The 72,089-nt window shown below is 44.4% G+C and overlaps 1 protein-coding gene across 1 annotated transcript; it reads left to right on the plus strand.

Moving 5' to 3' along the window:
* Positions 1 to 28,322: 28,322 nt before the first annotated feature.
* Positions 28,323 to 55,339, plus strand: AQP1 (aquaporin 1 (Colton blood group)). Its single transcript, XM_045004380.1, has 4 exons — positions 28,323 to 28,789; positions 50,155 to 50,319; positions 51,649 to 51,729; positions 53,599 to 55,339. Exons 1-4 carry the CDS (start codon positions 28,400 to 28,402, stop codon positions 53,776 to 53,778), a joined length of 816 nt encoding a protein of 271 aa, XP_044860315.1. The 5' UTR covers positions 28,323 to 28,399; the 3' UTR covers positions 53,779 to 55,339.
* Positions 55,340 to 72,089: the final 16,750 nt, after the last annotated feature.

Consider the following 72,089-nt stretch of genomic DNA (forward strand, 5'->3'; position numbering starts at 1 on the left):
AGAAAGCGTATCACATAAACACTTAGATAATACAGCGATGGGCAGGATAGATAAATAGATAGCCTCTCATTTGTGCTGAATTCACTTCCACAGGCTTTTGAAATCTTTTCAAATGTAAAACAGTCCTTTCTACTTATTCTTTTTCACACATTAGTACCGAGTTTACACTCAATATAACAGGGTGCTTTTACTCTTCTGACAACCTTGACTTTTTTCTGATCCCCCTCCTAGCCTGTGAAAATGGAACGCTTCTGGTGCTGAAATTAGACTATATGATAGAGGAGATGCCTACTGGTTCCGGCCTCTGGAGGGGATTAACACAATGAAACCCATATGACTGCACTTCACTTTCAAGAAAGGATGCTGAAAAAAATCAAATCCTCTTTTTGCCGCATGGGTTGGTTGGAGTATCGCAAACATCACTGATATGCAAGAAGAGGAAGTCCTGTGGCATGGAACTTTATCTTCATGTAGTCAAGTATCAGAGGGGTAGCCGTGTTAGTCTGGATCTGTAAAAGCAACAAAGAATCCTGTGGCACCTTATAGACTAACAGACGTTTTGCAGCATGAGCTTTCGTGGGTGAATACCCACTTCTTCAGATGCAAGTCTTCCATCTTGCATCTGAAGAAGTGGGTATTCACCCACGAAAGCTCATGCTGCAAAACGTCTGTTAGTCTATAAGGTGCCACAGGATTCTTTGTTGCTATCTTCATGTAGTTAAAATATTTATGCTTCAGGGGTCTGGATGGCCATGGAGATTAGGGACAGGATATGGAGGGCTTCAGCTGTAGACCATCAGGTTTTTAGCAAACGAATGGACTGTTTGATTTCCTATTAAAATGAAGGCAGAGTCTCAGCCTAATTGCTAGCAGAAAGGTGTCTAATTTACATGAATGAGCTTACTAAAATGGACCCCCTTGTGACTGATCTCATGAGACAGAGCAAGTGATTGAAGGATGGTCCTTGCTCAGTGTGTCTGAAGAATTTCAAGAATGTCACACAAATGCCACAATATGTCATCAATTTTAAGTCCAGAGGGGACCATTAAATGATCTAGTCTGGCCCCCTGCATAACATAGGCCTTAGCACTCTGCTGTCATTACATGTGCAATTTGCTACTGTTTTACTATTGTTCCACGAGGCTGTATTAGCACCTACTTAAAAAAAAGAAGAAGAATTATGTCTTCTCTTTCAGAGTGTAGTGACAGCCCTGCTGGCTGCCTCTCTTGGCTGTTGAATAGTGCAGTAAGCACAAGGTGGTGAGAATTAATGTTCCCTTTCCCCCCATGCTGCCCCAAGCTAAAACAACCCTGTTAGTCAGGGATAGCCTACTAAACCAGAGAGATGAACTAACCCAGCATCTAGCCTTTTGAACTTATTACCTGCCATTTGTATTATATAAAAGCGACAGAGAAGAATGCAGAAACCCTGGGGCCAGACCAACGGATGGAAATGGGAAAAAACACAGCAGCCCTCTCGCAGTAAAGATGAAGGATTATTACTGTGCACCTTTGCACCATCTGGCCCCGGGTTCTAGTAGCTGAAGTGGGAGCAAGAACTGCCTCACCTCCTTCCTTTCTAGGAGAAAAGAGAACCCTCATGCACCAAGTGTCTGTACATTAGATGTTTGCTATTTTTTTTTTTTTACTATTGGTACAAGCTTCATCCTGTGGTTGTAGATCTAAGAAGAAACACTGACTACACCTCCTGCTTGCCTCTTTCTGCTTCTTTTGCTTTGCTCCACGAGTCAGGGAAGAGTAAGAGAAAATGAACCTCTCTACCATTCTCACTTGACGCTCTGAGGAGGCACACCGTGAGAGAGACTCCGCTCACCACAGTGCCCATCATGCCACTGGTGCTATAAGGAAGCCAGACTCTGGCCTGCCACCAGGTGGGTGGGCAGCATGAGTGAATGTCAGGGGCTCCCCTACACTTGTGACCCTGCTCAAGGGTTTTTAGAACTTCATAAGTGAGCATAGCCCCTAATTCCTCCAGGTGTGTCAGAGAGAGTGGGGTGAAGGCAACGCCATGTGAGAATGGCCAGGCATGGAGGGGCAGGACAATGCCCCTTCTCTCTAAAGGTGTGTAGGTGCCATGCCCTACCTGGGTGTCACCAGGCACAATTCCTCTCAGGAACCCCAAGTGCAACATGGTTCCTTCTCATCTCCTCTGCTATGCCTGCAACACATCTGCTCAGGGTATGTCTACACTGCAATTAAAAACCCATGGATGGCTTGTGCCAGCTGACTTGGGCTTGCAGGGCTTGGGCTACAGGGATTTTTAATTGCAGTGTAGATGTTCAGGCTAAGCCTGGAGCCTTCTAAGACCTGTGAGGGGGTAGGGTTCCATGGCTCATGCTGCAGCCAGTCTATACTGCAATTATACATCCCCTTAGCCTGACGCTTGCAAGTCTGAGTCAGCTGCCACAGGCAAGACACAAGTGACTAATTTCAGGGCAGATATATCCTCAGTCACAGGATGTTAGCAAACCTCCCTTTCAACATGCTTGAGGTGTTCAAAAGCTTCTGGGAGAGAGGTCTCAAACCATTTTCTGTTGTAACAGGGGGTCACAGTATGGAGAAGTTCAGAACCATTGATGTCCTGTACAAGGTAGCCTGGCCTAGATAAGTAATACCACTGAATAAAAATAACAACAATATCAAAGTGTGTGCCAGGCTCTCTCTTAAAATAGAAAATTAGGGACTTTCAAAACACAGATTTTCTTTTCTTGCCCATTCCTTCCAGGTGGAATGACCTCCCCAAACGGTCTTTGGTCCTGTTCACCCCAGCATGGCCACTAGGATGATCATGGGCTAAGCTCAAGAGCTTTACCCTGTACTTAGTTGGAACTACCAACTGTCGCTGAGGATGCCAATCTTCCTAGTGCCCACCAGAAAGCGTTTCCTTGTATAAAAGTCCTCTTTCTACAACACACCGGGATCAAGTAGAAGAGCTCAGAGGCGGTGGGTTGCACCGTGCCACCATCCAAGCTCCCTGGAGGCTTTCATCTGCTTCTTGTTCGGCCTGGAACTATTCCCTTGATGCTGGAGACATCAGTTCCTCACTGGATTGTGGACATGGGCTTGGTCCCTCTGGAAGCAATGCAGGTGATGGATCTGTTTCCGTTGACTGTGAACCGCTCTCCCTTAGTGCACAATGTGGTATTTCAGGCTCTGGCTAAGCCTCTTGTGTAGGGTTATCTGCTGCTGCTGCCAGTGCAGGCTCGGTGGTGCCCTCTGGTGTTGAAGTTGTAGATGGGTTTGCAAGTGCTGGACTCAGTGCTGGCAATGGTTCTGGTGCTGGTTGCTTCGCCAGTTCTGGTTCTGAGACTGGCTTTGGCTGGGTCTGTGGGACTGGATCCACCATGGCTGTTGCAGTCATTGGCAGGGGATCTGGTTCCACCACCTCTGTCAGGGTCTCTGGTAACACAGATGGGGCCCTGGAAGGCTCAGGAACAGGGATGGGGGTAAAAGCTTGCTTAGCCTGGCTGAGAATGACCATTCCAACCCTCTTGGCTAGCTTCACATGGTTGGCCAAATCTTCCCCCAGCAGCATGGGAATGGGATAATCATCACAGACTGCAAAAGTCCACATTCTTGACCAGTCTTTGTGCTGGACAGGCAACTCAGCTGTAGGCAAGTTTAAAGATTTTGACATGAATGGTTGAATAGTCACTTGGGCCTCTGGGTTGACAAATTTGGGGTCCACTAAGGATTGGTGGATAGCTGATACCTGTGCTCCAGTGTCCCTCAACCCTGTAACCTTCTTCCCGCCCACACTCAACAGTTTCCCTTTGCTCCGAGGGTATTTGAGAGGCATCTGGGCCTGGGGATCTTTGGTGTGATTATGGTGTAATGAACTGTAATCAGTTGGGGTTCTTGGAACAGTTGGCCTTCACATGCTCCAGCTGATTACATTTAAAACATCACCCAGCTGACTGGTCACTGGGGCGAGGTGGGTTGCTGGAGACTGGTGTGGTGGGACGATAAGATGTCCGGGGTTTTCTTTGGGATGTAGGTGGGGCCTTGGATTGCCCCCAGTGAAAGGGCTTTGTTTCGGTTTGCCCCCTCTGATATTCGTTCCCCTTGCTAGTAGTTTTTTTCTTTTCTGCCACCTCCACCCATTTGGCTCCAATCTCCCCCACCTCAGTTACAGTTTTGGGCTTCCCATCTAGGATGTACCTTTCTATTTCCTCAGGAACACCCTCTAAGAACTGCTCCATTTGCATTAGGAAGGGCAACTCTTCTGGAGATTTAACACTTGCTCCTGATATCCAGGCATCCCAATTTTTCACAATGTGGTAGGCATGTCAAGTAAATGACACGTCCGGTTTCCACCTTAGGGCTCTGAACCGCTGACGGGCATGCTCGGGTGTTGGCCCCATTCTGATTCTGGCCTTGTTTTTAAAAAGTTCATAACTGTTCATGTGTTCCTTAGGCATTTTAGCCACCATCTCTGCTAAGGGTCCACTGATATGCAGCCTCAGCTCTACCATGTACTGGTCTGTAGAGATGCTGTACCCAAGGCAGGCCCTTTCGAAATTTTCTAAGAAGGCCTTGGTATCATCACCTGCCTTGTAGGTGGGGAATTTTCTGGGATGGGACGCAGTACCTGGAGAGGGGTTGCTAGGGTTGTCTGGTGTATTTTGCCTAGCCCTTGCCCTCTCTAACTCCAGTTCATGATTCCTCTCTCTTTCTTTCTCCTCCATCTCTTTTTCCTTCTCCTCTTGTAGGCAGACTCATTGGCTTTCTCCACCTCCATAGCTCTCTTGTGGGCAGCCTCGTTGGCTTTCTCTGCTCTTTCAGCAGCTTCTTTCTTGAGTTGTTTTAATTTGAGCAGTTTCTTATGATTCTTTTCATTCTCTTGTGCTTCCAGTCTGGCCAGCTCTAGTTTATTAGCAGCATCACAGGTATTCATTTTCCTGCTTTCTTGTGCTGGGTCACACCCCCTCTGCAGTTCACTGAAACTAAAGCCTGGTCTACACTAGGCGTTTAAACCGGTTTTAGGAGCGTAAAACCGATTTAACGCCACAACCGTCCACACTAGGAGGCACCATATATCGATTTCCCTAACGAGAGGAGTAACGCTAGTATCGGTATTAACATATTGGATTAGGGTTAGCTAACCCACAGTGCAGCAGCGACCGCTCTGGACCGCAATCTGAACTCGGATGCAGTGCTCAGGTAGACAGGAAAAGCCCCGCGAACTTTTGAATATTTCCTGTTTGCCCAGCGTGGAGCTCCGATCAGCACGGGTGACGATGCAGTCCGAAATCAAAATAAAAAAAGAGCTCCAGCACGGACCATGCGGATGTGATCGCTGTAAGGGCAGGCAAATCCGTTCTATCAGCGCTCCGTTACAGAAGATGAAATTCAGAATCCTTTTTCATAGCATGTAGACGTACCCTGGGATGCACTCAGCTCAGGGGCTGCTTAGTTAACAGAGACTTTCACAGCATTCAGTGTTCAGCCTTTCTGGGTCTAAGCTAGCTATACCCCAGAGTTAGAAAGAAAATAAAAAACAGTTCAGCTTGTAAATTCCTTTTGCTATCTGCTTGTTCAGGGCTTGAAACCTTCCCTTAACAAAGACCCTTGTTAAAAAAATTAACACCTCTGCCTTCAGGCAAAGAGAGATAAGATCTGCATCTACTGTGAGCTCTGCTTTCTAAGCAGCTAAAAGGAGGAAAAAAAACCTTACTGGCTTTTGGTTTAAAATGATCCCACCACTGTGCCACCATGTCAAGGATCCTGCCCCACTCTGAACTCTAGGGTACAGATGTGGGGACATGCATGAAAGCCCACTAAGCTTATTTCTACCAGCTTAGGTTAAAGCCTGGTACTCTGCCACCACCAAGTGCTTTAACAAGAAACAGAGAAAGGACCACTTGGAGTTCCTCTTCTCCCAAAATATTCCCCCAAGCCCTTACACCCCTTTTCCTGGGTAGGCTTGAGAAATATCCCCCCAAACCCCTACACCAAAGAAAACAAAGATAAAACTAACACTCCTTGCCTGGCTGTTACTTACAAGTTTGAAATATGAGAGATTGTGCAGAAAGATTTGGAGAACATGGATTGATGTCCCTCTTAGTCCCAAGAGCGAACACACACAAAAACAAAGAGCACACAAACAAAAGCCTCACCCCCACCCCAAGATTTGAAAGTATCTTGTCCCCTTATTGGTCCTTTGGGTCAGGTGTCAGCCAGGTTACCTGAACTTCTTAACCCTTTATAGGTAAAAGGATTTTGGTGCCTCTGGCCAGGAGGGACTTTATAGTATTGTCTACAGGAGGGTTGTTACCCTTCCCTTTCTAGTTATGACATAGGGGCTTTCAAAAAAACAGACTTTCTTTTATGAGCTGCTTGCAAAATATCATACTCTCTATCCAATATATTTGCATACATAATTTAGACCATGATCTCTAAATACTTTCTCTGCCTTGCCACATATATGTTACTTAGTAAACTGAGAAGGTCGATTTTGCTTTCTTTATAGGGGCTTGTCCTGCGTAGCCAATAAAAGATGGCCAATTTTGCAAGCATTTGCAGTATGTGTGAGTTTCTTTTTAGATGAGTAAGCATTTCCGCAGCCAAAATTCTCCATTCTTTGTTGAGCCATTTGTTTCTTTTCAGAGAGACGGGAGCTGAACCAGTCCAAGGCAGCAGTGAGTCTTCCAACTGTCAGTTAAATAACAGACCAGGGTCATTCTCTTTTTTCCCTTTGGATTCAGAGCATTCACACCTAGTGCAGCAAGTCTGTTTTCACTCTGCGTCCTCAGTGGGTGCATCTTCCCCCTTTCTCTGCTCAATTTCCCTTTCTCATTTTGTAGGACTTTTATGTATCTCTTCTATGATCTTCTGTTTCCATGCGTTGTCGTCATCATCATCAATTATTCTACAGCACAAAAAAGTGTGATAGGTGCTTCACAGGACACATAAGAAAACATAGTCCCTGCACCTTAGTGCTTGCAGTCTAAGGTCCTGCAGTTTGTCACCTAGGGATGAACTGCTGCACTCAGATGGAGCTGCACTGAAGTCTGCTTACTGACAATTAATTGTAGGATTGGGCCCTAAATATTACACCTGATGCAGCCAAGGATGATAAAAACCAGTAGGAATGGGAAGGGGCATGGACATATGTTATTCTCTAGCAACCTATTAATGCAATAGTAATGTTAGAGCAGTTATTATGGGGATCATGAATAACTAAATTTTCAGAAGGGACAGCCTGGATATAATAAAATATTAAGAACAATACTTAGCTGGTTTAAAACATGTTTCATCAGTCAATGTCAAAGCACTTGACAAAGGAGGTCAGTATCATTCTCACCTTTTTTTGCAGATGGGGAAACTGAGGCACAGAGAGGGGAAGTAACTTGCCTGGGGTCAGCAACAAAGTTGGGACTAGAACTCTGTGTCTCCTGGATTGCAGTCCTGTGCCAACAGGCAACACTGCTCTCCCTCTTAATTGATATCTCACTTAATCAATTCCTTACCATGGCCGGGGCCTCAGGCACTGGTGCATCTCAGTCCCGCCTGTTCTCTGCATGTGACAAGGGAATTCTTTGGTCTAACTGTGGTCGTTGGGCTTGCTGAGTAGATGGCCAGGCTCGTGAAATACAGGAAGTCTGATTAGATGATCAGATGGTCCCTTCTGCCTTTAGACTCCATGACCTAAATCTGCAGCTACTTTCTTCAAGACACTCAAAAATACTGGGTTGCTGTTTTGTTGTTGTTGTTGTTACACTGTTCACAACTGCAGATACCTTCATTGTTCACCTCTATTTAGATCATTTATACATATTGTACTGGAAAATTCTGTATTCTCACGTTGTATTACATAGGGGGCCTGATTCCAATCTCTCACCAGTTTTACAGTGGTGTAAGACCCCTGAATGCAACACTGCTTTGCATTTAGAATTAGCCCCATAAGATTTAGTAGTATATTTTCATTCAGTCAATGGCAAGAGAAAAATGCAGCTAGGAGCTAGGAGTTCATAGAATTTATTTCTGGCTGATTATTTTATTCTAATTATAGTATGTGGTAAGAATAAAAAAAAGAATAGGAATTTTGAGTTCACAAAGACTTTATAATTATGAATAGCTTGAATTCCACTTTGGCAAATGACACTGTAAAACTATGAGACATCATGCAAGATTTGTCATTTCCCTTCAGAATGGACCCAGGCACCTTACAGAACAAAGCACTTGATGATCTGGAGCTGACAGAACCTGATGCCGACGCACTTGGCTTTCCGTGTTTAGGAATTAGGTGGATCTAAAAGTGCAGGAAGCAGCGTGGCTGTGATGTTAGCGTGCAGACTGATGACTCAGCAGAAAAGGAATTCATGTCTAAATATGGCATGTGGGAGAGTACACGTCCACTGTTTTAAAATCCAGGCTTCTAAAGTAAGAGCACCAGAAAGATGTAGACAAACTTGAAGGAATTTAGAGAGGAAGAGCAAAGAACTAAGGGCTAAGGTTTAGGATGAAAGAATTGAGTTATATAAAGCATGTCTGAATAACACCTCAGATAGGGACATGACAACCAACTTCAAGTAATGAAAGGTTTATATATCACCAACGGAAAGGGATTGTATATGTTTATATAAGGGGTCGGGGGAGAGGAGGGTAGGACTAGGAACATGGAATGAACCTGAGAAATCATTAACAACTCTATATAACAGTTAGCTCTATCAGGCTGTGGAATCGTCTTTCACGGGAAGTAGTGGAAGGCCCATCAACAGAAAATGTATTGTAGGAAACAATCCTGCAATGTTTAAACGACACAAGTAAAGCGGGTGCATATATGAACTAGAACCAATGTATTTGCTTCTTTGATGCTTTTGTCCAAAGATTCTTTCAGATTTATGCACTTCTACAGACGGACCTCTCCCAGTCTGACTACATTAAGTTTCATAAATAATCAGGATCCTGACTAACATTAGGCCGTTGAACAAAAACCAAAATACGTGAATTACACTTCCTCTGGATAGTCTCCAAACCTTTCACTCTTTTGACGAAAATAAAATTTCCTTGCGCAAGCGTGAGAGGCAAACAGTTAGCATTTTCCAATTCACTTTGAGAAACATCTTGGTTTTTTAGTCATGATTTGCAACTGCTTCCCGTCACAGGACATAACAGGATTCAGACGTCACTTTGGGGCATGGAGATCTTAGAACTTATCTTCATATCCCCAGAGGGAAAAAAACAACAACATGCAGAAGCCGGGCAGAAAACTCCAGAAGTTTGAATTTATAGGATATTCTGTACATTGTTCTGTGGCAGGTGAGTTAATTCCCAGCAGAATGGCAAAGACTTTTTCCCTCCCAACCTGCTGATAGTCCAAGATCTGTGTGGATTTCCTATGATTCTCAAGCCATCCAGTGAAGCTTAGGTTTTGCTAACTGGTCTTCCCCAATGAGAAACCATGATCCTGCTAGGTTTCCACTAGTGATGGCCATAGAGTCTACCTTCCAGAGGACATTAATACAGGTATGTCAAGCATTTTTATGCTGAAATAGCCTTAGATTACTGAAGGAGGGAAGGGTCTATGCTGCAGGAAATAGTGATTTTACCACCTATGATCCCCCAAGTTTCCCATCAAACCAGGCGACCCCAATTCTATGGTTTACCTGCAAATAAGTTTCTACTGGGAGGAAGGGAGCATTCTGTTGAGCTTCCACTCTCCTGACATGACCCTCATCTCACTACAGATCTGTTCTAATGTATTTATCTCCCCGCTGCCAGCAGAACTGGAAGTGAGCCTAATTTTGCTCCTGGAGTTCTCAGAACAGGAAAAAACTCATTTCAAAGTCATCACAGGGCCTGTGAGAATGTCCCCAGTTGGAGTAGTCTGAGAATCCAATTAATGAGCTAAGCTTTGTAGGGTTGGTGGGGCTCCCTTGGAAATATACCCGGGTGGGATGTTTTCATGGACAATACAGCAGCCCATGGTGCATCTTTATTTTTTGGTGCTCTCTGCAGAGGCATAAAGATTTCAAAGACTCAGAGAGCGGAGGAAGAAAACCCCCATATGAAGGAAAACAGTGAAATACTCTTGGCCACTGCTAGCAACAAAAGAGCCTCTCAAGGGCAAAAGGAAATAAGTTAAGAAGTGAGCTTAAGGAAGCAGTGAAATCTCACACACAATCACGGTATGCTTGGTCCTGTCCCCCAAATGGCCGCTGTGTACTCTCTCCCTTTCTGGGAAACATATCCCATATAACGAAATCATATCAGATGGACATTAATGAGCCTCAATGGGCTCATTTTCCCTATGCTGTTGCCAGCACTGAACCTTTGAAATGTGTAGCCGAGTAAAAATAATATAGGGGATATTAGTCCCCCATAGACAGTAACTGAGCATGAATCTCAGCCTTGTGCAGCTAGCCCCCCGTTATCAGCAATGAAGGATAACTGTGCAAACCCTACCAGCATTAAGGGGTAGATGTTAAACTCTGCAAGTTCTTTCAAGATGGAATTTACCCCCTCGGTGTGCAGAGGGCCAGCACAAGCCTACACACCACTGAAATCCCATTTGAGACCCCAAATGGGACTTAGTGGGACTTAAATGATGCATAAGCTTTGGGTTAGGCCTCTGTGCAGGGCTGAATTGCACCCTGAGCCATTAATGGAGGAGCAAGTGGGCGTGTTTCATAGAACAAGACATAATGTGTCATGGACATGATGCTGCCAAATCCACTGCCGTAAAAGTTGCTACCTTCATATTCCCTGCAGCTGGATTCACTGCACACTTTGGTTAGCTGGGCAAAGTCACCCCAGAGTCTGTTACTTTCCATTATGATACGTTTTTTAAAAAATCCTTCCCATTTCCAGCAGGCAGCGATACCTGGTTTACAGGAATGCCAAACATTGGTAGTTGCCTTATGTCACTATATAGACAGGAGCTTTATCTACTGTGCAACACACACACCCCTGATTTAGCATGAGACGGACAGAAAGGTACCAAACCAGAACTAAAGCACATGGTTTTCCTTGTATTGAGCTCTGTAAACTGGAAAAATACATGCTATAGTGTAAGACTTCCACACCTACTATTGACGGGACAGACGTGTGGCAAAATACACTGGGGACACTGTTCAAGAACATTTTATTCTAGTGCAGATAATACCCACCTACTCCTGTCAAAGATACTGAGAACGTAGGAATAGGCTGCATAAATGCTGGCTGTGCAACTTAGACCAAACTATGCCTTCAGCTGCCCAGGCTGACCGTGCACATTATTATTAATCAGTTGGCACTTTAAGTTCATCGGTCTTTGTTTCATAGATTTTAAGGCCACAACAGACCATTATGATCAACTAGGCTGACCGCCTGCACAGCACAGACCATAGAATCCCAATCAGTGATTCCTGCCTCAAGCCACATCACTTGTGGTTAAGCTAAAATATAGCTCTTAGTCTCGTAGTCTTGATTTAGAGACACCAAGTGCTGGACAATTAATTTACCACATCCCTTTGCAACCTATTCCAGTGGTTCTACCTTGAACCACTTCCCCCTTTTCAGCATGGGTCTGTCAGTTCATGTAGAGGGCTCAGCAAGTGACCCTTAGGAGGATGAAAACACCTGGTGAAAGTAAACACAGAGATCCAGTAAATGTTTGCCTCTCCGATCCCAAGCAAAACCTTGGCTGCTGACCAGCGACTAAGCAGGTGGCAAGCTCTGATGTTCTCTTTCCCCTTCCTTCCTTCCTTTTAAACTTCCTTTCTCATACCAGCTCCCCCCTCATTCCTCCCATTTCCCCCTCTCCCTGTTCCTATCCCAACATCAGCAACCACAAAACACACAACTAGCTCAGCTGTGCCAATCATCACCACATACATTTGCTTGGGTGTTATTTTCCCGTCCTTGTCCTTTTGTCTCCTCTTGTGTCTTTCAGATGGTGAAGCTCCCTGAAGCAGGGATTGTGGCCCAGGTCCTCAAAGGTAGCTAGGAGCCCCTCTGCCATGAATCCAGTGCCTAAATACTGGGCCCATGTCCTTATCGGCATTTGTGTAATGCATAGCACAATGGGACTGTGCCCCTGCCTGGGAAGTATGCTCATAGAAATGTTATATAATAATTATAATAATAAACACCTATCCCTGTGGTTCGCAGCTTGAGATGCACTCTGCTGCCCACTGAGGAATCTGAGAAGCAGGCTGAGCCAATGTTTGCGTTCAGAGAGCTGACCCGCTTCTTTGAGGTATCTGGTGGAGTTTGTTCAAGTCCACTAAATCCTATTATCTGGATCGTCTTTCTGAATACAGTCAGTCATCCAGCAGCACTTCATCTTCTCTTCGCACTGACAATCCAGGCATTATTGTGAGGCACATTCATTATGGGGACAGACTCCATTATGTTGGGTGTTTGCAGAGCCCGGCTTAACCTCGGGTGATGAGCTGCATCTCAGACAACAAGCCTAGCTAAAGTAGGGCTCATGCTTACAGGAACAAACCCTGAAGCCCCTACTTAGTGTCTGTAAGCCCACCTCTGCCAGCTCCTTCTTTCTCTTCACAGAGTGAGGGGGCTGTGTGAGCTCATCTCTCACAGCCACGGGATGAGGAGGTGCATAATTTTCCTTTGCCCCCTGCCCCCATGCTGCTCTGCCATCCCCTCCCCTGGAGACCTTCGCTCCCCTCCACACAGGGCAGCAGAGGGGAGTCAGTGAGATTTCCCTCCCTCCTCACTAGCTGTGGAAGTAGGGTGTGGGTTCAGTGGCTGCCCGCTGGAGTGCAGCATTAGCCGGGCTGCTCATCATGGGCCTGATCCGTCCCTCCTGGAAGCCAATGGCAGTGTCTTCATTTACACCAACGGGAGCTAGAGCAATCCCTATTTACACATCCTTCTCGCTTTGCTCTCTCTCCTGTTATACATGGTAATAATCTTGTCAGCGGTGTGGCTGATGGGGGTAACGGGGGGGGGCAGTCCTGGGGCTGACTTTTATCCTAAAGCCATCAGTGATCTGCCTCATTGTTTGGATTTTATATGCCATTTGAACAGGAAACTCCTTCTGGTGCCCTCTCATTTAGATCACCCACAAAATATTGTCCACTGTCCTTTAACTTATGTGCCACATAGTGTGTCAGTGCTGGGCTTCAGTTCCACCACTTCCTGGCTCCCTCTCATCCCACCAGCTGCTTCTTTAACTCAATCTACATGTTGCTAGATATTGATATTTTAAGACAACTTGCATTGCTGTCTGTTGATTTTAGTCCAGATTTGCTCGGCCTAGGCTTATTTTTCGGAATGGATCTCCCTTTTAAGGTAATTCCCAGTCTTTTTAATCTCTCCTCCTATGGAAGCTGTTCCATACCCCTAGCCATTCTTATTACCCTTCTCTGCACCTTTTCCAATTCTATTATATCTTTTTTTGAGATCAGGCGCCAGAACTGCACTCAGTATTGAACGTGTTGGCGTACCGTGGACTTATACAGTGGCATATTAGCTTTCTTGACTGCCACTGAACACTGAGTGGATATTTCCAGGGAACTATCCATGATAACTCCAAGATCTCTTTCTTGGGTAGTAACAGCTAATTTTGACCCCACTGTTTCATATGTATAGTTGGAATTATTTTTCTATGGTGCATTACTTTGAATGTCAACATTCAATTTCATCCACCATTTTGAGATCCGGTTTAGTGAGAGAGCAGGCTGCAAAATGGACAAATGAGATCATATGGGAAAGATTGAAACTTTTATTTTTGCCCCTGGCTCTCAGCTCTATTTCCCAGAGGGAAAGTTGGGATCTAGTACAATTAAGTGATTTAAAGCCGTGCATCTGAGGCCCAAGTGAATCCTTTCACTTTGGCAAGGTCTTGTTATGGATCCTGTGGTTCTCCGTGCTGCTGTTTCTGTGGGGATGAAGGGCTATGATAACTTGTGGTCCGACAAACAGCCCCGGGGGCATTCAAGTGGTGTCACCACTGCTCGAGCCTGTAGAGAGTAACTGCTCTCCTCCCAAAAGGATATTGTTTGTTGGTATCTCAAGCTGCAATGGCCTCTGGAGAGTTTGTGTCGATCAGTGTCATCTAGTGAGGGGGAGCTGGTTACAGTGTTTATCCCACTTTTAATGAATTGGCTCCTCTGCTCGTGGCTTTCCTGGTGTCATCGCATTCTCATTAGGAGATGCAGAAAAACAATATTAAAGTGCACCTCTCACTCCTGGAATGTGCTATTGGCTTCTAATGAATAGGACTCTGAGGACATGAAGGGGATTGAGAAAGAGAGAGAGAAGGAGCTGTCAGAGGCAAAAGAGGAAGACTGAGACTGAGGGATGAGTGGGGAAAGAGGGAGGATGAGAGATCTGGGGAACTGTAAGAATGGCCACAAATAGCCGTGACTGAGATCGTTGCTGCTCACAAAAGTGCTGCACAAGCAAGAGAAACAGCGAAGGGAAGCAACTGGCAGGGGCAGCTCTAGGAATTTTGCTGCCCCAAGTACGGCAGGCAGGCTGCCTTCCACGGCTTGCCTGTGGAGGGTCCGCTGGTCCCGCGGCTTCGGCGGACCTCCCGCAGGCGTGACAAGGCAGCAGAGCACCCTGCATTGACAGCGTGACAAGGCAGCAGAGCACCAGGAGATCTGCGGAACCTGGGACAGCATGACCGTGCACAGGCTGCAGTGGGTCCTGGAAGTGGTCCCATGGAGCATATGGCATGTGTGGTGCTGTGTGATGACTTTGCTGTAGCCGCCCCTTTAACCTCTGCCTGGAGAAGGAGAGCACTGAACTAGGGACTGAACGGGGCTGGGCTCAGTTCCCGGCTCTGCTACATACTCACCGTGTGATACTTGGCAAGTCAATGAACCTCACTATGCCTCAGTTCCCAGTTTGCAAAATCAGATCAAAATCTCGCACCCTTTGTCTGTCTTGTCCATTGAGATTGCAAGCGCCTTCAGGCAAGCTCTGTCTCTGACTATGCCTTTGTACAGCTTCTAGCATGGGGTGGGCAAACTATGGCCCGTGGGCCACATCCGGCCTGTCAGACCATTTAACCTGGCCTTCAGCTCCAGCCGGGGAGCAGGGTCGGCGGTTTGCCCTGCTCCGGCGCTCCAGCCAGGGAGCAGGGTCAGCGCTTTGCCCTACTCAGGCGCTCCAGCCGGGAAGCAGGGTCAGCGGTTTGCCCCGCTTTGTGCAGATGCCAGAAAGCAGCTGGCATGACCCTCCGCCGGCCCTTACGCAGTACGTGGAGGTTTATCCAGACGGTTCTGCATGCTGCCCCGTCTGCAGGCGCTGCCCTTGCAGCGCCCATTGGCCACGGTTATGTGCAGTGTGCAGAGCCGTCTGGCCGCGCCTGGGAGCTGGAGGGGGGACATGCTTCCGGGAGCTGCTTGCGGTAAGCGCCGCCTGGACCCTGCACTCCTGAGGCCCCCTCCCCCGGATCCCAATCACCTGCCACAGCCCTGATCCCCCTCCTGTCCTCCGAACCCCTCGATCCCAGCCCTGAGCCCTGTCTTGTACCCCAAACGCCTCATCCCCAGCCACACGCCAGAGCCTGCACCCCGACCTGAGCCCTCAGCCCCCCTGTGCCCCAACTGCCTGCCCCATCCCTGATCCCCCTCCCACCTCTGAACCCATTGGTCCCAGCCTGGAGCCCCCTCCTGCACCCCAAACTCCTCATCCCCACCTCAACCCCAGAGCCCTCACCCCCCCCCACCCCGGGGCCCCTTCCCGCAGCCTGAACTAATTTTTCACTTTGTTTTGTGGGTGGAGCTTGGATAGTAGCACCACCTTTTTAGTTCCACTCTGACCTCTGCCTCAAAGTAACATTAACCACACTACAGGTCTCTTGCCCTTATCGTTACACCGCACTCTGTTTTCCCTTCCCAAGCCAACCTTTCCCTTGAAAATCACTGCATTTCCCTGCCATTTGTCCTTATGGAATGTGCTACTGGGGCTCTGCGGCTAGGGTGACCAGACAGCAAGTGTGAAAAATCGGGACGGGGGTGAGGGGTAATAGAAGCCTATATAAGAAAAAGACCCCAAAATCAGGACTGTCCCTATAAAATTGGGACATCTGGTCACCCTATCTGCAGCTTGAATCCCCTGCACAAAGCCCCTGTGCAGTTGTATCACCTGGAGACACACAGCTGCATGCAGCTCTGCATTGCAAGATGCTTGTCTTACTCAAATCTGTTCTAATACATTCATTGCCAGGGCATCTGAGCCCTCGGTGCACGGTTGCACACAGGCACCATTTGAGGAAATCAGAGGGTGTGGGACTTTTGGCAAAGCCTTTTTGGGGCATGCCCCTTTTTGGCCATGCCCCTTTTTCTGCACGCTGCAAGACCAGGGAGTGCAGCTGGTGTGAAGCTGAGCCTGCATCATGGGAACCAAGAGCAATCAGCACAGGCTGAAGGATTTGGGTGTATTTGCCTGTCTTTGTCCAAATACAAGCAGCTTTGGCTGCATTCATCCTTGCTTGCGCAACTGATGGAACAATCACATTCATACAGTGCAACAGAAATGTGTGTGTTTGTGTGTGCATGTGCATTTGTGTGTGTGTGTGTGCACACATGTGCGTGCAGGTCTTGGTTAATCCTGTGGCTAAGCATAGTGCGTGCTATTGACATGCCGTTGCCAGGAAACCAGGCAATAGCTCATACCCACAAGACAGTAACCAACACCCAATCTCAAAATATGCCTTTGTCACATCCGGAAGGTGCAACGTTGGCTCACTTTGTTACCACTTCCCCTCCTCCCTTTCCCCCTCCCCAGTTCCCTCATGTTGTCATGTTGCCAGGGGAAATATGACAAGATCTTACCAATCTTTCAAATCACAGATGTGTACAAAAGCCTAGTTGAAGAGTTGTTGAAAAGTGCCTTTACCCTACCTAAAGATACAGGGGCAAATCTGTAGCAGGTGTAAATTGGCACAACCCCATTATCCTGAGTGGAGCTATGCTGATTAATGCCCGCCGAAGAATGGGCCCTGATGTATTAATTTAGATGGGGTAAATGGGTCCAAAGAATCAAAGCTGTTAACATAACCCCGTCACTATCCAGCATTAAACAGATTTAAACAAGGATCGGGGTTTGATACATAGACACTTCTGCCTGCCTAGTACCATGGCAAATACACCTTTAAAATTCCTTTAGAACCTTGTAGGAAAGAAACAGCAAAGACGGGAAAACAATTAAAGCATTTGAAAGGTAAAGCATAAGACAAGGCTTTCATTTTAACAACTTCCCTTTAGCTGGAGAGAGTTTTTAGAAGGAAAATCACCCTTGTTTGACAGTCATTTACATAACCCCAAAGACAGTAATACCTGTCCTTTTGGGGGAAAAGAAAAGAAAGTTACTTAAGATGGGCTGGAGCTGTCCTTCCTGCTCTTGTTAAAGTCTGATCCCGTTTCCTAGAAGACAAACACACACACAAAAGGGGAAAGAAAAGACTAGCAAAGATAGAAAATTCAACTTGCACTTTGCAGCCTCATTGCCGGAGAACCACAGCACTTATCAGCCACTCTGAGATCCGGCAAACTTGTACCAGCATTGAATTGTTTAGGGCATTGCTTTTAGCTGCCTCTCTCTGGCCCAGTCTGACCAGGACATCTTTTCACGATTAGAACGATGAAGGCCTGGGGTCACAGGAGATGGTGGGGTGGGCAGCCATGATGGTGAACCTCATTCCAGTGATCAGTTTTTCTCCCTGAAGTCTCTTACTTTAAGGACCCCAAAAGGGAGCGATAGGTGAAAAAGCCCATCCTTTCATTATTTTCTCCACCAATTAGGCCTAGTTTCTGACACACCAGTGTTGGTTCACTGATTTCTGGTTCCACACTGTTCAGTTCTTTACCAAGCATGATCTTCTCACAGTCCTTGAGTTATATCAGGAGGCCTTTTTGTGCGGGCTAATTCAATCCTTCTGTCTCATTTTTGCACTTTCCCCCCATCAACTTTTGCTGTTGTGGGTTATTGTGACATCTTACGAACTTTCACATGCTTTGTACAGTTGAACTCACAATTAGGGAACATTTGTGGGCCTAGTTATCACAACCATCCACAATGCATAACAGTCATTGCATGGGGCTCATTTGTTTTCTTTTACCATTTAACTGGCAGCTTGTTATAACTGCTTCATTGCTGCTGCATGGATTAGGTTGGTCAAAATGCACCAGCAATGCTACTCCGTGTACCTGACATGTCAAATTGAGATTGAAAGAATGCTGCCACATTCTAGTGCCACACAGGAGTTGCAACCAAATGGAAAATGGAAACCAAAGGCTTAATTTTGTGGCATCAATTATATTTTGATCTTGGTATGAATTCCAGCATCGGCCAATAACTTACATTTTAGAAGAAACTCACTGGTATAAGGAAGAAGCTCCAGCCAGCTGAGATCTAGCTGATATCTTTGGACCATGCCAGAGTTCTGCACTCAGGCTGCTTCAAATAGATGCTCCAAATCAGGGCTGTTTGAAATCTGGGTGACAAAACCTGTGGAAATCAGCATCGTTCTAATAACCTCAGTGGAGATATTGAGGAGGGTTTACAACTGGCGAGGATCGGCCCTTCATCTGTTCATGGGTGAAATGGGTAAAGAAAACATTAAATCTCTATTTAAAAGTCTCCTAAAGAAAATAACAATGGCTTATTCACCTCCCGGGTTTTTTACAATGAATGAACTAGGGTTTCATTAGCCTGGTCACTGGTTTGTCATGCCCAGCATTCCTGGCAGTGTTGTGTCATCTTACACAACACAATGAGCAGGAGAAATTGGTCAGCTTCCCTACAATGAACTACACACAGGAAATTCTCAAGGATCACTGTTGCAAAATATAATTGCTTTTAGAAAAAAAACATTTGACCTTTAGAATGCTGGCATTTTCCAGCTTGCTGGAGAAATGGAATGCCGTGGAAGTCATCTCTATAAAAATAATACATATACCTGCAGGGACTGTCTTTTTGTTCTATGTTTGCACAGCACCTAGCACAATGGTGTCCTGGTCCATGATTGGGACTCTTAGGTGCTAATAAATAATAATAACTCCTCTGGAGGGGCCCATGGGGAGGCAAATCAGGCTGTTTCCTAACTCTTCTCATGGATGAGGCTAGGAGGTTCTTGTTCCCACTCATTATCTCTCGCTAAAATTGCTTACCATTGAAGCTTGCCAACATGTGTTTTGTTAATCCTGGCAGTGGTCATACCAGTGGATATTGGTCAGGACATTTGCATTCCTGTCAGTTCCCTGTACTCTACAGGCAGGCAGCAGGTCATGTGGCCCACTTTCCCCATGCAAGAGGTTTCTCCCCTGGGCTTTTCCACTCCCTGAATTTTCCTGAGTGGAGGCAAGGATCTGCCCCCAGACAAAGGACAGATATCCAGGTGCAGTACGGGGAGCTATAGCCTTTCTCTGCTGCAATCTACTCCATTCCCTTAGGTGAAGAGGTGTCTGTTAGGAGAGCAGGCTGAGTGCTGAAGACCTCCTGGCTGACACAAGCTCCTTCCTGGGTTTAAGGGTCCAAGAGACATGTCACATGTGCCTTAATGGAAGATGCAAGTCGGTGTTGATGCCTAGCATGGACTGATTCACAAGGCACTTGTGCTACTGTATCAGTTTGAAGACAATAACTCCTGCTATTTCATGTCACACGAGAGGAGAAAAACGAAGGGATCATATAGTACTTCCTGCTCTATTAAATCCTGGCAGTGCAGCTCCTATCTGCTCTTACATCCGGATTCCGGTGGCTGTGACAGGCTAGTCATGAGAAGACATTTTGGAGTAAGAAATTCTCCAGTGTTATTGTGTCCTACTGTATATTTCACCGGGATGGACACTGTGGCCATACAGGTCTGTCGTATCTTAGGTGCATTTAACATCCGTGATTTCAGCTTTACGTGGTCTGCAAAAACAAGAAAAACAAAACAATAAAAGAGAAAAATAACAATTTAAATACTGTTTCTGTAGTACGGGCAATTACGCCCGCCATTACACTCAATGTAATTTTAACTATACGCGATTTTCGCTTTATGCGCTGACTGCGGAACGTAACCCCAGCGTAAGATGAGACAGACCTGTATTCTCAGAACTGCAGAGATACAACCTGAAAAGCAAACCAGAACCAAAGTCCGCTACTTTTCCCCAGTGAATTTAGCTTTATGTCTGTAGTTAAGATGAAGACCTGAGACATAAACCCTTCATTACAGAGGCCCGTTATGAGGCCTGAGGCCTGAACTGAAGTAATGGTCAAGACGTTGCTAACATAAAGCAAAGTTAGGCTGTGAGCCAGAGGCAGGCCCTGCTCACAGAAGTTGGCAAGAAGAAGGCTGCTAAAAGCACGTATACACACGTAAGCACTAATAAGATGAACGTATGCCAGGATGGCACCAGAACAGCCTGGTCTGAACACATCCCACACAGGTAACAAGGAACAGGCAGACCCAGCCTAAAGACAACATGAAAGGACAATATGATGGATAGATAGTATGAAAGGATAATACAATAGATAGACAGTATGATGGCTAGACTTGTTTGTTCGAACCAACCTGTACCAGGAGAAAAGCAACACCCTAATGCATAGAGGGGCTGTATTTCAGTGCGTTCAATGATGTGTATATATATAGGCCTCATTTGTAGTGTCACGACTCCAAATTTCTGTTTTACTTCTCTTACTACTACTAAGGATACAGGTGATAACTGCAATTGCCCTAATACTAGTGTGTTTCTATCTGTGTCACCAAAGTAAAAGGGTCAGAGTACAACACCAGACTGCAAAAGCATGGTTATGCTTGGACATAAGGTGGTGTCATATGTACATATATACCCATATACGCTACAAATATATATGCCATATGCATATTATTCATATACACCTCTACCCCGCTATAACATGACCCGATATAACAAGAATTCAGATATAACGCAGTAAAGCAACGCTCTGGGGGGCGGGGCTGCGCGCTCTGGCGGATCAGTGCGTCAGCGTGTCTGGCTCCGACATGCTGCTCTGAACGGAGTGTTAAGGGTGCTGGGCTGGGGCTGAGCGGTTGGATAAGGGGCAGAGGGTCTCAGGGGGTTCAGAGGTTCTGGGGGTGGGGCGGTCAGCGGACAGGGAATAGGGCATTGGATAGTGTGTGGGAGTCCTGGGAGAGGGTGGTGAGGGGAGAAGGAGCAGGGGGGCTTAGATAGGGCGTGGGGTCTTGGGAGGGGTGGTTGGGACAGGAGCTCTCTGGAGGGGGCAGTCATAGGACAAGGAGCGGGGGTGTTGGATGGGTCGGAGGTTCTGAGGGGTCAGTCAGGGGGCAGGAAGTAGGTGGGGGTCGGATGGGGGCAGGACGGGCATGTTTGCTGACTATTAATAACGGAAATGCTCGAGGCCAAAGCAAGTTCGATATAACGCGGTTTCACCTATAACACGGTAAGATTTTTTGGCTCCTGAGGACCGCGTTATATAGGGGTAGAGGTGTATATTATTTGGGAGTGCCTCTAAGGCTCAATCATAATATTACATTCCCCAATCATGGTCCTGGGCCTAACATTCCCAGGCCACCATAAAGGACTAAAAAATAATTGGATAATAAAATCTGTCTACCAGTCGTACAAGGGAATGTGCAGACTAAGGACAGATGGGGCATGATTATATGGATGGTAAAATGAAGTGACCACATAACAGTGTTTAACCCACTGGGTTATCTTCAGTCCATGCTTTTCTGGGATGATGGGTAAACTTCCTCCCCATAAAAAGACAAAATGTGGGGGAATGTAGTAAGATGAGGCCCTGAGACATAAGTCCTTGGTATCAGAGGCCTGGTATGAGGCCTGAGGCCTGAACTGAAGTAATGGTCAAGACGTTGCTAACATAAAGCAAAGTTAGGCTGTGAGCCAGAGGCAGGCCCTGCTCACAGAAGTTGGCAAGAGGAAGGCTGCGAAAAGCACGTATACACACGTAAGCACTAATAAGATGAACGTATGCCAGGATGGCACCAGAACAGCCTGGTACAAACACATCCCACACAGATAACAAGGAACAGGCAGACCCAGTCTAAAGACAGTATAAAGGGACAATATGATTGATAGACAATATGATGGATAGACAATATGAAAGGACAATACAATGGATAGATAGTATGAAAGGACAATATGATGGATAGACAGTATGATGGCTAGACTTGTTTGTTTGAACCAACCAGGAGAAAGGCAACACCCTAATGCATAGAGGGGCTGTACCTCAGTGCGTTCAATGATGTGTAACCTGTTTGTACCTGCATATAAGAATGCATCCCTGAGTGGACGTCTTTGTCTGGCCTAGAGGGCAGTGGTAAATCCCGCCATTGACTGAGCAGGTCCATTGTCAGGGAGCACATATGTACTAGCAGAACTGTAGAGATCTGATCCGGGGAGCTAGAGACTGTGTTTCATCTGACAATAAACCTGGCTGGGTGCCTTCATATCTTATTAGAGTCTGTGGTCATTGGGAGGTTCGCTCGAGATCTGCTGTGCCAGCGATCTGCGTAGAGCCGGGGCAGCACACAGGGAGAACACACACACACACAGCTGACTGCTATCATCATTGAACACAGCAGAGCACACACCGGTGACAATGTCCATCAGATGCCTCATGAGAAGCAATCTATTATACAATAATACTGGGCACTTATTGGCCCAAATTCTCCACCGGTGGTAAATGGGCTCAGCTCTGTCAAATACAGAGGCGTTTCACCCCCTCGTGCTCACAAAGAAGTTGGCTCTTCTTCAGGTCTGTTTTTTATTACTCAGAAACTGTTGAGCGTGGAAATGACTGTTCAGAGGCCAATATGCTGGTGTTTTCTGTCCAGGTGTTCACACCACAAAAACCACTACTACTGGTGCACATTGGCAAACTCTAGGCTGCCTCTGTCCACTACTGTTTTCCCATTATGACTGTAAGCTCACTGAGGCAGGGACCATGTCTTCTATGCCTTCATATGTAGGACCAACCAGTGGCAATGCAAAAAAATAATCATTATAATAAGTAGAGCTCTTAGCATCACCTATGGTTAAGGTTGCCCAATGCTCTCCAGCATAATACTGCATTCTCAGTCTTTGCCAACGTAACCATTGAATTGCTCCATGCTGGGTGTCTGCCTTGGGCTGAATTTTTATTTGTATTTTTTGGAAACGTTCAGCAAAAATGGTTCTGCCATTTCCAAAAACAAGACTAGGGGAAAATACGTCATGTTGCCCATCTTTAAAAAAAGCCTCACAGCTGTTTTATAGAGACTCTCTAGTGCCTCCAGGCTTTGGAGCAGTGACTTGACATTTGGATCACCCTAATTCACTGATAAGCCTTTTGGCATTCCTGTGAAAAACCACCCAAATTTGGCCGAGCTACAAGCCTTTGAAAAATCACAGTTTGCACATGTTCAGTAGAGACTCATTGGCGTTTGGCAGCTAAATCCTTAGAAGAGTCTGTGTGTACCAGATCTGCTCCATCCTGGGGCTTGAGGAGCAGAGCAGGTCCCTGCAATTGTTCTTCTTGGCAGTCACGGGCCCTTGTGGCACCAGAAGTGGAATCAGGGCGAGTGTCTCTCCTGAGCTCTAAATACCCTTTTTGCTGGCACCCAAGTAGCACGAAGATGGAGGAATAGGAAAAGTTAGGCTTTCTGTGTGTAGTAATATAGCAATAAAGGCCTGCAGACCTCTCTTGCGCAGAACTTGCTGGGCATGTGTAAATGGACTTAGTTACTGCTATCTTAACAAGTAGGAGGGGGTTAGGATGACCAGATGTCCTGATTTTATAGGGACAGATCTGATATTTGGGACTTAGTTTTATATAGGTGCCCCCAACTTTGTCCTGATTTTTCACACTTGCTATCTGGTCACCCTAAAAGGGATACCTGCTCACTAGAAAGCAAGCTGAAGCCAAAAAAGGGCCAGCAACCTGATTTCAGTCCCAGTGGTGTAAATCTGGATTAACACTGTAATCGGTGGATTTACTCTAGCTAAACACTGGTGTAATTGCGAGCAGAATCTGGGCCAAAGCATCTGCTCCAAAGCACAGCTTGGATTTATAATAAAAAGCATAGCGTGAACTCCCATACTGAAGGCCCAACTCTGCGGCCACTGACTTTGGACAGACGGGAGGAGTTGTCAGTGGCTCCAGCGCTGTGTGTGGTAAAATCACCAGAGCAATTGCCAATTACCCACTATAGCAGCACCGCCTATCAGGTCTGGCTTGGGGGCAGACCACTGCCTCAGTTTCCCCCCATGAGCTCCCCAATAATTTAAACATAGGCTTTAATTTGTCAAGAAACACCCTTTCTTTGGGTCTAGTATGGGCTGCGGGTGAAGCTTCCCCTGGGGGAGGCTAGTTCCCTGTCCCACCTCTTTCACCCATGGCCCTGCCCACACCCCACTCCTCACACCCTCTCTGCCCCAGCCCCCACCCTCTGCCCTGCTCAGCCCGCTCCCTGCTCAGCCCCCACCGCTGCTGCTCACTGAATCCCTCCTCTCTTCCACCCCCTCCCCCATAGGGTGTGGGGGTTGAGGAGGGACACAGCAAGCGTTGGGTGGTGAGGGTGTCTCATAGGGGTGGGGGGTGGAGGAGAGAAGAGCCGTGGCGGGGTGGGGGTTCACGGGGAAAAGGGTGGAGGAGAGGAGGGACGTGGTGAGCGGCAGGGACCTCTGGAGATGAGGGGGGTGGAGTGGAGGAGAGGAGGGAATCACCAGGCAGTGGCGCGTGGTGGGGGTGTTGGGAAAAGGGCGGAGCAGGGAGGGGAAGAGATGGGGGGCAAGTGGGGCCACCACGGCCCAGGTGGGTCATCGGCAGCTGCACCAGGGTTGGCTTAGCATGTGGGGTCTAGGTTAATTAACAAAGTTCACAAGGAAACTTGAGAACTCCCAGCCACAACCCTGGCCGTAGGGTTCCTTAGTCTTGTCGTTCTTGAGGCTTTCCACTAGCAGGTTTGCTCTCTATCAAACAGCAACTCCCACGGCTTCCTATCTGGTATCTCCAGTCTCTCTCTCTGACTCTCTATAGGATCCTCTTATCTATGCCCTGGAGGCCCGATGAAGCCACATGAGCTGTAGTGATATTGCTCATTTTCTCCACGTGCATCTCCATCTGGGGAGGTGAGCTAAACACATCAGGTGGGGTGGACCCACCTCCCATTGAAGGGCCAGTCACACTACAACACCCCTGAAAATGTTTGGCTGGCAAAGTCACAGGATCCTTCTACTCCTTCTAAAGAATAACTGTGGCTTGCTGAACGAAGTGTGTCTTTTTACGCTGATCACCGGGGCCTCCGGGACAGTGTGCATCCCCCCCTGCCCTTTGAGATGCAATGTTCGCTTTGTGGACAGACAAAAACACATGTTAAATGAGAGCCCAGTATCATGTTTCTCATTCAAATGGTAGGGATATCTGAGCAATTAGGCATATCAGGGATGATAGAACAGACTCTTGCATGAAGCAAATGAACTAATTTGTTTTCTGAGGGTTTGTCCACTTGGAGCAGTAATGCGGACTATGGACTGTGATTTCTAAGCCATATTAACATGGTGCACATTAATTGGTCTGTGTAGATCCTGCTCGTGTGCACAGAAGGTTCCCTAGTGTGCTTTAACACCATACTACATTAATCATTTAGCAGGAGTCGTGGGGTTGCTTGCTAGGATCTGTAAAAGCAGCAAAGAATCCTGTGGCACCTTATAGACTAACAGACGTTTTGCAGCATGAGCTTTCGTGGGTGAATACCCACTTCTTCGGATGCAAGTAGTGGAAATTTCCAGGGGCAGGTATATATATGCAAGCAAGAAGCAAGCTAGAGATAACGAGGTTAGTTCAATCAGGGAGGATGAGGCCCTGTTGCTAGGATCTGGGTATATCAGAGCATATCAATTCCCTGCCATTGCAGGGGCCTTGGGCACTGGTACACCACAGTGCTTTCTGTTCTCTACTTGTGGCACACAATATTTTAGTCTTCTGAGGGCTGTAATACTTTGATCTGATTCTGGTTGTTGGGTTCACTGCAGGGGTTGTGGGTGAAGTTTAGTGGCCTGTTGTATACAGGAAGTCAGGCTGATGTGCTGGTCCCTTCTGGCCTTAAATGAGATGACTTTTATGCATGTGGGATTTGAGGCAGATAAGATAGGATCGTAGCTTTGAATGGTATATCATAATACTCCAGAGGTATCATCTGAAAATATAGATTTCTTCCCCTGCCTGCATCTCATAAATTCTTTCTCCGACGGCTACCAGGTTTTGTACTCTAGCTCTGTATTATTTATTTATTTGTTTGTTTGTTGTTTGTTTGCACTGGGATAGCATGTAGGAACTCCGGTTATGAGCCAGAACCCCAGTGTTAGGCATTGAACAAACGCAGAACAAAAACAGACCCAAAGAGCTTACAACCTAAGTAAAAGACAAGAGACAGGTGGATGCAAGTGGACAGAGGGGGAGCTCAAGGAAACAGTGAGACAATAACTCTAAATGCCTTATCTCACTTTAAATTAGTTTGGGAGGCAGTTTGTGAGAAAGATGCTGTACATGAGAAAGTCCATTGCTTAAACTGTCGCTAATACTGAATTTGTTTTCTGTACTGTATTGCCCTTGCTGCACGTGGGTGGCTTAATTTGGTGTCTGTTTTGTTTGTGGGTCCTATTAACCCTTACTACAATCAGAAAGATAACACCAAGGATTCATTTCTAATTTTTTCTTTGTTGTTGTGTTTTTGTTTCATTGGTGCAGGTCTGGTGTATAGATGTGTTATATAACACCAGGAAATAAAGCCTGTCATAAAGAGAACCAAGCACATCTGCTGAACAGAAGGTATGAGACCACAGTACAATAGATTGCAAACAATTTAGCATCTGGATTTAGATTTTTTTAAAAAGTCAGCATTTGACATTAAATAAGATTTAAAAGAGCTTTATACAAAATCTCCTTGACTGTATAACATTATCTGTGTGCGTATCTGTCAGCAGTGGGTTTATTTTTCTTCTATTTTTTCATATACCTAGTACGTGCTGTGCCAGTTTAAAAGTCTCAAATGGCGTGTAGGTATGATTTAGAAATTTACAGCAATACATATTAATAGTAAGCTTTTTTTCCTCTTTTTTAAGAAGAAGGAAAAAAATGAGGCTGGTTTTAAATTTGTTCCTGCTCTAAGAACTGTTTTCCCACCCCCTGAATCAGGATCAACTCACATAAAAACTTTGAAGCCAGTATCTGAAAAACGAAGAGACTTTGACTTAGAGAACAGTGAATTGCCAGACTTTAAACTGCTCAGAGATCTGATAACGCAGGGAGTTAAACCAATGGAATTACACGGGTCTTAAAGCGGTAACAGCTGAGGCTCTTAGACCTTTTGCACTTAAAGATATTTTGGCATCATTGGAAGATTAATTTTGTATGCAAAATAAAGCACATCGATTTCGTCTCCCTCTCTGGCCAGTACTGTTTATCTGCAGCAGCAGAAGCCAGTCTCCCTGGAGACAGCCAGGACAGCTGCCCTCTGGAAGAGGAGGGTTAAAGAAAAGTGTGTATACCAAGAAGATCCCAAAGTGGCTTATTTACTGCTAATAGGGGAGTCAACAGGGGAAGATTTGAGAGACCCCCCAACAGTCCTTGCAAGGACATAATATGGGTGCATAGAATATAGGCTATTTGTTATATCTATCTATCTATCTATATATCGATATATTACAAGCACATAAGTGACAAGTGCAACACACACACACACACATTGTGCCAGATTCTGATCTCAATTACACCAATAAAAACAGAATAACTCCATTGTCTGCAATTGAATTATTTCTGATCATAGTTGCACATGTATAAAGCCTCCAAATTACTTCAGTAGAGTTATTTTAGATTGACACTGGGATAGCAAAATTGACACTGCCTGCTTGGTTTAAAATGCGATACAATGTGATCTTTACAGTCTCTGGAGTGCACTTTTAGCTGTCAGTTTCATTTACCGGTACTCACTTTCAGTTGTCACAGCCAGCCTCTGCTAAAACTGAGACCGATTAAAACACAAGCCTGCACGGATACCTTGTTTTTTGGTTGAGTCCAAAGAGAGAGAAATCCTGTAAAACCTTGCAGCCCAACTTGCATGCTGAACGACCACATAGAGGGTAACCGAATGATTGTAAAACTCCTGAGGCCCCCCTAAGCACTCCTTTATAAGGATTTTAAAAAGCCTCTTAAAAACGGCAGCAGAGATCGGAGTCTCTGAGGGGAGGGGAAGAGAGGGGAAAAAAAAAGAGAAGAAAAAACTTTGGCACGCATGTAGTGCCTTACATCAATCTATGTAGATGTTCTTTCCTCCTTTTGTGTAACACCCCTTTCCTCCTACAGACCACCCAAAGCCCTATAAATAATCCAAGAACTCTGTTTTTTCTTCAGTTTTCTCCTCAGACCTTAAAAGAGAAATATCAAGCAGAGGAAGGGAGGGAGAGAGAGAGAGAGAGAAAAGATGGCAAGTGAATTCAAAAAGAAAATGTTTTGGAGGGCAATAGTGGCTGAGTTCTTAGCCATGAGCCTCTTTATTTTTATCAGCATCGGCTCTGCACTGGGCTACAATTTCCCTGTAGTCGGCAACAAGACAGCCACAGCCACTCAAGACAACGTGAAGGTCTCGCTGGCTTTTGGGATCGCGATTGCAACCATGGCACAAAGTGTGGGGCACATCAGCGGTGCCCACCTGAACCCAGCGGTGACCCTGGGTCTTCTGCTGAGCTGTCAGATCAGCCTCTTGAAGGCTTTCATGTACATCGTTGCCCAGTGCCTAGGAGCTGTGGTAGCCACGGCGATTCTTTCTGGAGTCACTTCATCTCTTCCGAACAACTCCCTTGGGCTCAATGCGGTAAGCCGATCAGCTTTTCTTTCCCACTTTCAAGCAGAAGTTTTAATGTAAGACCAATAACCTACTGAGGAGGGCAATCTGGTGCCTGGGGATTGTTTGAGGCAGGCAGTCAGAATGCAAGAAACTGTGTTTAAAATAGGGCTTCGTCCAAAGCCCACTGAAGTCAACGGGAGCTTTTGCCTTGACTTCAGTTGCCATAGGATAAAGTTTTCAGGGCTCATGCTGTCACTTGCTAATACAGCGACCACTGTGAGATTAAGGATATATAAACCATCTTCTATAAATCAGAGATCAAAGAGGAGGTCCTCTTTTTCCTGAAACAAGGTCATATGCTGGTAGTTACTCGAATCACATTATGTTGGTGTTTGCTTTTGTATGTCAGCATGAGATATTCAAAGTTGCCTAAAGGATTTAGATGCCCAATTCCCATTAAAATTATTGGCAATTGGGTATTCAAATCCCTTAGCAGACTTTGAAAATCTCAGTCTACATATCTTTTCTGGTGATGCCATTTAATGTGCATAGATGAATATATATTTTTATTGTTTTCAGGTTACTCTGTATCGGCTACCTAATTAGGGGCTCCGGTAGCCCCAGGATGGATGCTAAGAACATAGGTACCTAACTAAACACAGAGAGAAAAAAGTGGGGGGTTGGAGATCTCTAGCAAAGGAAATCCTGTGGTCAAAAATCTACAATGAAATGTACCTGTTGCATTACACTGAGAGCTGAATTGCTCTCTGACATTGAGTCACGGTTGCCACTTATTGTGTTTTTGTTTGTTTATAAATACACTTAGGGAAATGTTGAATTCTGCATTGCTCTGTCCAAGAGGCGGTGAGGCAACTGTCTATAATACAAGCCCTGGTTTCAGTACTTTTACAGCCAGATGTTTGTGGCTGTGTGACTGTGGACAGTAATGTCATTAAAGCTGCTCAGCTCATTTCCGTGCAGCTGTTCCTCCTTAAGATACTGGCATTTGACCAGAGTGGCAACTAAATGGATACACATATCTTTAAGCATTTGTTTGGCGTAGAATGAGCCTATTTTCAATGTCAGTCACATAGCCACAAACACCTCGTTAGTGTTACCTACAGGAATATTAAAACTGGGATTTCCCTTATGGCTAGTTACTCCATCTGATTCTGCAAAGTGCACTTATTATACATCTTCTGGACATTCCCTCCCATATAAAGAATTTAAGGTTGCCGTTTTTGACATTAATATTTAGCACCCAGTTTAAATCACTGGGCATATTTGCAAGCAAAGGTTTTGATCAGAATGTGTCTTTTGCTACAGGTAATCCCTTTATAGGCAAGAGAAAACAAACAGAACAAGTCAAAGAGTATTAAATGAACAAATAATGTAATGTGGTTTAACATGCTGAGGTGTCATAGGCAACTACAATGAAAATTATGAGAAATCTAGTAAAAGTTGGTACTTAATAAGTTACTCCAGAGTAACAAGTGTGTGTCACTGGTCTTCATGCTCCATTGCAATATTAGTTGCTTGTTTACCTCTCTGGAATCTGTGGATACAGGGGATCTGATGATCCATCTATCCACTCAGCTTAAAAATTTTGATAATAATTATGGCCCTGACCCAAAGCCCATGGGAATCAGGGAGCGTCTTTCCACTGACTTCAATAGGCTAAAAGTGGTATGTACTCTTTCCCTCTGAAACCAGTGCCGGAGGGAACAGCCCACGCAGGAGTGAAGCACATGGGACATGATGTAACCAAAGAGGTCTCCTGCAAACACCTCGCTGCCACCTGCCATTAAATGCGGGTGGTCTGTTTCCCAGAGTGTTAGCATTTGGATTTCCCAATCTGCACCCTGGCCAGTCATGAAACCCTCGTGCACTGGTTCTCCCTAAAGCTGAGTGAACCTGGACCATTGCTGGGTGGATATGTGACACCAGACAAAACCCCTTTTGTTTCTCTGGCTAACCCCCAAGTGATGAGGGCGCTACACACACTGCACAGGCAGGGGGGCTGGGAGATGGGAGCCCCAAAGAGAAGAGCCTGGGAGGCAGGGGGAAAGACCGGGAAGATAGAGCTGGAATGACAAGAAGGCAGGGAGAAAAGTCTACGGGGATAATAAAGCAAATACAGGCTGGCTGTGAGAGGGAAAGAACCATTCCTTGAGAAAAAAGAACAGGAGTACTTGTGGCACCTTAGAGACTAACACATTTATTTGAGCATAAGGGAGGTGTATATACACAGAGAACATGAAACAATGGGTGTTACCATACACACTCTAACAAGAGCGATCAGTTAAGGTGAGCTATTACCAGCAGGAGAGAAAAAAAACTTTCTGTAGTGGTACTCAGAATGGCCCATTTGCAACAGTTGACAAGAAGTTGTGAGGAACAGTGTGTGTGTGTGTGGGGCGGGGGAATAAACATGGGGAAATAGTTTTACTTTGTGTAATGGGTCATTCCCCATTTTTTCCCCCAGATGAACCAATATTTTACTCCTAGTGCCCTCCCAGCCAGCCAATGTTTCTACTAAATCTAATGGCATGTGCGAAGCGTCAGGGTGGAATCAGTGGTAATTTTGCCATTGGCTTCAATGGGACTCGATTTTACCCCAGGAGACTTAAAAATTCCACCTGACATGCAGGAAGGAAGCCTCTGAGTCTTTACAGGAACTCAGCGGAATTCAATGGAATTTGTGCTTTTAGGGGAAGAGAATACCCTGCAGGGAAAAAAAACATGGTATTTTATGGCTCTAGCACAGAGGTGGGCAAACTCCAGATCCGGCCCGTCAGGGCTTTGGATCCAGCCCGCGGGATTGCTAGCCCCATGCCGCTCCCAGAAGCGGACGGCATCACGTCCCTGCGGCCCCTGGGGGAAGGGGGAAGTGGGGAGAGGGCTCCGCACGCTGCCCTCCCCTGCAGGTACCGCCTCCCACAGCTCCCGTTGGCTGGGAACAGAGAACCGCGGCCAATGGGAGCTTCAGGGGAAGTACCCGCAGGCGAGGGCAGCATGTGGAGCCCTCTTCCCCTCCACTCCCTCAGGGGCTGCAGGGACATGGTGCCGGCTGCTTCCGGGAGCAGCATGGGGCTAGGGCAGGCAGGGAGCCTGCCACTGACACCCCCGAGCCACTCAAGGTAAGTGACGCCGGGCCAGAGCCCACACCCAGAACCTCTCCTACACCCCGCACCTAACCCCCTGTCTTGAGCCCCCTGCCACACTCCGCAACCCCTCCTTCACCCTAACCCCGTGCCCTGAGCCCCTTCCTGCACACCGCACCCCCGCCTACCCTCCGCGCTCCCTCCCACACCCCAACCCCCTGCCCCAGCCCTACATTCATGGCCCTGCATGCAATTTCCCCACCTAGATGTGGCCCTCAGGCCAAAAGTTTGCCCATCCCTGATCTAGCACCATACGTGACCCTATCCCCACATCGGAATTTGTCCAGGACACTGGTCACAGCACCCTAATCATGCAGTTAATGTAGCTCTCTAAGGTGACGCCTATCATCCCAAGCATGGGTGTCAATGGTCTGCATTGTTACATATTCAGAAGAAATGATTTTTCATTCAGTGCTAAATGTTCTGGCTGGACTCTCGGTGGGGGGATCTCCCTGGAGATGGGGAGAGCAGCAGCTGTTGTTTTCCCTGTGAGAGAAATAGAGAGGAAAACAAGTTTATTCACTTCCCACTGGCAAGTCCAGATTGGCTGGGTGGCTAAGTTCAGTGCAGGGGGAAAACAGCACAGCAGCTGCCCTGACAAGGTTTTTCAGAACCTGTCACGATAGGTCACATGGGAAAAAACCACAGGTCAAGCCTCAGAGCAGGCTGGATCCGTCCTTAGAAGATAAGCAGAAACAATGTAGATCTGCCTTTGTACAGTGCCGCCCCCTTTAACTAGAGTACAATAGGGAAGGGATAGAACCTACATTATTGCCAACAGTTTCAGCGGCTTGTGCTTTCAGTGGGAATGAGAGGGTGCATTAATCTGAATGTGTGGAAAAAAAGAAGGGGTTTTTAGGCTGGGCTATGGTTCCTAGAGGAGTGGTTTCTGTTGTAACATCATCCGATTTTATTAGGGTCAAATTTTCATGTTTTTATGAGCCAAAAAAAAAAAAAGTGCAAGCACATTTGCACATGACCAGTGTGAGTGAACAGAAAACCTGCTGGGCACACGCGGTCTCAGACTTGCATGTATGCATCGTGGTAATAGTGAGCCTCCCTGCCTACCAACAGCAAACCAACCAGAAAGCAATGCAAGCAAGCTAAGCAAAAGGACAGCAGTTATAACAAAACACACCAAGAGAGATGCGAGGGTGGAGGGAGCAGGGAAAGGTATTGAACTCCTTTAAAGGGTTTATTTTTAGGGACTATATGGCGCTAATGTAACCCACACACCTGCTGGGTGTGGTCTTCTGTCCCCTCTAATAGCACCCAGACCAGTCGGCGATTAATGAGTTTGCTCTACAGGCTTAGCTAAAAGCCGTATGGCTTGAGGCTCATGTATTTAACTCCAGAAGTACTAGGTTCAATCCTGCCCCGCCGATGACCGGGGTCTGTCGGTGTTACACTAAGATGACCACATTAAAAGGGCCTGATCCAAATGCCACTGACGTTAAGGAAAATACATGTATTTTGTTCAGCAGGCTTTGAATCAGACACTAATGCTGAGGGACAGTAAGAGACAAGCTGGGTATGTGCAATTCTAAAAATCTGGCCTTCCCGATTGTCAGTCTTTAACTATGACACAGTGTTAACACAGGAAAGGTATCTGCTTGCAGTTCAGAGGAGGCATCTCTTTCCATCATCTTGCTTTTTTTTTTTGGATAATTTCGGCTTCTCACCCCAGACTAGTTTCCACATGTTAGAACTGTAAGAGCAGAGTAAATCCAAGACCCAAAGCCTTGGGTTTTGAATGTAGCTGACTATTCTATGTCTGAGACAGATCTGTAAGCTAAGGATTGTTAACGCATAATTTACTTACACTAAACAGACTATTAATGGTCAACAGCGTGCTTAAGTTAATGAAAAGTAGGCAAGAGGCAACTGATATGTGGTCAGATAACTGCTGTAGTAAAGATATTTGCTGCCCATCAATGATTATCTCAACACTTTTACCAGAGTGCCGTAAAATATGTGATGCCAATTTTAAGTCAGTTTCCCCTATAGCTGAAATTATAAGATTGTGAAAAATGTATGCACTGCTTCATGGGTTCACAACTTACTGCACTTCATGTGGCTTTATATACTTATTAAAGCTGCTGAGAACCCCACTGAGAAGCTTAGCAAGCAAGCTCCTTGCTTGTTCTAAAAGTTTGCTTTCTTTGAGTTTGGAAAACTAATGATAATTCTGCCTTAAATTAAATGAAAAAGAATTTAAAGGTAGGAAAATAAATATGAGTAGTAGAGGAGATTAATCTAGACAGAGGAGGAAAAACAAGAAGAATAAATACAACCAACTCTGTTTTAAGGGAGCATGCAGTGGGCTGACAGAAATTGGTTACATAAAGGAGATGTCTTTCGAACAAAGCCAGAACACAATTGGATTCAGTATGTTCGGAGATATTTTGGAGCCATCTCCCGATAGATCACACTAATAAAGGTGTATTTCTGTATGGGTTTCACGGCATATTGTTCCTCGAGTGTGCTTTGGACTGTCTCTCTAATGGATAGTCCCTCTGCCACACCCATAGTCAAGTAGGCTGTGTTCCACAGATGAATCAACGGTGACAGACGCATGAATGTACAAGCTGGGATGCAAAATGGTTTTATATTGTCTGGTTAACCATGGTTGGAGATTACTCAAAAGTCTTGCCCAAAAGAGGAAGGAGGGTGCTTCACCACCGCATTAGCTCTTCACCACAGCAGGATCAGTGCTTGGCAGTAACCACTACTTTCATGCCCCTCCCTTCCCCAGCACTTTGCCATTACAGGACAAATCCCTCTGCATGTGCTCAATGCAAGTAACTCTCTGAGGAGAACAAGCAGTGGTCTTTGAGTGTTGTTCAGCACCAGGACTGATTTATCAGCCAAGAAGTTGTTTTGATATTTTCTAAACAAATTGTTTCAATTTTTCAATGTCAAATGACTTTTTGTTTTGAATTTTACTTCAGTTGTCTTTTTGAAAGGACTTCAAAAACCTCCCTGAAAATGAAATGAAATGTTTTGGGTTTGGGTCAAACTTCTGTCCTATTTTTTGTTCATTGAAAAATTGAAAACATTTTAGTGTTGGGTGGACCTGAAACAATTTTTTTTTTATTCTGCCACCAAACCAAAGAATTGATTATTCACATGCTCTTATCACAGATTAGCGAAAGCCTCAGAAAGACCAGAGCGGTGTGGCTTCTGCGTATGTTTTGCTGTGGTGATTCAGTTTTTCCTGTTTCCCTCTTTCATTATGACCGCGCCCTCAGACTGTGATCTCATCCACTCTTAAACTAAACGAAATCAGATTGGGTCAGGAGTTGGGTGGTGGGGCTTACAAAGAAAACCCCAGTGTTTTAGAAAGTCAAGGATGGTGAATGAGTAGGCAGCATTTTTTCCTCTGAGCCAGCCTTGTGTTATGGAGTATTGGACTCCTGGAGGTGCCACTGGACAGATGAGACATAAATCTGAGGCCTGGACTTCTTACAGACATTATAGAGGGCATGACACCCTTTATAAGACAAAGACTTAAGTCCTTGCACCCTGGTCAAAGTTCAACATAAGAAATTACATTCTGCATACCTAAATTCGCCCTGTGGTTTCAATTAAACACTGTATTCTCTCTCTCCTGCTGGCCTAGCCTGTTGTGTTGTTATGTTCTGCACTATTAAACACACACTATAGCTGCTGTAGTGCGCTCCAGAGGTGGCTGCATTTCAGTGGTGGGCAAAATGATCCCTGCATACAATAGCTAATTTGTAGAGCTCTGATATTTTCGGGGGGATGGAGAGAACTATAGAATTATCCTTATCATATTTCAGTCTTTTAGCTGAACTTCATACTAGAGTAGTAGCGAACAGCATTCGGCCAGGAAGATGGGTGACTTTGAAAAGATACGGAGCACAAGAAAATCACTTGTTTGAAAACTGCAGTGGTGTTGCTATGTTAGTAACTTGTTTCCATAGTGAGAGAAGATCCATCTTCTGAATGAGACATACAACTAGCGCCCTGGGGTAAATGTTATAGTTAATTTAGGAAGAACAGAAGAGTTAGCCATTATTTCCTGGCTGTGTTACCTCTTTAGAGTATTGATGCAGTTTTACTTGGAGAAGTTATTCTTTCCTTCCCCACCTAAAAATTAGTGATTAGTGTTGATGCAGCATAGCTGCTCTCTACCACCCCAGAAAAGTCCTGTGTTCTCTGTGATGGGCGAGTCACACCCAATATATGTATTTTGAAATCCCTTTTGGTAAAAGACACTATACTTATACTTGCTTGCAGTGCTGTTGTAGCTGTGTTGTTCACAGGATACTAGAGAAACAAAGTAGGTGAGGTAATATCTTTTACTGGACTAATTTCTGTTGGTGAAAGAGACAAGCTTTCGAGCTTACACAGAGCTCTGTTTCAGGTCTGCCTCTGGGAAAGCTCCTCAGAGTGTCACAGCTAAATGCAAGGCATTGGATGTAGCTGTAACACTTTGAATATCTTTCCCAGACCTGAAGAAGAGCTCTGTGTTAGTTAAAAGCTTGTGTCTCTCACCAACAGAAGTTGGTTCAGTAAGAGATATTACCTCACCCAGCTTTTTTCTCTACTATACTTATGAGATAGCCTTATCACTAAGTAAATGAGATCCTTGCACAACAGGCATAGTGTCTAGGGAATACGGTTTGTCTGGAGGTGTTAATTAGGCCTAGTACATCTCATAAGGCTATAAAACAACTTAGACTGTCCACTCAAATCAACACATCTGCTTAATGCATGGAACTATCCCCCTCCTGACCCCTTCCTAAGAAAATATAATTGACATGATGGCCCTGAACCTACAGTAAGATAATGCTCCTATCCAATGGAGTGAAGCAGCCATAAAACCAGCTGAATTGGCCACTTGAAGATTTCCTCGGTGTGGGAGCTCCTTAAATGGCACAGAGCTGCAGTGGCTAAACCGTACCCTGGCTCATAGTACAGTGGGTGGGGATGGGAGAAAGGGGCGTAGCAATCCCTGGCTTCTAGAATCGCTTTGGAACCATCCACCCACCAGTACAGTCCCTAGGCTTAGAATAGAGCCTTCCTGAGCATGTTTTATGCCCGGAAGTGGACCCTTGGTGGTGGCTAGAGTATTAGGAAGAGTTAAACATTCCTGTTTGGAAAGCGCTGTGAAATCCTTGGAATAAATGTGCCATTTAAATACGAAATATCATTCTATGACTTCAGATTGTGGGAGAAAATCTATAGACTTGCATAAGAATGGGATACAATAGACCTAATCATATGTATTAGTTTTGTTCAAGCTACTAAAAGGAAACGTGTAATCTTTTTAACCCCTTGAGGAGGTTCCAGCAATTTAAGAGTGAGTAGAACTGTCCGGGACATATTTGATGATTTTTTTTTCCTCAGTGAAAAACCAGAACTTCCTCCCCTCCTGAAAATCTTTGGTGAAATTTGTTTTGTGTTCTAGAGTTTTCAGTTCTAAAGTTGAGACGTGTTGGCTACGATTTGTAGGAAACTCTCTCTGCCACCACCCTGACTGTTTTGTGACCAATCAGTGAATGTTACTTTTTAGAATCTTTGATTTGGCATCTTTCACTTTAGGCTCAGGGCAGGCCTAGGAAAAGCATCACGGATTTCACGGGAAGAGATGCCCTGCCAGAGCTGTGTGTAGGAGGAAGTTGCTCCAGGCCATGCAGGGGTACCAAGCCTTCATTTCAAGGCTTGAGGCAAATCCAGTTGAGATTCACTAGGCATGAAAAAAGTAGCTATCTGTATCGATCCAGACTGGGAATCTGGCACATGAGGTAGTAATCTGGGAATTAATGGGGAGGGGAAGAGGTCTTTCTGGTGAGAGGCAGGATGGAGGGAAGGAATGAGGTAATGAAAATAGCTTGTGGGAGTCTCTGGGGCCAATTCTCCATTTGTGTAAATGGGTAAAACTTTATGGAAGTCAATGGAGCTGTGTCCACTTATGCCAGCCAAAAATGTGGCTCTCCGGGTGGATGGAAGATGGCTGCCATTTAAAGGATAAGAGAATCCTAGAAAATGTAGGAATCAGAACTGTATAAAGACAAATCTATGACAACCCCTTTTTTTCCCTCTCTGAGCACAAGATTAGTTCACAAATTTTAAAGGAGGAAAAAACAGCTCTAGAAAATTTCCTGTTCTCATATACAAGTTTCCTGCTTTTTTCACCATGATTTATAGTCAATGAGTGTTTGCTTTCCCACTCCCTCGTTTAACTGGAAATACTAGATAACCATAGGTCACACTAACAGACAAAGGCTGATAAAAATTCAAAATGTAAACGTGATCTTCATTAGCCGTTTTAGGAATCTGTCATCCCAGGATTTTAAAAAAAAATAGGTATTATGATGCAAATTTCATTTGTGAGAAATGACATTTATTTTGTACATCCAAATTGTCTCATTGTTTCTTTGTGCTCCCCTGTTGGTCTGTCTCCACCTGTTGGCTCTTGCCGTATATACAGAGCTTGTCTTTGTGCTTTTATAATTTTGGTTGTGTGTTTGTACAGCACCTAGCACAATGCAGGGCTGGGTCTATGACAAGGGCTCCTAGGTGCTGCCCCAATACAAATAGGAATAATAATATAACAGCAATAACAACAAGAACTCAGTAAATCCCCTCTGGATTTACATAAGAGGGAATGGGAGCAGAACCTGATACCATATGCTCTAAAAGGAAAATCCCAATGAAAAATACATAATTACATTGAAATTCAGGACTGTATTCAGAGCTGATGGTAAGTGGGTAGAGCTCCACCAAAGACAATGAAATCTGAGTTTAGGACAGTATATTATTCCATTAAATCAATTACACAGGGCCTGTCCTCTGTCTTGGACAGGAAAATAAATAGACGCATAAATAAATGAGAGGTGAAAAGTGTCTGAATAGCTCAACAAAGTTATTATCCCGTAAAGAGGTGAAGGTCTCTAATCCATCACTTGGGTTAGGGGATGTGGCCTAGAAATCCTGCTGTATCCTGGGCTCCACTGGGAAAGCAATCTACACCTCAGACAGCCAGTCTTTCTCCGATTCTTAGACCCTTCCAACTAGCAGCACAGTTCCCTTATTACTGCTGCTATTCACTTTCACTCCCATGTTCTCTCCCTGATCCCTTTTCTAAAGACAATATATGGTGATGTGGGCCATCTGAGAACTTGAATAGAATAGACAGAGGTGACATGGATGTAATGGAGACAGAATTTGGCCCTTAACCCTTTTTCTGATGTTGCTTCTATATTGATGACCAGGGCAGAGAAATGAGAGAGCAGGAGTTGCTGCCTTCACTCCAGAACCGTATTCTGAATATTAATAGTCATTTTTTACCTTTAGAAAGGAGAGTTTAAAGGTATAAACTACCTCGGGTTTGAGAAATCTCTGGATATCCCCTGAATTCCAAGGAAGATTTCAGTTTCTTTGGAGTTTGGGTTTAGAAATATAAAACTAATGCTACTTCAAGGCAATCAGCAAGTGCCCACACTGTGGTGTTTGTACAAAGCCAGATAGTTGTTCCAGTGTCCACATACTGGGGGAGACTGTCATAGGCACAAAGAGCAGGTAGGCACCCAATTCTCATTACAAGTTGCCAGTGAAGGAGGTAACAAATAGTTCATCTGTATAATTAAGTGCTCCAAACATGCTTCTAAAAAGGATTTGTTTACTCAGTTTTAATTCAGTTTAGAAAAAAAAAACCTCCTAGTTTATTCCCAAACAGTAAAATAAAAAATCATTTCACAAGGAAACTTTCCCACGGGGAATATACAAAAGGAAAATGTAATGAGACTCTTCCACAAATGCTTTGCCTCACACTGGCGATGTTTAATGAAAGACCTGTAGATATATTGACATTTACTGTCTGCCACTGGACACATACATTAGATTTATATATGTTGGTTTAATATAAATGAAGCCATCATTCTTCTCTTTATAGCACATTGGGCCCTGTAACACAAAAGGAATGACTAGTTTCTCACCATGTAGAGGAAAGGGTTGGAGGATGGTGGTTGGGTCTTATTATTTGAAGTTGTCTACTGTCCAAAGAGTGGAAGACAGCTGTTGTTCTTAGAGAAATGCCTGGGCTGGCATCTAGAATTCTCTCATCTGTATTTGTTGGGCGGGAGAGTCTGGCAGAGGACAGGAAGTTATGCCCCCATAGTCTACTGCAAGTTCTATCACTGACCGACAGGCTGATGAAGTCTTTCCAAAGATTTCCATTAACTTCAATGAGCTTTGGAGCATGCTCCTGTTTTGTGGCCTGAGACAAAAAAAACCCACTTAAACCTCTCTGTGTCCCAGAGATTTCTGACAAGTTGCACTATATAAATCAAAACCAGCTAAATAATGGGTGTAATAATGCCTGTCTCACAGGCATGTTGTTAATTAATTATTGCTTGTCAAGTGGTTTGAGCTCTTCCACAAAAGTGGTTCAAGCTCTTCCATAGAGAAGAACAATTATTAACATGTTATGATTAATCAATTACCCAACTACTGAGGATTTAACATCATTAAATAGTCAACTCAGGGAGAACTCTCAATGCTTTACCTGCTGTGTAACAAACGAAGGTAAATCTGAATGTCAAAGCCTTTGCAAAGTTATGAAGAGGACAACTTCATCGCAATATTAATAACTGTATAATAACTCACAGAATCTGGGCCCTGATTTGACAAAGCACTTAAGCACGTGGAATATTAATCCCGATTGAAGTTATGCATGTACTTCTGTGCTTTGCCAGATCGTGGCCATAGCGCATTTTGACCCCGACTCAACAAAACAGTATGCAACAAAGCACATATAGTAAAAGCTCTTTTATCCAGCATATTGGGGGAATGAGGGTGCCAGTAAGGGAAAAATTCTAGTTAACTAAGAGGGAGGGAGTTTGGGTGCAGGAGGGGGTGCGGGGTGGGGGTTGGGGCATGGGAAGAGGTACAGGGTATGGGCTCTGGGGGGGAGTTTGGGTGCAGGAGAGGTCTATGGGCAGGGGGATGGGGTGCAGGAGGGGGTGTGGAGTGCCAGATCTGGGCAGTGCTCACCTCGGGCAGCTCCCCGCAAGCTGTGACCTGTCCCTAATGCTCCTAGTTGGAGGTGCGGCTAGGCGGCTCTACATGCTGCCTCCATCCACAGGCGCTGCCCCCGCAGCTCCCATTGGCTGCGGTTCCTGGCCAATGGGAACTGCAGAGCCAGCGGTCAGGGCAGGGCAGAGGCAGTGCACAGAGCCACCTAGCCACGCCTCCACCTAGGAGCAACAGGGACAAGTCACTGCTTGTGGGGAGCCACTTGAGGTGAGTGCCACCTGGATCCAGCACCCTGAAACCCCTCCTGTGCCGCAACCCCCTGCCCCAAGCCCCCTCCCTCACCCAAACTCCCTCCCAAAGTCTGCACCCCACACCCCATCCCACACTCCAACCCCCAGCCCTGCACCCCCTCCCGCACTCTGAACCCCTTGTGGCCGTTCCTCCGTCTAGCAGCAGGACGGACATGTCGCCGCTTCTTGGGAGCCTCGCAGAGCCAGGTAGGGAGCCTGCTGGCCCCACACCAACTGGACTATAAATCAGACTTTCAGTGAAGATCAGAAATGCCGGTTTATAGAGCTTTCTGGTTGGTAAAGTGCTGGATAACAGCTTTTACTAACTTCAGTTGTGTGAGCAGTCCCACTGACTTCAGTGCTGTGATCCTACAGTATCTCAAAGTCCTTTAAAAAATACCCACGTGACATAGAGGGATTGTTTTGGTCCCCCATTGAATTGCCACCATCACTGGGATTAAATGCTTCCACAGTTCCACGGTGCATAAAACCCCTAAGTACAGGCTAGGACAGGAAGTGATGCTGCTCATTTCCAATTGGAACAGCAGCATGAATTGTGGTGGTCGGGACATAGTTACCTGAGTTAATGGAGACAACAGATGAGCCAGTCTGAGGAAAGGTGTCCTGTACCAACAAAATAACTGAGGGACTTTGGAGTAGAGCAAAGTGGTTGTGTGGGTGGACTGCAGATATTGATTTATGAGATGAGATTCATAGCGTTTAATATGAATCTCTGTAGGTTGGCTAAATAATGACTAACAGGTATGATAACAGGGTATGAATAGAAAAGAAGGAGATTAATCATTTCAGGTCGTACAATGAATTATCATTAGAAAGAACAGGGTAAGATTAAGCAGGGGAGTGTTTAGGTTAAATAGTAAGGAACACTTTCAGAGAGTGCATGTCTGTGAAACAGCCTCCTGAAAGAAGTGGGGAGAGCTGCATCACTTAGGATACTTCAAACTGGGCTGGGGAAAGCAGCAGGAAATGTTCTTTAGGGAACAGACCTGCACTGGGAGGGAGATGGACTGGGTGAGCTAATGTCTATGGTGGGAAATATGGGGATGTCTAGTGCTAGTTATTAGAAGCTCCTTGAAAGTAACATACTAAAGAATGAGTTCACTGCAGGGAAAATCTACTATTTATTTATTATTATTAATTATTATTATTGATTATTATCTGTATTACAGTAATGCCACACAGATGCTAGGTTCTGTGCACACTGCATTTACACTCTAAACATATTAAAAGAAAGTTTGGGGGAATTAAGGATTTCAGTGACCCCAGCACAATGGAAGAATCTTTTAACTCTCACGGTCCTATATAGTTATTTTGCAAGCTATGTCTTATGTAGGGTTCTTCAGGGTTAATGCATGAATATGCATTACCTGTTAGTGGAAGAAGGGAGAATAATTATTTAGGCTGGTTTAGGAGGACTAACTAGCAGTGGAGATGGGAGAACAGGAAAGTAAATTGCAGCACACAGTTTAGTCTCCTAGGTCTACAATGCTTTGGCCCAACTAAAATCTTTGGGCATAATATAGGGGTATATACAGGGGCGGCTCCAGACCTCAGCACACCAAGTGTGTGCTTGGGGCGGCATGCCACGGGGGGCGCTCTGCCGGTCGCCGGGAGGGCGGCAGGCAGGCCACCTCCTGCGGCACGCCTGCGGGAGGTCCACCGGAGCCACAGGACCGGCGACCGGCAGAGCGCCTCCCGCGGCATGCCGCCCTGCTTGGGGCGGCGAAATGTCTAGAGCCGCCCCTGGGTATATAGATAAAAGAAAATTATCTATTAAACACAGGTGGTTAGACTGCATGATCTAACGGTGCTTTCGAGCCTTAAACTCTGTGAAACTATGCAATAGATTACCAAGAGAGGTGATGAAAATCCCATTCCTTAAAATCAGACTAGGTAAGCCATACTATAGGGAACATTCCAGTACTGCTAAAGGGAAGACCTAACAGGTCTTTTCCAACTGTAATTTCTAGAACTGAATGGCACTAAAAGTAACTCTGGCGGTTATTGTCAATGAAATTCTACATTCCATACTGCTTAATTTTCACTCTAGGAGAAAACATATCAGTATGGCACATAGAGAAGTGTTTGGAAGATACAAAGATGTCTATGCAAGGTTGATGTACTCATTTGCAAAAAGTTCCATATTTTAAAGGAATGATGAGAAACTAACCAATTCCCTGATATATAAAAGTGAATTGAACCCTGGAATATATGCTACATAGCTAGAAGGGTGCTGGATGATATGGCACATAGTTCCACGTGATAAAACCACCTTGGGTAACAAATAATAATGTCCTTTCTATTGCCTTGTCCATGTAATTGGAACCATGTTTTGACTTGATGTATTTTTGTCCCTAATGCAAAAAGTATGATGCCCCCAGAAAAGTACATAGTCATGTTAACCTTGGGCCAGTTTAATTTCCTGTTCCCTGTTTCTGTTTTGAAGTCAGACTACTAAGAAATGTCCTGCTCTGATAAAACAAAAGGAAAGAAAACATGCCATTAATTGCCCACATTCCTGCTCAAAGTGGTGGAAATGGGTCAGCTAAATATGTCCATGAAGAGCAACAGCAAGAAGGTAGTTTGAATAGCTCCACTCATGGACAAATCAAAGAACGAAGCATTTTGTCACTTGTAAGAGCGATTTGCAATGTGGTTGCCATATGTTTCCCACAATTGCATAGAGAAGGAATTCTGCTAACTCCATGAGCAGCTCTAGTGATCACAGTTTGAACAATAAATGTACCTTGAATCTTGCAGGCTGTTGAACCATCCCATCAGATTACATCACCTGCTTGCCTTTACCAAGGCTTGAGATGGGTCTTGTGAACTGAACAGTGGGTGATGTAATTCCAAGTGTGCATTAAAACAGATCAGCAAAAATAAACAGCTGTTTCTGGACATTATCTACTTTAAGTCAGGAGTGCGCTGTGGCAGAACTACCTGCAGTTCTGCATGCAAACGCCAAGACAGATTTACTTATAGACCTCTCTCTTCTACACGGCCATGGAGTCAATGAATGGTTGCCAGTGTTATATAGATAAAAATCATCCCAGAAAGGGAGCAGTGTGCTGTCCCTGAGCAATGCTTAATAATCAATGCTCAAGTAACGAAGCTCAGGGTTTTTAACCATGCCATTGGGTAAATGGGCAATTGCGAAGCTCCTTACAGATAAGATTATCTTTGGAAGAGGTAGATGTGCTGTGTCTGAGTGATACTGTCCTTTCCCCTGGATATCACTCTATAACAAAATCAAGAGGACCTTCCTGAATGTTTGCTGAACCTACTCAGTTTCTGGACAGAAGATGGGCTTGGGCTTAAACCGGAGTCAGAGCTCAGGCTTAGTGGGCAATGTAGACATACCCTAGAAACCTGAGTCAAGGAGAAGGACCCTGTTGTGCTAGGTTCTCTACAAGCAGTGATACTCCGTTTCCAACACGAAACATTTCCTCTCTCTTCTTAGAGCTGGTATTCTTCAAATTTGTATTTCGAGTGGTCGTTCTTTGTTGTTATACACCACCTGGTATAACACGGACAGTGGTGTATGCTCTTTCCCATTTCCCATTACCTTTCTGCCATTTTTGTTTATTTTTGTTCATTTAGATAAGGCAATAACAAAGAGAACACGGAAATGCACCAGTATAACCCAAGCCACCACTTCCATTGTATAACGTCCAAAAGCTGCAATTATTAAAATCATACTGTACGTTTATTGGGAATGATCCTTGTCCCCAGAAAGGTCAGTTGGTGCTGCCAGAATGGCACCAAGTGACCGTAAAGCTGCCCTAAAGAGGCAATGGAGGATTCCTTGAATGTGGGGGAATCCCGTCCCCCCTCCCTGTGACACGGGGTGTGTTGGAGCCACCCTGGGATGTTCTAGTCACTGTGAGTTAGAGCAGTTCTGTGGCTGCTACTGCTTGTGCCAGAGGGCATCAGGGCCCAGCAGCATGAGGTGTAAAGGGGGCTTATAGCAACCGTTGCCTCTCCCCACCTGATCAGCAGATTGAGTCCATTGTTTTAACAAGTATACACTAAAATGTAGAGCTCAGGATGGCTATAGGCCTGGAATCCATGAGAGCCAAAGGCTTCCTGTCAGATACATTGAATCATAGAACCATAGAATCTCAGGGTTGGTAGGGACCTTAGGCGGTCATCTAGTCCAACCCCCTGCTCAAAGCAGGACCAATTCCCAACTAAATCATCCCAGCCAGGGCTTTGTCAAGCCTGACCTTAAAAACTCTAAGGAAGGAGATTCCACCACCTCCCTAGATAACCCATTTCAGTGCTTCACCACCATCCTAGAGAAAAAGTTTTTCCTAATAGCCAACCTAAAGCTCCCCCACTGCAACTTGAGACCATTACTCCTTGTTCTGTCATCTGGTACCATTGACAACAGCATAGGCAATGGCACCACAAGGCCCCATATGACTTACCATGACTTTGAGGAGCTACCTGTAAACTTAAGGGGTTAGTTTCATTTCCATCCTCCCTCAGTCTCTGCTGAAACTGTCAATCTAGAGTTGGGACTGGGCTGGTGGGTTTTGCGAAGTGGACATTAGGAACTGGACAAGGACCATCTAATGCTTTCACATAAGCTACCAAACAGCTAGCAGGTGGGACTGACTTTTGCTGAATGCCAAACAGTTCTATGATTGAGCTTAAAATGCACAGGTGACAAGCCCTGCACTTTACCAGCACCTCCTCAGAACCATCTGGTCTCCTTTCTTCCTAATTTTCTTTTTAGCATATTAGCTTTAAAAAAAGACCAAAGGAAACTCACCTGCCAAAAACTGTCAAGGGTTTGAATTGAAACCACAAAAAACATAGTTAAAGGGGACACATGGGCTTCTCCTCACCCCACTAGAGAGGTGATCAAATCTCATGTTTCAGAGCATTAGCTGACCACTACAAAGGCCAGGAAGGAATATTTCCTAATAAAAACATTGAATACCTGGGCTCCGATCCTGTAGAAATCCCATGCTGGTCCAATTGCAGGATAAGCACCTTGGTCAGGTGTGTGGTAGATGGTGCTAGATGTGGGATAGCAGACATGTGGGACCAGTGGAATAATTTACCATCAGAGCCCCATGTTCCTATGAAAACAATGATGTTTCTCATTACATACATTCTGATGGTTAAAGCCAGTAGAATGGTTGTCATCCTGTAATACTGCATGCTACTAGGTTCAGATTAAGGCATAGGCAACCTCCATTCATGCCTAGGGCCTCAGATCCTGGAGTTAGATGATTAGATAAAAAATAAGCTTTCATTTAAAAAAAAAGATGTTTTTAGCCCTATGGTTGTGAAGAAAACCTTGCAAACATGACCCAAGTGTAACCAATATAGTTATGTCTGCCTGAGTCTGTAGAGAGCCTGAAATGACGTCTCTGAGAGGTGTAAACTGCCTCATGCATCTCAAAGGGGTGTGACAGGGTTAGCTCCATCTGCACCATCCTGGCAAGGGGGCTATGTATTTGGAAGGGATAAAGGATTTCAGCAGGCCTGGCCTACTCATCCCGGCAGATACACCCCAGCTGCTGAGGTAAGTATGGGGAGAAGTTACCCTGCTCCACTTTTCGGGGAAAAAGTGGGCTGCCTGCTGTCTCCACTCCAAATGTATGGCATGGTTGTGGGGATGGAACCACAGAGTGCCCCATGTTGTGGTGCACCCAGGGGCCCAGATTGCCTTAATACAGCTTTGTACATTACTATAGTGACCCTCTAGGACAAGGCAGACAGACCTCCATAGCACCATGTTTATTGACATCCGGCCAAAGGAATAGAGAACAAAACAGGGCAGACCATCCAATGTTTAGTCCTGGCTTGTAGTGTTTTGGAACATGGCCCACACTCTTTCCTATTCCAATGACAATTGATGTGCCTCTCAGGCCAGATGTGATTACATCTGACAAGCCCATGCAAAAGGAAAAGCTTTCCTATGACATTGGTAAAGGTTTCCTATGACCTTTCCAGGTTTTCTTTGATTCCTCAGAGCCCATCAATAAGTGTTGATTAACACAGAGAATGACCTTTGAACATGGGCCTCTTTTTTGGGGGGGTAAGGAGGAAGAATATGATTTCTGCCTCCCATAGATAAGAATTAAAGCTGTTTTTCAAGGTGCAATTTATTTTAAAATATATCTTTTGATGTGAAGGGCAAATCTAGTTGTCACTCTGCTATTAAGGACTTCAATGATACAACAGCAGAGAATTTGACTCCATAGCTGTATTGGGGGACCTTTGTCTCATTGTCCTGATTTTCATAGTCTGCACCTGCAATTGGCTTCTACATTTCAACATTTGGCCTTCCAAGTTCCAAGGTGGGATATTCAAAAATACCTAAGGGTACATCTCCACGGCCTGAGGGAGGGATAATTCCCAGCGTGGGTAGATGTGCACATGTTATCTCTGCTCAAGCTAGCACCTAATAATAGCAGTGTGGCTGCAGTTGAGTATAACCCCGTAACAAGACCCTCAGTATGTACTCAGACAGTCTGAGCTGCTGGCTGTGGCACCATAGCCACTCTACTATTGTTAGTGCACTAGTTCAAGCAAAGCTAGCATGTGCACATCTACCCGAGCTGGAAATTACCCTGCCCAGCTGCAGCATAGACTTACCCAGAGTGACTTAGGAGCACAAGCCCCATTGATTTGCAATAAATAAAGTGATTTCTTTTTTGAAGAGAGGGCTGATGGGCCAGGTGAGATGGAATAAATAAACGGCCTTTTTGGAATTGCTGGGTGGGAAGCAGCAGATGCAATGGGTGGATAACCAATAGATGAGCGGGGTGGTGTGGCTCAAGGGTTTAGTATGGATGCTTGGGTAGTGGAGGTTTTCATCTCCAAGCAATCAATTCTTATTAAGTTAAGACTAGTAGCTCCCAAATGCTATTACTCTTCAGATGGATGTTTGGTTGTCTCAGTCCACTTCCTAGAGAATGGGTGTCCACATCGCACAATAATGTCATTGCAGTGGACACTACTCAGCACCAGTGGAGAAACAGATGACTTCTAACTGTAGGGCTATTAATCCAGCTCTTGTCATGAGTAGCATGTAAAAATGTATCAGAGGGATAGCCATGTTAGTTTGGATCTGTATATTTGTACCTGTCTCTGGAAATTTCCATCACATGCATCTGATGAAGTGGGTATTCACCCACAAAAGCTTATGCTCCGATAGTCTGTTAGTCTATAAGGTGCCCCAGGACTCTTTGTCGCATGTAAAAAAGGTGTGTTATTCATAAGCCAGATCCTCAGCTAGTACAAATTGATTTTAATGGGGTTGTGCTGGTTTATGCCAGATGAGACTCCAGCCCAGTCATTTTGCTCTTTCAGGAAAGTGACTAGTGAGGGGTGAAAGTCAAAGGATTTTGTTAAGCATCCAAAAGTTTGGGTACTTTTCTGAAGTTATCCAAATGTTTCTCCTAAGGAAATTAGGCTGGAAAACTCATGAGAACAGATTTTCAAACATGATTTCCTGTACTTTTCTTGTTCCAGATGGGTCACAATATAATTATAATATGTTACTGTCATGTATGGCCTTGCGCTTTTTAATGCAGATACTATGACAAATGGGATAACCTACTGATAACAGTGACATTGGGTTTAAACTTTGCAGAGCAGGCTTGTTTCTCAGTTACACTGGCCTGATTCCAGTTTCACAGTGTCACTTAACATTGAGTTCAGTGGAGTTCCTCCTCATTTAAACCGGTATAGCTGAGATCAGAAACAGGCCCATGTTTAGTGAGCAATGGACAGAACTAGGACAAATAGCATTCTACATGTACTCTGCATGATCTATGCGTGTTTCCTGAGCACAAGTTTTCCATGGAACTTCCAAAAAATGAGCAAATTTCATTTTTTTCTAAGCAAACCTACTCATTTTGCTGCTCAATGATGTGCTAGATATTGTGGCCCTGATCTGATGCATGCCAATGTTGTGAGGATGTAACACTGTTGATGTCAATAGTTAGTTCTGACATCAGTGGAAGCAAGATTGTTGTGTCTATGCCTGTCATAGCTGGTCCATCCCCCAGAACTTGCTTTCCTTCAGAAGGGTTCAGCAGCAACTGTGTGGCATTTTTGTCTTGTGAGTGTTCTCTTTTTTTCAGGTAGCACTGAGAGGCCCCAACAGAGATCAGGGGCCTCCAGAAAACCAGGCATTGTACAAGCTGGTAGTAATAGATAGTCCTTTTCCTGCGGAAATTACAACTCAAGCGGATGAGAGATAAAGGGTGGGGAAAGTAATGCACAGAGAAATGATGTGACTTGCCCAAAGTCCCACAGTAAACCAGTGGCAGAGTAAAGAACAGAGTCCGGTCTCTTAGCCTCCAGACCAGTGCTCTACCCAGTGGACCACACCACCTCCCTTTCTCCTTGTCTTATTTCTTCCCCTTGCATTTATTTGGCATTTGCTGCTGTACGACAACAGAGCAATGTGCAATCTGTTTCTACAATGTCTAGGTTTTGGGAAGAAATTAATATGTACACTGAACACTCAAATCAGTGGATAGGATGTGTGTAACCTTAAACTTATAGATGGCAGATTTGGGGTTCTCTCTGTCTCTCATATACATACAAATTATGTTCTTATTGCAGAAACTTGCAATTGGCTGCGTTACCAAAAGCCACTGTGTCTAGGAGCTCAGTTTTAACTTGTGGCTGGAAGAGTTTATAGTTTTACAATATCATCTAATAACAGTTCCAGGGGCATTTGATGAGTACAGTGGCTGGTATTTCAACTCTAGATTTTCTCTTTTTGGTCAGTTAAAAGCAACCCGAGGGATGAAATTGCCTGCCTGGCCTAGAATTTCTCACTGAAGAACTAATACAGTATGAACATTCAACCTCAAGTCTCACCTGCATGTGGCTCAGAATGTCAGATGAAATTATTCCCCTTGTCTCCATACAGCTTGCAGATGGAATCAATTCGGGCCAAGGGCTGGGCATTGAAATAATTGCCACCTTCCAACTGGTGCTGTGTGTCCTTGCCACCACAGACAGGAGAAGAAATGATATCTCAGGATCAGCACCTCTGGCCATCGGGCTCTCTGTTGCCTTAGGACATCTTCTTGCTGTAAGTTTTAACTCTCATTGTAGATACTCTGCAATTTCCCACGGAATGGTCCTTAGAAGGATTTTTCCAGGAGTGGCTAGCTTATTCTGTTCATGGCCTGCCGGCCAAAATATCTTTCACGGTCCCTATCTTCCCCTTAAATATCTGTTATCCTCCTGGTACATCACCCTGAAATGCTCACTAGCCCGGCCAATTGAAGACATCTTTGTGACCCACCCTTATAAAGATTCTACATTAATATAAAGTATGATCCCGAACTCTACATCTTATATGGCATTATGTCTTAATACAGTACTTTGGGATATTGTTATACAATTATAAAGTCATAGGTCAAACAATAACTTCATTTCCAAATGCAACAGCCTTCACTTAGACTTCAGAAACCTCAGAGGTGAGAGACACAGTATGCCCACCAGGAACTGCACTAAACTAGTTTTGCTATTCACCAGACTCATTTGTCTCCTTTTTCCCTGACCACCTCTGCACTCCTCCCCTGCTGCTCCTGGAATATCTTCCCAAGTCCTGTACACCATGCAGCCCTTTTCTCCTTCAAGCCCTTCCTCCAAACCCCACTCCTTCCCCACAGTGACTTGCCTTGAGTCATCAACACTCAATATTCTATATTTTATAATAAAATTATAACAAAATAATATAAAACAAGGAATTAGCTTTTTTGAAGACAAGTAACATCCTAACCTTGTTTTGTAAATGTCTCCCATTCTCCAGCCTGGCCTGATGCCATCTCTTGTGTGTCTCATATAACCTCAATGTTAAGCTCTTTGGGATATGAACCATGTCTTTGTGACCTTTGTAAGGTGGCATGGACTCCTATGGCATGTGCAAATATTCAATAATGACACTAAGAGAGACTACCCAAACTAGACAACCTCAGGTTTTAAGAAATGATTCCAAAGAATACCCAGATGTACCAGGCAAGGTCCTCACAGGATATAGACTGGCATAATTCCATTAAAATTGAAGCTACATTGATTCACAGCTGCTCTGAACCTGAAGTGAGATCTTGGTCCCATTAAAGTCAATGGCAAAGCTCCCATTAACTTAAATGGGGCCGGGATTTCCACCCTTGGCCCCTTGAGTACAATTCTGCTCCACCTTCCATAGAAGTCTCCATTCTTATTCTTGTCCATTCCATTCCCTAGAAGACTCCATAGATAATTCCATTCAGAATCACATTTGGTCGGTCACAAACCTGCTAAGTGATCACTAAGTATGGATTTTACTGTATATCAGACGTATATATTTTGCTGTTGTGCAACATGTTACATTCTGAATCACTTCCCTAACATCACTTCTCTTTCTTTCCCATAGATTGATTACACCGGTTGTGGAATTAACCCAGCCAGGTCTTTGGGTTCAGCTTTGGTTGCCAGAAACTTTACTAATCACTGGGTAAGTTCAAATAATTCATTCTACAGGAATTTATTTTAGTAACAAAAACCTAAGATGGAGTTCATGATAATTATTAAACATTGCCATGTATACCTACTACTTTAAGATCCTTGGATAAGAAGCATTATAAAAGTATGATTGCAGTTCAAAAATACAAACATTAAAAGATATATTATCATCAGAGCTGAGCGAATAATTTAATATTTCATTCAATAAACACAGCATTTTTTCAGCCCACAAAATAACTGCATGCAGATCACAAACTCCTCAGCTTTGTTTCTTATTCAATATTATCCCATTTATCTTATTTTGCACATTCTTTTAACTATAAACTGACTTATTGCAGAGTTCCAGCCAAGTACTCGATAGTCAAGCTGTGTTTGTAAGCTGTGATTGGTCAATTACAGTGGGGGCATTTAGGCTTCGATCCTTCAAAGTATTTATGTGCCTAAGTCCCGTTGAAATAAATGAGAATTAGTTGCCTAAATACCTTTGAATATATGGAGCCTTTGACCCCAATTCAGGAAAGCATGTTAGTTTATGAATAATGTTAAGCATGTGAGTAGTTGCCTTGAAGTCAATGGGACTATTCCTGTAGTAAAAGTTAAGCATCTGCTTACATGCTGTCCTGGATCAGGGCATTGGAAATACTACAGATTTCAGAGCTGTTCCCTATGCTTAAAACGGGGAATACCACTAGAACTACTACTATGTCTAGAACTTGAATAAAGTCTTGAAGAGTGTCCATTTAAAATCACGATACAGTGTCTGTTTCCTGACTAGATAAATGTACACATATTATTGAATTGAATACTCATGCGTGAGAATTTTAAATGTGGTTTCCACCAGTACAATTGCACATGACTTTCAAAATCACTTTGAATGAATATTTATGCCTGTACAATTTGATTGCACAAATCCTCATGCAATGTGAATTTAAGAACATAAGAACATAAGAACGGCTGTACTGAGTCAGACCAAAGGTCCATCCAGCCCAGTATCCTGTCTACCGACAGTGACCAATGCTAGGTGCCCCAGAGGGAGTGAACCTAACAGGTAATGATCAAGTGATCTCTCTCCTGCCGTCCATCACCATCTTCTGACAAATAAAGACTCTTATTTATGCAGTATTCTCCCATCTCTACTGATCACTATGCCGCACATTAGCGAGTAGGGCTAATCTTAGCATTTGGGGCATGCAATAAATTCCAAACTGAATGATAAAAGACAGAGTTGGGAAAACTTGTATAAATCTGCTTACCATGCCATCCATCTCCCATTTACAAAAATGTAACTTTGGTTATAAAGGAAAATTAGTTTAGCTTAACATTTTCAAACGTGTGTAGCTAAAAGTAGGCACCTAAATCCAAAAGAGGCACTTAAGGTACAATTTTCAAAGTCACCTAAGCAATTTAAGAGCTTAAATCCCATTGAAAATCCAAGAGATTTGGGAGCTTAAGTCACTCAGGCACTTTTAAAAATTTTACCCCAAAATGAACGTGCCTGATTTTCAGAGGCACAGAGCATATGCAGTTCCCATATTTTCAGTGAAAATCAGACCACGTGTACTTAGGAACATGCAAAATGTTTTCCCTGTAAGTGCCTAACTTTAGACACCCAACAACTTTGGTAATATTGGCCTAAGTGATCTGCTCAAAGATGCATAGCAACTCAGCATCAGAACCAGGATTAGAACTGTGGAGTTCTTGGCTCCCACCTCAATGCATAATCCATTAGGTGACCACCTCTAGGTCTAATCCAATGTCAAAGTGCATGACTAACATTGGATGTTTCCAAGAATGGCTCTAAAGTGAATGAGTATTTTGGAAAGCACTGAAAGAAATACCTGAGTTTGATGTTGTATTTCAGATCTTCTGGGTGGGCCCAATGCTGGGAGGTGCAAGTGCCGCCCTGATCTACGACTTCATCCTGGCCCCCAGAAGCAGTGACCTGACTGACCGTGTGAAGGTGTGGACCAGTGGCCAAGTGGAAGAATACGATCTGGATGGGGAAGACATTAACACAAGGGTGGAGATGAAGCCAAAATAAAGAAGAATTCAGGAAAAGAAACACATCGATTTCTGAAGATGTTATCACTATTATAGACTCTTTGTAAACACACAAGCAGTATTTCCAGAAGGTTTTTAATTCAGGTTTTCCATTTCCTCGCCCCCTTTCACCCTAGCCTTTACTATCTGGCTCTTAAGTACAATGGGCTTGAGGCCAAAATCACTAGACACTTGTGCGTGAGCTAGCGGGTGAAGTTAAAATTCTGAAACCCCAGGTTTATGGCACTGTATGGGAAGGAATCGTTCCCTCAATGTCTCCATATATGATCATGACATTCAAATCACCAGTGTAAGTGCTGTGACAGTGGAATGCTAGGACACATGATCTGTCTGTACCCATAATGGGGATTTTACTAGACAGAAAGTTTTAACATAAAATACGAGGCATAATAAGCACATGAAAAAATTCTCTCCAGTTGTTCGCACAAAAGAATCCTTTAGAAATAAATGCACCTAAATTGTGATATGGAACATGTCTGAGCTTGCTAGACTGCATGCGAGCCCCAAATCACTGCACCACCAATGCTCTCAGCAAGCATCAAATCTGCAAGCGCCAGAAATGTTTGCATCTTCCAATCTTTTGTTCTCCTTGCACAACCTCGATGCAACCAGCAGATATAAAACGAAATCTGAATTTTCGGATTCCAGGGAACTAATAACTAGAAGTCAAATTGGAACACAGCTATAACAATGGCAACGAGAACAACACCTCATTAGCATGTAAACAGGATTTGCCTAGTCCTGTGCTCAGCTGCTTTTGTTAATCTTGCGTATACAACTGTGCATCTTAAAACAAAATGGCAAAAAATAAATCCCACCACACTTTGTTTGAGTAGCTAATACTGGGAAATTCAGGGACAATGTAACACAGAATATACAAATACTCAGTATATGAGTATATTCTAAATGGGCAAAAATAAATTTTTGAACCTAAACATATTTTTGGGGTCATTTCCTGGATTTATATATATATGTTTTATATTAAGAGACTAATAAACTGTTTTGTAAGAAAATAGAAGAAGAAAACAAAGGAAAAGGATTGCGGTAAATGTTAGGCAAAATAAATGGCACTGGAAATGGAGAGAAAACTAACACAAAAATATGTAAGACTATTTTCTGTTTTTATTTTTGTGCTACTTTGTATTGCCTAAGTAATACACAATTGTAGATGGTTGTGTATCCTAACTGCAGAATATATTTGAAGCAGATACACACTAATATACCTGTTCCATACTTAGACTATCACCTTGAAATAAGAAATGAGGCCTGGGGTGTATCTATATGAAAAACTGCACACTTCCAATTCACCCAACCAATCACTCGATATCGCTATTGATCCGTTCTCATGTTAATGAAGCAGTTTTGCAGGCAGCTCAGTACATGTACAGCACATAAAATTTAAAAAAAAATAAGCAAACGTGGAATACATTTTTCTTTCTTGCATTCACATTTGGTATATTATCCCATGTATTATCTATGTAAATATGGCATGGCCGGAGTTTGGATCAGTTTAGAAATAAACAAAAGCAGTTGTACTAACACACTAACTGATCATGATTCTTGATTTTAACCTGCCATCCAATACAGTGCAACGTCATTTTGTATGGCGTCATTCAGTTCTCCTCCCCACAACCCCATAAAGTGAGGATGATAGTTCTGTTCTCCTGCCCTTGGAGGACCCATTTAAATTGTGAGCTTTTGGGAGACGGGATCGTCTCTTATTCTGAATTTGTACTGCACCTAGGACAGGAGGGCTACGAGTTTGATTGGGGCCTTCTGGGCTACTGAATAATAAATGAAAATAAATAAAATAATAATAATAATAATAATACATTAATAATGTATTATTATTACTGTTATTTTATTATTACTGTTTTATTATAAATAAGCATCTATCCGAGTAAAATATTATAAAGTGTCACATGTAGTATCAGAGGGAGAAAGGCATTCATTGTTAGAGGCGTCTGTCGGGAATGGGGTAGAGAGAAGCAGGAAGTAAGAGCAGTTTGGGCTTTATCCATCAGGACACACTGGCCAGAGTAGTAGGGTAGATACATAGTGGTGGGATAAGCTTCTCTAACAGGATTGATGTAACTTACTCATCGCTCAAAGCAATGGGTAGTAGAGAAGATTTCTGACTCCAGGAGTGACTATTTGTTTTCTGGTCCGCCCCTGGCTCAGCAAAGAATGTAAAGCGGCTCGTGGGCCCTGAACATGTAAAATGGGGCTGTGAAGCCCAGATCCTCACAGATATTTAGATGCCTAACTCCCACTGGGCCTCTCCTCTTTGAGACCAGGACATTATCCTTCTATTTGTTGTGTAGTGAGCCTAGCACACATCGGCCGCTGTACGTCGGGAATGATTCTTAATACAATCATATTAATAAAAGATGTTTTTAGTAGTAAAAATATGAAAATAACCACTTCCCCAGTGCAAATCTTGGCACATTACCATGATGGTTTTCCTTGCAAAGGGTTCATTGCTGGCACATCAACGTAAATGAATTACAATGTGGGTTTTTTTTATTATTATTATTACTATTGTTATGAATGTCTTTATTCAGTGCAACAGAATTTGCACTTATTGCAAATCCCCAGTACAGCCCCTTGGAAATTGTGGGCTACATTCACTGAAGGACTTCGGTGATTAACTGCCACTTTAGGCACCTAAATCCCCAAATCAGGCCCCACCGAGATTCACAAAACTGCTGCTTAGCTGCCCCTGAGTTCTGTAGGCACCTAAACTTTCTCGGTGCCTAAATTTCTGCAGTAAAAGTGCCATAGGCACCTATGATTCTGGCTCTGCAGGACATGGGTTGTTAGGTGGCTGGTTTTTGTACTGCCTTGTTGGTTAAAGAGATTTTTTGCCCTTTGCCTCTCTGAGGGTGAAGTAGGGAAAGAAATACTCAAGACCCCGGCCTACTTTGGAGAACCTGGCTGCCTTCCCTTCCTTCCCAGCATGCTCTGGGGTCAGGCAGGCTCTTTAGTCACTCTATTGGCAGCAGGTGGGTGGGTTTGTTGTTATGAGGCCACCCATGTTGCTCGCTGCTGGTGAGTTTGACAGGGGCCCGGAATGCAATGACGAGTGGAGAAGATAAGAGGCAAAGCGGTCTTGAGCCACCCCCAGCTCCCCACGTGCGCCGCTGTCTGCATTGGAGGGTCGGTCAGGCTGCTGGGGAGTGGGGAACTTGAGGGGGAAGAGGAGGGCCAGGCTGCTGGGGGACACCTGAGCGAGGAAGAAGAGGGTCAGGCTGCTGCTGCTGGTACAATGGCTGCTTTTTCTGCTTCTCAGAGGAATCAACACTACTAAGCTCCAGAATGGTGCACAAATGAGTGGAACATAGGCGTTCCTCAGCCCAATTCGCCTATGGGGCCTGATCCCGTGAGCACGATCAGACGTCACTTAGCAGACTGGGGCCTCTTAGGCAAGCTGACACAAAAGGACAGCAGGAGGCACCATCCCTCACAACTTTAAGCCCAGTGGTGAGGGTGCTCAGCTGGGATGTAGGACACCCCTGCTTCAAATTCCTCCTCCATCTGGAGGGGAAAAGGGATTTGAGGTGAGATCTGCCACATCTCTGATGGGTGCCCTTGCCACTGGGCTATGGGATATTCTGATGAAGGTAGGGAGGCTCCCTCTGTCTCTCCCATTGAAGCTCTTCCTCTGTGGAGAAATAATTAAAAAAAAGTCATTGGAGCGGGTGGACCTGGTGAGAGCTCTAACCAGCAGGCTACAAGGTCATTCTTTCTCTCGGGTCCAACGATTCACCCCCCAGTGCAACAGCTTCAACAGGAGGGAATGTGAGAGCCCCCACTGCTGAGTCTGCCAAAGCCCTCTCGTAAGGCATGCACCTGCAAAGTGGAAGAGCCCTATTCGAATCCCTTCAAGTCCCTCCACCTGGGTGGGAGGGGGACTTGAACCAGGGGTCTCCCACATCTCAGCTGAGACCCTAACCACTGGACTAAAAGTTCTGAGGCAACTGCTCCACCTCCTGCCACTTCCTGCAAAAAAAAAAATGGCACAGGCACCTAACAGGAAAGGGTTTGCAGCTGGGAATGCCAAACAGAGGGAGGTGCTTTCCTGCAGCTGGGAACTTGGCACTTATGTCTGTGAGAAGGGAAGGGCATAGGACACACTCCTCTCCTTGGCATCTCCCATTGGCTAGCGTAGGCAAGGAGATGCCTAATGTGCTGGCTTTTGTGAATCCCATTCTGCGATGCCTGTCTCTCCCCGTTCCTTGCATAGGAAGCACAGGTGCGGAACTCAGACTTGGGTGATTTTCTAGGCGCCTAAAATCAGGCGTGGTGATGCTGAGCACGGCCATGCCTATATTTATTTGTGGATCTAAATAGCTAAATAAAGCACCAGAGTTCCACGTTGTGGAAACGGAAAAGCTTAACGATGAATTCAAAATACTTGGAACCCCCACTGGGAACGGCAGTTTCTAAACAATGCAAGTCAAGGCTATAATTACTAATAATTTCCCGTTCTGTTCATAGTACAAGTAGTTTGGACTGTGCTGCCAAAGACCCTTATAGTACTCAGTATTCCAATTAAAATGAAATATTAGGAGGGTGCACAGTAAACAGATTCAAATCTGACATGCAGTAGTAGGTACTGGGTACACGGACAAATGTCAGGTACACAAACACACAGTCATGAGGGTACCAATGTCCATTGAAATCAATAGTCAGATTCCCATGGTTGGTGGTGGCTCAAGTCCTAAAAGAGAAGCTGTTGATAAACCATCTTTCTGCTCTGCATGTAATAGCTCTCAAATGGAAATTAATTGGACAAGTTTAGAAACCTCCCATAACGATTAGGACGGCAGCGGATACCTGACCCCAAAGAGTGTCTGCCAGTCCCTCCCCAAACTGGGTAGTCAACTAAACCAGTGTTTCTCAACCTTTTCAGGTTGGTGACCCCTTATTCGAAGTCAAACATTTTTCAACCCCCTTTACATTTATTCTAAAAGTAAGGGGTTGTCTACACCTCAAAAGCTACAGTGTTTGTGCTTCAGTGTAGACACTACCTAAACTGATGGGAGGGGTTCTCCCATTGTTATAGTTAATCCACCTCCCAGAGAAGTGGTAGCTAGGTCAATGGAAGAATTCTTCCATTGACCTAGTGCTGTCTACACCGGGGATTAGGTCAGTTTAACTACTCTGCACAGGGATGTGGATTTTTCTCAGCTCTGAGCAACATAGCTGTGACGATGCAAGTTCCCAGTGTACGCCAGCCGTAAGAGTTTAAAATGCCGATATAACTGATGTATGTGTCCGTGTGTTTTGAGAGGCTGATAGAGAAAATTTGACCTGGAAGGTTACGAGCGTGTGGGGAATAGGGGAGTGAGATTTTCTTTGCTTTACATTGTAATAACATTTTAACACCTCACAGCTCTCCGATGGCCTTTCATGACCCCTGGAGGTTGTGACTCACTCATTAAGAAACACTGAACCAGACCATCAACATAGCCTTGGAGAATTCTCCTTTACTCCTCGTTCCCATTGTTATACTGTATCAGAATCAAGAACCTGTATGATATTTTTAGTGAGCTGTTCACTCTCTCCCAGAAAATAATGCCTTTCTATTACTCACCTTTCAGAGAAATACAGCTGCCATTCATTCTTCTCTGTACAGTCTAGGTACTCCTGTATTATCCTCCTAATTTAGTGCTTTTATAGCTCTTTATCTTCAAAGTGCTTTATAAGCCTTAGCTAGTTAACCCACACAACTCCCTTATCATGGAGGTAAACATTGTTATCCACATTTTATAAAATGGTAAACCAGAGGCATGCTGTCATTAACTGTCTTGACTAAGGCTAGAGGGAAAATCAGTGGCAGAGCCGGTGTGAAATCCCCAGATTGGTATTGGACACAGAGACAACTAATATGGGCCTTGTCTGCATGATAAAATTGCACTAGTTTGACCTAAGATGTGAATTTAAACCAATCTAGTTAAACTAGTGGAATTCCCTGTGTTCGCGTTATTTCTGTTTAAAAGTAACATTTTCAGGTTAGCTTAAGTCAATGGGGGTAAAAGGTTTAAACTAATTCAAAATAAATTGAAAATGGAGCATCCACACAAGGGGTTTGCAACATTTAACTAAACCAGATTGAAAACTGACTTCAATTGAACTTTTGTAACTTTCCTGAGTAGACATGGCCACCTACACAGGCACAACCCAGCTGGTGCTAATAAACAGATCTTCACTGTAGATTGCTTAGAGATCATTCTGCATGAACCATGTCCAGACCCAACCTGGTGGGGTCTATTACTGGGTCTCTCAATAAAGCACATTCTACTGCAGCCGGGATTAGTTCTCTGCTCAGGCTATGAGACGGCACCTTACCATCACCATATCTGAATCGCATTGTTAAATCCTGCAGCAAGTTAAATTTAGATTCTTATTCACTTGGGTTCACATATACTTAAAAAATATACAAGAAGGAAAGAAAGGCGTTTGAAACACAATATGAAGAAAGCCAACAGGGCAGGAAGTTGCCATTGTGTTCACATATACACAAGCTGCACCAGCTGTCCACCAACTACAATTCATGGATTAAGTATTTTCTTAAAATAAAAAAAAACCCACAACAAAGCTAGTAATCAGCTCCCAAAGTAGCTTGGCATTTTTACTTCCTGTCCCAGCTGAAACTGGGACGTGCACAGAGACACATGGGAAAATGACAATAAAAGCCCAAACTTTTGGACTTAAAGTTTGGGTTTGAAGATTTGAGTTGGGTTTTGTTTCATCTGACCTTGTTGGCCGGGCTCTATTTATTAATAAATTGATTCATGTTATGGAAAGAATTTACCTCGGTTATGAATCCTCCCTGACAGGGATGAATTAGGCCTTTTACACAATTTCTAATGGCAAATTGTAAAATGCAACCTATATATTAACAGATTGATTGATATGTAAAAATTAGCTCAATGTGGATTACACCAGTGGTTCTCAAAGCCGGTCCGCCGCTTGTTCAGGGAAAGCCCCTGGCGGGCCGGGTTGCTTTGTTTACCTGCCGCGCGTCCGCAGGTTCGGCCAATTGCGGCTCCCACTGGCCGCAGTTCACCACTCCAGGCCAATGGGGGCGGCGGGAAGCAACGCAGGCCGAGGGATTGGCCGAACCTGTGGACACGGCAGGTAAACAAACTGGTCTGGCCTGCCAGGGGCTTTCCCTGAACAAGCGGCAGACCGGCTTTGGGAACCATTGGATTATACCACCGGAGGCTGGGGGCTTCCCAAAGCTAAGGAAGATGGTCCTGTAGTGAAGGCAGTAGACTAGGCCTCAGAAGGGGTGGGTTCAATTCTTGCCTCTGTCATAGACTTCCTGGAGGATCCTGGCCAAGTCACTTACTCTCTCTGCGAGCAATCTTGGCCTAACTGAAGCCTCTGTGAGTTTATTTACTTCATTGAGGACAAGATTTTACGCTCTGTGCCTCAGTTTCTTACCTGTAAAATGGAAGTTCTTCAGGGTAGGACTGTCTGTTTCTATGTGTATATACAGCATCTAGCACAATGGAGCACTGATACCAATTGGGGCCTCGAGAATACAAACAATAAAAACCATGTCATCATATCGGATGGAAACATCCAGTGAAATTAAACATGCTGCAGGACAGGGTGTTGGTGATTCAGTTTGTACCACTTTTCCTTCGGGATCAACACCACAGCATGATGGCATGTGCTATAGGTGACATTTTTTGGAATGAGCCATAAAACCAGTAATGTGACTATTTGTAGTCTCACAGCACGTCTTAACTCCAAACCATAGACTTTTTGTAACAGCCAGTATAGAAAAAGTTGAAACACAAATTCTCAACTCTCTCGGGATTTTGGGGCCTGCTCCTAATCAGAGAGGCCAATGGATACTCTTTAACTTCAATTAAATTTGGATCATGCCCTTACTGAGATGCCCTGTTCCTCTTTTAAAAAAGATCAAGGATCATTGTACATAGAGCAAACACACATCAGTAAGTATAAGATATTTGTAAATAAAATCCCCTTTCTTGCTCCCAGGCATGGCAAAGGAATGAGATAGCCAATGTTTTAATATTATGATCTAGTCTCACTTGTATTTCAGTACACCTTTCTTCTTTCTGGTTCAATAGACTATTGTATTATTTTATAGAAATACCTTATCATTCTCCCACACAGCCATGTGCAAATATAGTGCTCAACAGAATATTCCATGGCAATGTGCACTGCTATCCTCACAACAGACACACACACACAAAATGGATGTAGGCAGGCAAATTTCTCTAAAGTTTGTATTAGCGCCAATTTTAATTCAACCCAAGTTTCGTACAGAATGTATCAACTCTTCTGAAGCAAGTTACGTTGTTTTACACATGCAAACTCCTCTTTTGCTCTGCAAAGCCCGTGACTTCTATTCTCTCATATATATTAGGGAGTAGAAGGTGGTGCACAGTAATTTGAATAAAGATGGTTGATTGAGGTACAAGTATGTGTGTATCTATAAAAATTAAATGCAGCAGTGCTCTTGCTTATTTTAGATAAGTTGTCCCACTGGATTTAGTTTTTCTGTTTCATTTTGAATGATTCACAAACTAATTCTGATTTCTGCAAAGATATTAATCAAAGTAGGTTATTTGAACAAATTTCAATCTATGGCATGTTTGCTGTCTGATCATATTGACTATTTGCTATTCACTGTTCATGGGGGATGAATTGACACTTAAATCACATAGTATTGTTGATCCTTCTTGACTGGTGGACTGACAATTTTTAAACAAGAAAAATAAGGAAAAGCAAGCAACAGACAGTGAATAGTTTATTATGAACAACAAATAAAGACTAGGAAACACTCTTGTTTGCACAAGATCTTGGGCATTTGTATGAAGAACAGTCTTCTCCACCCATTCATGTGTACAAAATCTCATGGAATCATAGAAATGTAGGACTGGAAGGGACCTCAATAGGTCATCTAGTCCAGTCTTCTGCACTTGAGGCAGGACTAAGTAATAACTAGACCATTCCTGACAGGTGTTGGAAACCTGTACTTAAAAACCTCAAATGATGCAGATTCCGCAACCTTCCTAGGCAATTTGTTCCAGTGCTTAACCACCCTGAAAGAATGTTTTCCCTAATGTCCAACTTAAATGTCCCTTGCTGCAACGTTAGCCCATTGCTCCTTGTTCTATCCTCAGAGGATACAATGAAAATGATGGTAAAGGAACATTTTGTGACTAGCTCAGATTCAGAGTTCATAAAAAGCCCGCATAGTTGATTTCAAGAGCTTTCAGGCATAAGCAGCATTAAAAACAAATCCCCTGCCATTTCCCTCACCTCAGCCATGGGCAAACAGAAGATCAAACATTCATTCTCCTATAAAATGAAAGCAGACCATTCGCAGTCAGTGAAAACCACAACTTCCATGCACATTGTTGGTGAAAATAAACCACAAACTTTCTGTGATGCTGATAAATAGAAGGGATGAACTTGTGTCCTGGGGTTACTCTACAAATGTGAAGCCCAGAAGGATACAGTCCATGCCTTATAATGATCTGCCTTAGCTGTATAAAAGAGGCGTCTTTTCTCAAGAACTACTAGACATAGCTCAGTGGATTTTTTTTCTTTAGAGCTGGATACCTCTTTCAGGGCAGAAGGACTTTTATGGAGTCTATGTACCCAATCCTCCTTTAAATATACTAGGGCCAATCCTCAACTGGTGTAAAGGGATGTAACTCAGAGCCACATCTATTAACAATAGCCAAGAATCTGGTCCTGTAACTAAGATGGAACGGTTACACAAGGTAGACCACAAGTCCACAGAAACAGAGCAACTGAATAATATATCAATTGTATTGAGGGCCTGATTCTCTTCTCACCTTCACTGGGTTTAACTCCATTGATTTTGAGGGAGCTGCTCTTGAGTCACACCAATGAAAATCAGGAAAGAATCAGGCCTCAGAAGGGTTGACTATTTTGACTCTTTGAATTAGAACTTGTATTCTGCGATTCAAGAACTATGATTCCTAGATTCTAAGACCCGAAGGGACTACTGTGATCATCTAGTCTGACCTATTCTAGTCTATTAGTCAGGATGGGCAGGGATGGAGTCCCCCGCCTCTGTTTGCCAGAAGCTGGGAATAGGTGACAGGGGATGGATCACTTGATGATTCTTGTTCTGTTTATTCTCTCTGGAGCACCTGGCAATGACCATTGTTGGAAGACAATATACTGGGCTAGATGGACCATTGGCCTGGTCGTTCTTATGTTCATAGAATCATAGAATCTCAGGGTTGGAAGGGACCTCAGGAGGTCATCTAGTCCAACCCCCTGCTCAAAGCAGGACCAAACCCAACTAAATCATCCCAGCCAGGGCTTTGTCAAGCCTGACCTTAAAAACCTCTAAGGAAGGAGATTCCACCACCTCCCTAGGTAACCCATTCCAGTTCTTCACCACCCTACTAGTGAAAAAGTTTTTCCTAATGTCCAACCTAAACCTCCCCCTCTGCAACTTGAGACCATTACTCCTTGTTCTGTCATCTTCTACCACTGAGAACAGTCTAGATCCATCCTCTTTGGAACCCCCTTTCAGGTAGTTGAAAGCAGCTATCAAATCCCCCCTCATTCTTCTCTTCTGCAGACTAAACAATCCCAGTTCCCTCAGCCTCTCCTCATAAGTCATGTGCTCCAGCCCCCTAATCATTTTTGTTGCCCTCTTATGACCTCCTGTGTAACACAGGCCAGAGAACTTCCCCAAAATAATTCCAAGAGCAGATCTTTTAGAAAACCATCCCATCTTCATTTAAAACTTGCCAATGATGGAGAATCTGCCATGACCCTTGGAAAAGTGATCCAATGGTTAGTTACCCTCACTACGAAAAATGTATGCCTTATTTCCAGTCTGAATTTGTCTAGCTTCAACTTTCACCCATTGGATCATGTTATAGCTTTGTCTGCTACACTGAAGAGCCCATCATCAAATACTTGTTCTCCATGTAGATACATACGGACTGTGATCTTGTCCCCCCTTAAACTTCTTCGTTAAGTTACACAGATAGGCTCCAGGAGCTCAATTGGTATATCACTATGATCCAGAGAGATCTTTGGTTGCCAAATCATGTTGGAAATCAGGGGGGAAAAAAAGAGAAAGAAACAACAACCAATAAACCAATTTTATAGTAAGATTTCCTCAACTTCCTGGTTGGTCAGATTAAAAAATGTGCCATGAATTACTTTTATTCCACCATTGCCATTGTTCGGTTTCTATTCTTGTCTGAAAGCAGGAGTCATGAGACACATGAAAACTGATCAGCACAGTGATCCCATCTATCCTCTTTGATATCACACCTTTCTCAGGCCTCTTCTTCAGTTCCCTTCTTTTCCCATACTCCCTCCTTTCTGGCTACTGTCCCAAGATATGTTGCTAACATTTAAAAGAAGAGAGCCCCACAAAATTGCCCCCCCCTTGTCTGTGATAAACTCCCCGTACCAAGGTGTGTGTGAAGGGCAGGGGGATTGGAGAACTGATTCATGTGTTTTTGCCATTGAAAACACACACCAATTTTTTTTCTTCATAATCAAGGGGGCGGGCAACAGCACTTGGCCAAGAGGCTGACGTTAAGTCCAATTGCTGGAAGTGTTAACGCTTTTTTTTCCTGAAAGAGTCTCTGGAGCCCTAGCAAGTAGTAGTCTGACCACTGAGTGGATGTTGCTATAAACAGGCTGCAGCACACATGCGCTCGCCCTGGGGCAGCTCTGACTTTTTAATGTTGCGCCATTTCATTTTATGAGTTTAATCAGACAGCAGCCTGAGATCAATTCAGGCAGGCCACCAACTCCATCTTGCAGCCTTTATTACCCAAGTGGAACCTTTCAGCCTCCTGTTAACATTGTGTGTGAAATTTCAATCACTGGAGGGAATGGAATGAATTTCACCGTCTCTGAGCATGGTGAAAGGCAGGGGGACATTTGTATTGCAGGAACATAAAGCTGTTTGTACCTGATTCAAAGTTGGGGAAGTCTCACGTCATCACTGCATGCAAGAGAGGTTGCTTGCAATATGCCAGTCTTTTATCGCTTGAGGTCTGATTCATGCTTATACTAACCAGGGCCAGCTCCAGGCACCAGCACAGGAAGCAGGTGCTTGGGGGGGCCAATGGAAAAGGGCGGCACGTCTGGGTCTTTGGCGGCGGGTCTTGGAGGAAAGGGTCGGCCGCTGAATTGCCTCTGAAGAATGAAGCGATTTTATCTTTTTTTTTTCCCTTCGCCGCTTGGGGCGGCAAAAAAGCTGGAGCCGGCCCTGATACCAACGCCCCTTAACACTGCTCTGGCAATCGAAAGGGGCCTTCAAGTGACAGTAAATTACATTCACACCCCTTTGAAAGCCTCTTTGCAATGCTGGAGTGGTGAAAAAGGACTCTTACTGTCAATGAGAATCAGATCCCAGCTCTCTAATATCTGCTGTGATAGCACACTAGTGCTCTGTGCTGGGCGCTGTCTGTCTGTTGATCTCCAGGTGGCATCTGAAGCACTGATTTTGATCTATAAGACCCTAAAGGGCCTGGGACATGCCTATTGGAGAGACTGCCTCTGTCCCCATGGTATGCCACCCCCAACTGCCCTCAGTGGAGATGCTTGAGTAGCACTGTTGGCAGCATGTTCTGCCAGGGAGCTTGTGACCCTAGCAGCATCCCAGTGCAAGGCTCACTGGCGTCGGCTAGTGAGTTTCAGCTGGCCTGACCAGTTCAGTGTACCCCAGTTCATGAATGTCATCCACTGTATCTGACATGTGTCGTGTAAGGCATAACTAGTAACACACTGATAATCAGTGGTGCAAATTGAATTCATTTCTTTCCGGTACACTGCACCAGCTAAGAGGGGGGCGGGGGGCATGTGACTCCTTCTGTATGGCTGTACCAGCCCCGGACCCGCCCTCTGCCCTGTCCTCCTGTGGGGATGTTTTACAGAGCCCAGACAGGACTCAGGAGACGCAGCTGCGTGGGAAGGCTGGGAGCGGGGCTGGAGGCGGTACAGCCGCGCTGGAGGAACTAGTGGCGTGGGGTCACCCAGTGGGTCCATTTTCTGCTCATCCTGTGTCTTTCTGGTACGGTGTACCGGCGATAAATATCTTACTGGCATGGCATACCGGACCGGACCTCCCTGGTTAGATCACTGCTGATCATTAATATTCGCCCACGGTGTCTGCACGAGAAATGCCCAAGGGACCATACACATACAAAGGAAACATGGAACTGAAATGTGTTTACGAGACACGTCTGGCGATTGGGTGAACACAGTTATACCACACAAAGGACAAACCGATGCCACCAGCCATGTGGCATCAGAGTTGATTGGCAATCACATGACAAGTGGCCATTCATTTAGATGGAAGAGGGCAGGTGCGGGTGTGACGGTGCGGTTCTGGCAGGACCCAACTGAGAGTGCCAAATCAGGACCAATTGCTCAAACAGGGCAGTCACAGCCCTAGGCTGGGGTTTTTCCACCTCTAAGGCAAACCAAACCAGCCAGACGAAAAGGACTTCGGTCTCACCCCACTGGCTAACCACAAGTCACACGAGCAATTTCCTTAGACACTCCAGTCTCCCAGTATCACCACCAGTGCACTCGTCCTGGGGATGAATGGTTATGAAAACCAACACTCCAATAAAAGAAAAAGGTTCTCTCGATCCCAAAGGACCAAGCCCCAGACCCAAGTCAATATACACATCAGATCTTACCCACCAATCACGCTGTTGCCAATCCTTTAGAATCTAAAATCTAAAGGTTTATTCGTAAAGGGAAAAAGGTAGAGATGAGAGGTAGAATTGGTTAAATGGAATCAATTACATACAGTAATGGCAAAGTTCTTAGTTCAGGCTTGCAGCAGTGATGGCATAAACTGCAGGTTCAAATCAAGTCTCTGGAGAACATCCCCCGCTGGGATGGGTCCTCAGTCCCTTGTGCAGAGCTTCAGTTTGTAGCAAAGTCCCTCCAGAGGTAAGAAGCAGGATTGAAGACAAGATGGAGATGATGCATCAGCCTTATATAGGCTTTTCCAGGTGTAAGAACCTCTTTGTCCTTACTGTGGAAAATTACAGCAAAATGGAGTCTGGAGTCACATGGGCCAGTCCCTGCATACTTCGCTGAGTCATAAGGCGTGTCTGCCTTCTCTCCATGGGTCAATTGTGTAGCTGATGGTCCTTAATGGGCCATCAAGCAGGCTAAGCAGAGCTAACACCAACTTGTCTGGGATATCACCCAGAAGCACATCACCAGCTTGAAATACAGACAGTATAGAGCCAATATACATAACTTCAACTAAAAATGATACATGCACACAGACAGCATAATCATAACCAGCAACCCACAACCTGGTCTTAGACACCTTATATGACCCCCTTTACCTAAGGTTTGGTGCCACTACAGGACCTTGGTTGCAACCCATGTTCTATATGGTCCCAATTTATATCAATAACGTCACAGCGGGTCAATTTACATTTCAGCAAACACCAGTGTGTGTGTGCGTAAATCAGCATGGAACTTCCTTCCCCTCCAGTCTCCATGTCTCCTTCCTCACTGCTGGAATGAACTTTACTCTGGGGGCTTGTCTGCAGAAGAATCCCATGTCAAAAATTCACTAGATTATAAAAGAGAGGGGCAAAGTATCCCAAGTAAGCTTTCACCTAAAAAGAAAAGGAACCAAGCACTTTGTCTTTGGGGAGAGATCCTAACCAAGGCAGGAGTCAACCATCTCGCTGGAAGGAAATGTGGTAAGAACCTTACGTTGAACCAAGACTGTCGTTTTGTTTAGTCTTAGTCTCTAGGAAGTTTTTTCACTTTTATTTTCTTGTAACCATTTCTAATGGTTTATACTTGAAAATCTGTTAAAATCCTATCTCCCTTTGTTAAGAAACTTGTTTTATTTTTAATCTAAACCAACCCAGGGCTGTGTTTGAATTAAAATTATTGTTAACCTCAGTTAAAGGAATAAGCTGTGCTTTTTGTCTCTGTAGAGGAGGCCACATGGTCCAGGAAAGGGCGGGACTTTGCAAAGCAGGCAGTTTTGGAAAAATTCAGGGCTGGGAGCATGTTGGGGTCACTTGGCGAGTAGTAACCAAAGCTGGTGGATACCATTGTGCTTCTGAGGTATAACAAGCAGGCTGCTGGATCAGCACGCTGAACCAGAGCTGCTCAGGACTCGGATACTCACTGGATGCTTGTCTGCTGGTTCTTGGAGTCCATGCTGTGAGCCACAACAGCATAGCATTTGAAGCATTCAGGGTTACAGGGCAGGCAGCAACACAACTGCGCACTGGTCTGCGTTGCACCCCAGGATGTGACAGGATCCTTGGTTGTTGGAATCCTCTCCTCAAAGCAGCCAGTTCTGTATTCTTTGAAGGCATGCTGCAAAGTTTCTCTCTTCACCTAGGCTTTTGAAGGGGTACGTTGAGGGCTGGAATTTGTGTGTCAAGGGCTGGGATTTGGGGACTGGAGTGTTTTTTGTTTTCTTTCATGGCTTTGGAGGGCAGATGGATTGATTTCTTTTTGTATATGCCTTTGCATTTTTAAAAGTGGCAAACGCTTTAGGAACCCTGGATAGATGCCGTCATATGTGTGATTTGTATGTCATGCTTTTAAAGGCAACCACTGTATCTGAGAACTTACCTAGTCTTGTGATTGTCTAGTCTTGGAATAAACTGTCATAATTGAAATGTGTCATAGGGGAACAGTGTTATTAGCCAAAGGCGAGTCAAAGTGCCCTGCCCTGTAAAGTCTCAAAGACTCAGTTGTTGCTGGTTTAAAATAAATCAACATAACACAGATCCCAATAGGAACTTGCATCAATTAAGGATATTCTTAAGGATGAGGCACTGGACTGGTGTTGAGAACACCTGAATTCTACACTTAACTCTGCCACAGAATTCCAGTGTGGCACTGGGCAAGTCACTCGATGTACCCCTGGTCTTAATTTCCCAGGCTGTGAGATCAGGAATAATGCTGCTTCACAAGGATGTTGTGACAATACATTAAATAATGATTGTGAGGTGCTGAAACGCTATAGGAATGAACACCACAGAAAAGCTTATACATATATAAGTAAAAACAAGTGGTTGTCATATCAGTCCAGGCCTTTTTGCTGCAGTCCCCCATCAGAGATAGAACATCCTAAAGAAGTCCTAACTAATATGTTCAGCTTGCAAATCCTTCAATGCCTTATTTGTTGAGTCCTGCGTATTTCTAATTGTGTGAATATCTAATTTAGTTGTTCTGTAATAATATCCCCTTTAAGAGTATTATAGGAGTATTATTTTAACTCATTAATTGAAACAAACCAAGGCTTTCCAGGTAAATTTTGAATATTACAAAACTGGGAGGACTTCGCAATAAGGAATAAAAGCCACCAATGGGTCAATTCCTAAATTCTATACTTGGCCTAACAGAAATGGAATTCAAAGATCTCAGTCAAAATCTTTATCCTGGTTAATTATTGTGGTGGGATTTTCTTTATATTAACAATAACCTTTTCTTTCCTAAAAGAATTGTTTGTCCTGTTAATCATTTATGTCTTATCTTGTTAAGGAGCCTTGACTTTGGTTTCATGATAATAATAGTTGTTTCCTGTCTCAGTTCAAACATTGAAATCATTGTTACATTTCAATGCTGTGGACATTCAACAGCACACATTTATTCCAAACATAAGCCACGTGAAATGATTTTGCCACAAAGGTCTCAATCCCTGCAACAAGTAAAAATCCCATTGCCTTCAGTGGGAGTTTTGCAGGCACAATGAACGCAGGATCTGAACCTAACGTGTTGCAACTTCTGGAACATTTAACCGAACAAGCAATTTCTGTGAATAGCCAGTGGCTATGGCATGATAAAGAAGGTGCAAACACACCCTGTCATTTTCAAAGTGTTGTTCATAGAGGTCCAAATTGCATGGTTAGGTACCTGTGCAACCTGCTCTGAACTCAATGGGGAGTGTGCGAGGGTGTGTGTGTGTGCGCATGCGCACATCTGAGGACTTGATTTGGGTCACAGCTATATGCAATTAGCAATTGCAGCCTCAAGGCTAGATTGTGCCCTTGTCTTACTCAGTATAGAGGGGAGTAAACTCTCTCCAATCCCTCTGCTCAGTCAAGTAAGGCTTACACCGATCTTGGATCCAGATATGGTGTGGAACACAGCTCCTACTCTCTGGATGCCCACAATATTTAATAATGTTGGGATTCTTTTTATTATTTTCCTTCTCATTTTGGACCCTTTGGGGATAGGGGTTGGGAGTGTCACCTTTTCAAGCTTTACTCCACAACCATGAGGGCTAGAGTTTCCTAAAAAAAATTAAGGGTTGAGAGTCACATATAATCACATGACTCCAGGAGCTTGGACATTCAATAAAATCACAAAAATGATGAGACTCACAATGCAGTCATAAGAACTGATAATACTGAACATTGTCCCCTTATACTTAGGGCTACACCTAACAGCTCAGTCAAACTTTGGTTATTAAATACACAGGCCAAAGTGACAGTTTTTCCCTTGCAAAAACCAAACAGAAAAACTAAGAAAAACCAGTCCCTTTGCCAAAATAAAATAAAATTCAGGGCCACAATGAACGGCAAATGCCCCAAAATGCAAAATCAGGCAAGTATCAGAGGGGTAGCCGTGTTAGTCTGGATCTGTAAAAAGCGACAAAGAGTCCTGTGGCACCTTATAGACCCACAGACGTATTGGAGCATGAGCTTTCGTGGGTGAATACCCACTTTGTCAGACGCATGTGGAAGCAAGGAACAAGGAAGCCTGGCTTGGAAGAGAGAAATCTCTCCTACTCACACACACCAATAGCTGCCAAAATATTAATAGTAGCTGGAGCTAGTAGGGAAATGATGCCCCTCCTCCCCCCATGAAAAAATGTTGATAAAAACCCCTATTTTTTATTGGCAAAAAAATCCTTTTTGTCAAAAATCCAGTTTTCATTGAAAAAAGTATCAATGGAAAATTTGCAACCAGCTCTGATAGGAATATAGAAAACGACTAGCTTTTTAATATACATGTTTTCTTTTTAAGCCTGTCCTGACCTAAAAGCTGCTTGAAGGTTTCCAGGTTTGGAACTGCATTGTAGTGGGTTCTGCATTTATCATCCCTATTTACACAGAAGCTCAGTCCTACGTCTTCGCTGGCTGCAATTTAGATTCTTAGACTAAAGTGAATGTTAAATGGGACCTTATTGCTTCTGCAGCTCTCACTGGATGAAAGCCGGTAAAAGAAAATACCAAGCAACCTGGGGTTTTAAAATAGAATTAGGCAGCTGGAGCT

Source organism: Mauremys mutica, chromosome 2 (genome assembly GCF_020497125.1).
Source record: "Mauremys mutica isolate MM-2020 ecotype Southern chromosome 2, ASM2049712v1, whole genome shotgun sequence".
Classification (NCBI taxonomy): Eukaryota; Metazoa; Chordata; order Testudines; family Geoemydidae; genus Mauremys; species Mauremys mutica.

Bases quoted from the DNA above. Each gene is read 5' to 3' on its own strand.
- AQP1 (XM_045004380.1), top strand. From the start codon at position 28,400: ATGGCAAGTGAATTCAAAAAGAAAATGTTTTGGAGGGCAATAGTGGCT. The intron at 50,320-51,648 runs GTAAGTTTTAAC...TCTTTCCCATAG, and splicing joins CCTTAGGACATCTTCTTGCT to ATTGATTACACCGGTTGTGG. The intron at 51,730-53,598 runs GTAAGTTCAAAT...GTTGTATTTCAG, and splicing joins GAAACTTTACTAATCACTGG to ATCTTCTGGGTGGGCCCAAT.